Source organism: Lygodium microphyllum, chromosome 26 (assembly GCF_053477565.2).
Source record: "Lygodium microphyllum isolate KBCC chromosome 26, Lygodium_microphyllum_v1.1.10, whole genome shotgun sequence".
Taxonomy (NCBI): domain Eukaryota; kingdom Viridiplantae; phylum Streptophyta; class Polypodiopsida; order Schizaeales; family Lygodiaceae; genus Lygodium; species Lygodium microphyllum.
The window spans coordinates 8,490,097-8,562,185 of record NC_141160.1 but is presented as its reverse complement, the minus strand read 5'-3'; positions in this window follow the sequence as shown (position 1 = coordinate 8,562,185).

Sequence of the window (72,089 nt, the reverse complement as noted above, 5' to 3'; positions counted from 1 at the left end):
TATACACTACAATAGAATGGTGTTGTAGAGAGAAGAAAAGTGTGCTGATGGAAGCTGCAAGAGCCATGCTCAATGAAAAGAATTTGTTGAATGGTAATTGGGCTAAAGTAGTTGTAACTAAGATTTATGTCTTGAACAGAACACCTACAACTGGTATTCGTGATCTTACACTATGTGAGAAAATTGTATGGCTATAAACCTGATATTGACCACCTTAAAGTATTTGGATGCATTGCTTATGTACATGTGCCTAATGAGAAGAGAAAGAAGTTAGATCTGAAAGCTGTTAAGAGTGTCTTTCTTGGCTGTACACAAGATAGAAAAGCCTATAAGTGCTACAATCCGTCTACTCGTGAGAGCACTAGAGATGTAGCATTTGATGAGTTGGAATCATGGTATGATTGTCAAAATGCAGTGCTTTTTGATTTACCATCCAGTCATGCTCATGCTAAAAATTATCCTTCCACTAGTACAACACTGAGTGGACCTACAAGTGGTTATTCTTTTATTGACATGATAGTTATGCAGTCATGGTTGTGTATGAGCTAACACATATATGTTAGTGAGGGGGATATTAGATAAATACAAAGATAATACGTTTAATAATGTTATTGGCCCATCTCGATATGAGTCACCTGGCAATGACATCCTTGATAGTGAGTTGGGTATAAAAATCTATTACGATACCTAGAGTAATGCAAAGTAGGCATATAACCCATCACTTATAGTGGGTATCTAGCCGAACATTTTCCTTACATACTAAAGTGATGGATCCCAAATAGCCTATGAAGTTTAATGAGGTAATTTTAGATAAAAATTGGTGTGTTGCATGGATGAAGAATACATAGGTTGAAAATGACACATGGGATTTGGTTAGTCTACCTAAAGGAAAAACACCCATTGGTTGTAAATGGATTTACAAAGTGAAGTGTAAGGCATATGGATCATTGAAAATATAAAAGCATGTTCAGTTGCTAAGGGGTATGTGTAGTAGTATGGTTTGAATTATGAGGATATTTTCAACCCAATTCCAAAGATCGCAACTGTGAGAATTGTCATTGCATTAGCAATATCTAAGAGATGGAAGCTTTGATAGATGGATGTTAAGAATGCATTTTTGAATGGACATTTAATTAAAGATGTGTATATGAGAAACAACATGAGGTCCATGTACACCATGATTACCAAATCATATGTGTAGGCTCAAAAAGGCCCTTTATCCATTAAAACGGGCACACTGAGAGCATGGAATGCTCACATTAGTACATTAGCTAGTTTATGTAAAATCCCCACAAGTCACATTTGGATGTACTCAAGAGAATTATGCGATATGCAAAGGGTGATTCTGATTATGGGCTATTTTTTTATCTTGGAAAGCCATTTGGTTCGACAGGATATATAGATGTTGATTCGGCTAGTTGTGCCTATGATAGAAGATCAACCAATGGTTATGCTTTCAATCTTAGAAGTAGTATGATCAATTGGAGTAGTAAAAATCAGTCAATAGTTGCTCTCTCTAGCACTGAGGTAAAATATGGAGGTGCAACCTTAGTTGCATATTAAAGCAGTTTGGCTTGTGAAGCTACTACATGACTTGGGTATATAGTTGGACAAAAAGGTCACACTGCATTATGACAACATGAGTAGTGTGTTGTTTGCTAGCAACCCACTCTACCATGTTAGATCAAAGCACATAAAAGTTCATTATCATTTCATTAGGGAAATGGTACTTATAGAATAGATAGACCTACCTCATATGAAGACTAAAGACCTAGTAGCTAATATATTTACCAAAACACTTGGTTGAGATCAAATTTCTTACTTCAAAGAGCTAATCCATGTTCACTTTAAAGAGCTACTTGGAGTATAGCAGTTGACTTGAGCTTAAGAGGGAGTGTTGAGAATCAAGCTCTTAGTAGCATCGACTCCATTAGATAGTTGTAGTCCTAGCTATCATCATTCATGTGTGTGGTAATAAGTGAGACAATTATACTCACTTAGGTAGTATGGTGGGTCAATTAGTGACCTAGTTCCTTCAATCATGTGTGACTTAGACTTTGGTGTGTATTACACAATATGATCGAATAATGAAACAATCAGAGAGTACAATTCTCTTGATTGACAACTCCATGCCTTTGTGTGTCTTTTGCCCTCCATTTGAACAAATCTAAGAGATGTGGTTAAATGAGATCAAGAAGTTTGGGTAGATATTGTTTCTATGACTATGAAGAAACTTAGCTTTTCCATGATGGATGAAGACAACAAAAAAAAGACCTCCTCCCTTTGAAATGGAGAACTTTGGATGACGAGGAAAATCCTACTTCCAATCAACTTCTTTCTACTAGGAAAGGCCTCTTAGGTACAATGATAATAGAGGAAAATGATAATGGTTCTTCTCCACACCCATTAAAAGAATGAGATCTCTAGAGAGATGGGGGGCTAACTAGCTCCTAGCATCTAGGGTTTTGGATATGAGGGATTATCCCAACTGTGAATCAACTGATGGTGGCTTGCTTTATCAAGATGAAGTTGCTAAAGAGGAAATTGAGAGAGAGCTTAAATGAGAATGAGCCTACATTCATGAGAGGACAAATGTGGTAGTCCATTGATATATCCCCTGTGTAAACATTGTGAAAAATCCATATAATGGCTCTTTGCAAAGGGCTATAATGACTCACTCTATCTTGGAAAAAGAGAGAAAAGAACTTTGGAAGTAGCAACAAAGCATTATGGTAGACTCTATCCCCAAATATTTGAATGGACCTGGGGAGGATTTGATGCCAGAGAAGGGGAGAGACATTTGACATAGGAGCTTAAAAGTTTTGGACTTTCTACCTATGATATGTGTGAGTGGAAGAAGGATTTTTTTGGAAAGGCATCCCCACATTTGGTTAATGATCAAATATTTCAATTCAAGAATAGTGATAAGGTCTCCCCATATATAAGTTAAAGGATGAATTGCTCAATGATTCGTGACAATCATGTGCTAGTCATGATTGGGGACACATGCTTAGGTAAGACACACCTTGCAAAAGAAGGGTACACAACCAGAGGAAATTTTGGGTGTACCTAACTTCAAAGAGCTATAAAAATATGTATTATCAAGAGAGTAGCTAAAGAGATTAGTTACATACTAGGGGGGAGGTAGGATTAGCCATTAGGTTTGAGGATTTTATAGAACCTAACATTGTAATAAATTTCTCAACAGATGGTATGCTCTTGAGAGAGGTACTTGATGAAAATCTTTCAGCTTATTCTATGATCATTATCGATCAAAGATACGAAAGGATGATATATACGAAAGGTTAGTCAATGGTCATTATTCTATGATCATTATTCTATGATCAAAGATATGAAAGGTTAGTCAATGGTATGGCTAATTGTTACATCAAGAACATTAAATGCTAAAAAAAATTCATGTTATTTTGTTAACTACACCATATTTACTGTTGAGTGTTGAAATGACTTGTTTTTTTGGCTGATTTTTATGGTTTTTGAGAGCTGAATGGTTGATTTTATGAGATGATTGATTGGTTTGGAAGTGGTTTGAGAGTGTTTTGGATGATATTGATTGTGTTTTGGAAGTTCATGATGTTTATCAGTAGAGATATGAGGTTCTGTGATGTTCTGATAGGTTCTGATTGGTTTTGTATACCTTCTGTATAGCTTCTGTTTTGTTCTGTTTTGTTCTGATTGTCTTCTGTAAGGAGGGATGGAGTATTGATTGATGAAGATTGAGATATTGTGAAAGCTTATTGAATATTTTATGAGAGTTTGGAATGGTTTGAGTATGAGTTATGTGGTTTTGATGACCTTCTGTAACCTTCTGTAGGTCTTCTGTAGAGCTTCTGTCTCTGTTCTGTTCTGTATTGTAGCTGCTCTGGTACTGTTCTGTGACTATTCTGTATGCTTCTGTATGTGTTCTGTTGGATGAGAGTGTAGCTTGGGAAAGTTTTCTAGCCTTGGAAAGAGGTGAATACAAATGCAAAAGAGCTGAAAGAAGTGAAAGAAGTAGCTGTTGAAGACTCAAGTAAAGACTAGAGTGAAGTGACAATAGTGAGCTATGAAAGGACACTGTAGTGGCTCTGGTGACTCTTCATATCAGACATACCTCTTGGGAGGGATATCCAAGACCTAAGAAGGATTATTGAGAGTTATTTTTGAGATGTTGTAGTGAGGATATGATATATTATTGATAGAGAGAGAGAGAGAGAGTCAGAGATAGCCAATTCTACTAAAACAGAGTGATTGTATATGAGAGATTGAGAGAGAAGACTATGAAGATATTGAAGATGAATACTATGTGATGTATTTCCATTCAAAGATGGTGTATTCCTTTTCTTTCTTTGTTCTATTGATGGATTTTGTGAAGATATTGAAGAATATGCTTGATTCTATCAAATCCGTGGGAGGTCTACATGATGCTGCATGAAGATTTGTTGTGCCTGGTGTTCTTTTCTTCATTGTGATCATATGAAACATAATAAAAAAGCTGGTTGATGTTACAAGATATATTTTCTTGCAAGAGAATTCCCATTTCCTTGGTGTTCCTCTTGGGGCTCCATGTTTTTGGTGCGCAGCCGGGGAACCTTGCCATCAACAAGCACCAGAAGAGGCTGAAAATGAAGGAATTGGCATTGCCAAGAAAAGAAGAATTCAATGGATGTTTGTAAAGTTCCTTCTTCCACTGAAGAGTTGGAGTTTCTCATAATCAAAGCCACTTTCCACAAGAAGTTCATCCCACAATGGCGGAAACACATCACCATCATGATGCATGCTCTATGTGGTGGACAGTTTCCTCTTCCTGTTGAAGCAGCAGAAACTTGCATCTTGGTGGCAAACTGTTTGGGAACAAACTGAAGAGTGGAAACAGAGAGAATGACCATCCATGGAAGATTTGGCATTCATTGAGAAGTTTCTAGACATCATCAAGTGGGAGATTGTGAAGAAGCTTCAGGAGTCTTGGTCTGTGGAGGTTCACAGAGACAAGAAGGAAAAGAGTTGGAATTTGTTCGTGGATGCTCAACAGCAAGATACATGGGATGCTTGGTGTACTGATAATCTTCTGTTTGTTCAATTAGCAACCCACTGGAAGTTGGTAGACAGAGTGTTTTTCACGACATACACTGTTGAAACCATCAGAAGCTGGCATTACTATGATGATGGCACCACCACAATGCTCAGACGTATGCATTTTGACACCTTCAAAACCGAATACCTTCCTCTGTGTAGTGGCATGAAAGCAGAATTTAGAGACGTTGAAAAGGAAGAAGTAGAAGAAATGTTGGCAAGAGAGTCCTCCAGAGACTGAAGCCTTCTGTTAACCCTCTGTGGAGCACTAACAACAGAGTGGAGCCAACCCCCTGATGAATGACGCAATAAAGAGGCAAGTGTTAGAACGAGTCCAAAGGTACGTGAGAAGAGAGAAAGCAAAAATTAGAGCCGAGAACGAGCTCGCAGCAGAAGCCGCCTTTGACGCCCTTGCGGAACTCTTTACAGAAGTCCCAATGGCACATCAAGCCCTTCCTCCTCCTGCTGGAGGTCCACTTCCAAGCCAGATCCGTCCTGGAAATATTGATGGCAGGCCAGCGAATGTAGTTCCATTGCCAATTTTTAAGGGAGAATACAATGAAGACCCCGATCTTCATGTAGCAGAGTTTATGGTAGCATGTGTGGCTAACAATGCCAGAACCCCTGAGCATTGGTTGGCAATATTCCCCGCCACTTTCAAGGGCGCGGCGTTTCAGTGGTATGAGAGACAAGCAGCAGGAACATTTGGCACATGGGACGACCTGAAGTTGGCCTTCCTCACTAAATTCAGGCGTGAAGGTTTTGAAGAGCGAATGCGAGAGGAATTTATGAATTTAAGTCAGTCCTCTGGAGAAAGAGTAGAAGCTTATGTCTCACGAATGGAATCCATCCTAAAGAGATGGACTAACCATAATCTAGATGATGGCATTCAGAAGGGGGTGTTTCTCAGAGGATTACAACCAGAAGTTCGTAAGTTTGTGGAGCTGCAAAGACCAGCCACACTGCAAGCTGCAACACAAGGTGCAAGACTGTACAATGAAGTGGAAGCTAGATTGGCGATGAATCCAGGAAGAGGAGTCCTACCTCCTCTAATGCCAAGAATGATGTACCCCCCCAATGCAGTCCCAGGGACAATCCCCTACCCCTACCAACAGATGCCCCCAGTATCACAGTACAGTGCACCAAATCCACAGTGGCCACAATCAATGCCTCAAATGATGGTTCAACCACAACAACAATGGTCCCAACCAATTTCCCCAATGCCAAATCAGCAGCAACTGTGGAACCCTACTAACTGGAGCCAACACCCAACAGTTCAAACAGGAGCTCTGAATCAGAATCAGAGCAGAGACCCCTCTGCACCAACCCAACCTGTTTATGCAGTGATTACAGAGGCTCCTCAAAACCCTCCTGCCAGTACCTCAGGAGGAGAAAGCTTGAAGGATTACTTATCCAACTCAGTTGCAAATATCAAAAAGGAGTTGATGGATGTGATTACAAAGTAGCTACAGACGCTGAAAGTGAATACCGCCAGCATATCCAATGTTGCAGGAGCAGAAAGAGATGTGATGCGGTCAAATACTTGGTGTGGTAAGTGTCATCAAGCAGGCCATTTAGCCACTGAATGTACACGAAAACCAACCATTCCTGGAGCCTTCTGTTCCTACTGTTTGCGGAAGAACCATACAGAGGACATTTGCTCTCTGAAAGAGATGCATGATAGGAGAAGAAAGGAAGAAGACGCAAGATTCAACTTGCTGGAATCCAAAATGACAACACAAGATATTGGACCCAAGCCTAGAGAGTTTGGTCCTAATTTTGGACCCAGAAGATTTTCATCCCAAAGTTACAGAGGAAGACAGTCTGGTGGTGGTCAGAGATCAGAAGTGGAGTGTTACAGATGCGGAGAAAAGGGACACATCTCACCAAATTGTCCAAATCCTAGAAGGTCAATGGATTACAAGCCCTTATGCAGTCGCAAAGGAGAAGGCCACACTGCAAAAGACTATCCAAAACCAGCCCCAGTGAAAAACAGTGCTACTGATAGTCCGGCCAAGGCCCAAGAGCCTACCTCCAATTTAGTGGAATTGGAAGTTGCTGCCATCACGCGTGCAAAGAAGAACGAACCACCTATCTAGAAAGAAAATAATCCTCCTGCCAGAACAGTGAAGTTCAATCTTCCACCAGAAGAACAAAACAGAACAGAGCCTGACAGTGCCGTACAGAGCACTACAGTGCCACAGAGAGTTACAGAGACAGTTCCAAAGACAAGACCAGAGGTCCAGGAGATAGAAGAGGAGGAAGTGCCACAAGTGACAGAAGAAGTTCCCATGATGCCTCTGTTGGAAGAAAGAGGGAAAATGAAAATGGGTGCTGCCCATTCCCTAACCGGTTAGAGAAGCCAGTGGATCCTATTAAGGAATACGATCTGGTCAGAGATCTAGATACCTTTAAACCAAACCTCACATTTCGATAATTATTGATGTTGTCTCCCAGTTGCCGAAAAAGGTTCAAAAGTATACTGACAAGAAGACGTGGCTTAAGGATTGCTCCCTCAACAGCAACAAAGTCCAACAAAGCTCCAGAGCCTGTAAAAGAAGTGGACGTGGCTAACGCCTTCCTAGATCCGGGTACCCCAGAGACTGGCATGTGGATAGAAGGATGCTTCATTGCAAATGCACTGATTGATGGAGGTTCATCAGTGAACATTATGACGGATGTGACAATGAAGGATCTAGGCCTATAAGGTGTGCAACCAACCCAATGGCTCTTCAGACTGGTGGATCAGAGCAGAATCAAGCCTTTGGGCATTCTCCCATATGTGAAGACTACAGTGGCTGGAAGAGATTATTGGCTAACCTATCTGGTGGTGAAGCCAAACTCTTATGGTACATCCTACCCTCTGTTACTGGGAAGACCATGGCTTTTTGAAGCCCGAGCAAGGACGGATTGGTTCAAAGGAACCTTGACCTTGGGTAGAGGACCCAATAAAGTGGTGATGAAGCTATATGGTTCTCAAAAAGGACATGGATCCACCTCCTTGGAATTATCTTCTGACTCCCCTAATGAGGCTACAGATGGAACATCAGCAGACAAAGATGCTGTCAAACAGATCCTTCCCAAGAAAACAGTGGCACGTTCCTTAACAGTGGATACTGTAAGCCGACTCCCAAAAGATGCAAAGCCATTATCAATGGGTAAATACTTCCTGCCTGAACCAGGAATGACTTCTGAAATCACTTCTGACAGTGAGATAGAAGCATGGATGTATTGCTCTCCCTGTTACATGGCCATAGCAGAGCTAGAGACAGAGGCAAAAGATGAATCAGAGCACCCGTTCTTCTCTTACAGAGCTCCGACAGAAGCAAAGCCAGAGCCAGAGACAGAAGCAGAAGCTGATCTAGAGCCAGAGACAGAAGCAGAGACAGAGACAGAGACAGAAAAGGCTGGATATGATATTGAAGAAGAAGATTATGAAAGCGAGACGGAAGAGTCTATCCCAGAGGATACATTTGAAGAAGTTCCAGAAGCATCAGAAGCAGACGATCTCATGCTATGGGACAGAATGGCGATGGTACCATTTGGTCTGGTAAACGGATCTTCTCATATGCAAAATCTTTATAAGAAATGGGTTAAGAAGAACAAGCCGTCTTTCAGTAGTGGCTCATGCCGTCCTCACCCATCCTTGCCAAAGAAAGATGATGATGATGCACCGTGCCAACAAGCACCAGTCCCACAAATCCAACAGAGATCAGAGGGTCCCTGTTATGTGACGTTCCTGGATGTGTCATCAGAAGATGAGTCTTCAAGCCAAGAGGTAATTAATCGTGAAACCAAACCTGAAACGGCTCTAATCTCAGCTCTAATCCCATTTCAACATCTTAAGGAGCAACCTAAATCTCCACCAAAAGAAGAAGTTGGTTCTAGTGGGACATCCGAAGAGGACATCACTTCCTTGAAGGAGTCGGATCTGTATCCAGAAGTAGTCCGTGGGACCTTCATCCGTGAAGTAGAAGGTGAAAGGTAGTTAACTTTTGTGGATGCAAATGGCACTGAACGCCACTTGAAGGTGGGTCACAGACTCCTCGAAGAGGAGTTGTCAACTTTGTACAACTTGTTGAAAGAGAATTTGGACGTGTTTGTGTGGTCCTACAAAGACCTAAAGGAGATTGATCCCACAATATGTCAGCATCATATTGACTTGGAGCTTGATGCCAAGCCAGTACGACAACAACAGAGGCGAATGAACCCGAATTACTCCACATTGGTAAAAGCAGAGTTGCTGAAGCTTCTGGAAGCCGAGTTCATCTATCCAGTGGCAAATAGTGAATGGGTTTCACCCATCGTGGTTGTACCCAAGAAGAATGGCAAATTGCGTATATGTGTGGATTTCCGCAAGTTGAATTCTAAGACAAAGAAGGATCACTTTCCGATTCCTTTCACAGACCAACTATTGGACACAGTGGCAGGACATGAGCTTTATTCCCTTCTGGATGGATTTAGTGGATATAACCAAGTGCAGATAGCAGAAGAAGATCAATCCAAAACAACCTTCACCACAGAATGGGGGACCTACGCTTATCGAGTGATGCCGTTTGGGCTCTGCAATGCCCTTGCTACCTTCCAGCGAGTCATGATGGCCGCCTTCCAAATTCATCTGCACGACTTTATTGAGGTATATTTGGATGACTTCTGTGTCTATAATTTGATCTGTGAACACTGGGGACATTTGGAACAATGCTTTGACCGATGCCGGGAGTATGGGATTTCCCTCAACCCTGACAAATGCATTTTTGGGGTCTCTTCTGGAGTTCAGTTGGGCCACATTGTCTCTGCACAAGGGATATCAACAGACCCTGCAAAGATCGAAAAGATCGCAGCTCTGACAGCACCCACCAACCTCAAACAGTTGAGGGGATTCTTAGGCCATGTGGGTTACTACAGAAGGTTCATAGCTCATTTTGCAACAAAGGCAACCTCCTTGCACAAGCTTCTGAGGAAAGATGCAGAGTTTACTTGGACGGAAGAATGTGACAAAGCCTTCACCACTCTGAAGCAGTGTCTAATTGAGGCACCCATTCTGCAACCTCCTGATTGGATGAAGGAGTTCCATGTACACACTGATGCATCAATTGAAGGCTTAGGCGCAGTTCTTTGCCAAAAGGGCTCCTCGAAGCTGGATCAACCGATCTATTACGCAAGCCGGAAAGTCACTGATAGGGAACGGAACTATACAGTGACAGAGCTGGAGTGTTTGGCAATGGTGTTTGCCCTAGAGAAGTTTCGCAACTATCTCCTATCCACCCATTTTAAATTTTATGTGGATCATGAGGCCCTGTCCTTCCTGATTAACAAAGCAGATGTGAAAGGATGAATGATGAGATGGCTCCTTCTATTCCAGGAGTTTGACTTTGAGGTAATTACCAAACCTGGTCGTTCCCATGTTCTAACTGATCATCTGTCGCATATCCCACAAACTACAGACGAGGAGCAGGATGATCCAGACCTCCCTGATGCTTCCCTATTCCTGGTAGAAACTGTAACTCCCTGGTATGCAGACATTGCCAATTTGCTGGCAACCCAACAGTATCCTCCTGGCATTTCTAGTCGGGAAAGGAAGAAGCTTATGTTAGAATCAGCCCCCTACACCCTGCTAGACGGTGCACTATACAAGAAAGGCAAAGATGAAGTGCTCAGAAGATATGTTGCAGGAGACGAGATTGGGATTGTTTTGAAGGCTTGCCATGACGAGCCATGTGGAGGCCACTTTGCAGGAGAAGCTACAGCCAGGAAGGCTCTGCTAGCAGGATACTAGTGGCCTACCATTCATAAGGATGCCTATGATTACTGTAAAAGATGTGATGCTTGTCAGCGAATGGGGAAACCCACCAAGACAAGTACCATGCCACTGCAGCCTATTCTTCCTTTGAATCCATTTGAGAAGTGGGGCATTGACTTCGTAGGTCCAATCGATCCTCCTACCAGAAGGAAACAAAACCGATACATCCTCGTATGTACGGATTACGTCACAAAGTGGTGTGAAGCTAAAGCCCTAAACCGGGACGATGGTAACAGCGTGGCCCTGTTCATGTACGAGAATATCATCACCCGTTTTGGCAGTCCCTTAGAGCTGGTAAGTGACAGAGGCACTCATTTCATTAATAAAGTCATGGAAGAGTTGACAGAGTTGTATAAGATTCGCCATCGCAAGTCCACTCCTTATTACCCCAGAGCCAACAGCCAAGTCGAAGTCACCAATCGCATCCTCTACTCGATTTTGACAAGAACGATTGCCGCACATCGTCGTGATTGGGATGATCGACTTACAGAAGCCCTCTGGGCGTACAGAACCTCCCACAAAGTAGCAAGAGGACAGACACCCTTCTAGCTGGTGTATGGTACAGAAGTTGTTTTCCCTGTTGAACTAGAATTACCCTCTTTGAGAGTGGCTATCAAAGAGCATTTGGGGAACGATGATTCACTACAACGCCGTCTCCTGCACTTGGAATGTTTGGACGAAACTCGCAGGATGGCTCTACAGTGCATGGAAGCCACGCAAGCTCGACGCAAGGCTTACTATGACAACTTCATCAAGCACAAGGAGTTCAAAGAAGGTGATTTGGTCCTAGCCTATGATTCACGATTTGGCAAGTTTCCTAGCAAGCTCTAACAGCGGTGGATGGGCCCCTATAAGGTACTTGCTGTCAACCCTAATGGCTCTGTCCAAGTGCAGACCGTTGATGCCTCTGATGATCCCTTCCTGATCAATGGATATCGCCTGAAGAAGTACTTCCCTCCTTGGGGATCTTGACAATCACGGTCACATGATCCTTTACCTCATTGGCGTGGCACTGTACTTCTTATGATGTTACTTCTGATAGCCGTTCTTCAACCACTTCTGACGAGGTGGACGCAACCCTCTGTCCCCTCAGCCTCATCTTCTAGCCCTAATCTCTTATCCTCTATTTTCCACCACAGCGACAGTGGCGAGGTTGGTTCTGATACATGGTCTTTCTACCATTCCCTTGCTTAATTCGAAGAATAAAAAAATTAAAAAAAAAGAGAAAAAAATATACATATCGGTCATGGGAGAACAGGACTTAGGTCCCTGTCATGCTGACCTATTCTTCAAGAAAAGGTGGAAACACCCTCGAGAATAGGGGAAAACAAGAAAAACAAAAAGAAAAGAAGGAAAAAAAAAGATTTTTTTAAAAAAACAAGAAAAATCTGTTATGAGAGAAAAGGAAGCAATTCCCTGTCATAGCAGGTCTCGTTCCAAGAAAAGGTGGCGCACACCTTGGGCGAGAAGCTGGCTATGGAAAAGGTGGCAACACCCAGCAGTCCAGAAAGTGGATTCATCAATTGAAATTTCCAGGATCCAGTTTCGAAGCTACCTCCCTTGGTACGCTGTGTCCTGGGTCTCTCTGCAGAGCGTCTAACTGTCCTCTAGCAGACGACATGTCCTATTCAACACAACATTCGATTTGATGGCTACCTCCCTGGGTACGCCTCTTCAACAACTGACGACGCGATCTTCATCGACAACAATCGAGTGACGCGAGCTTTCATCCTAACCGGAAGGGGAAGTGAGTATGGTTGCCCTCTGTAACTATCAACAAAGAGTTAGACAGAGGGTGGGCCGAGTGACGAGTCTTTTGCCTTCAAATCAAATGAGAGGTGAAAAGTGTGAATGAAGTGTTGCACGCACGGGATGGGCCTCTCAATGCACAACGCACAATTTGTTTTTGTGCACTACACTATAAGGCTCCCTGGCCTTCCTTCTCGCACCGTATGCCGGCACAGGGCGGGATGCACAGTTGCACCATCAAATGCGCACAAGGCATACAACCTTTGCACAAGCGACCGTGAGGATTATATCAATGGGTTTCAGGAAATGGTTGCCCTCCTGTATCTATCAACAGAGCGTGAGACAGAGGGTGGGCTGAGTATGACTGGAGATTGAGGGACGTTACGACACTTGGAGTCAGGTATGTTCCCGATTCCTTATGCACCCACGGGATGGGTCTCTACCATCATCACAAGACACGTCACCCTGTTCTGTACACTACACTATAAGGCTCCCTTGCCTTCCTCCTTGCACTTATGCCAGATGGGTTGAACGCACTAATGCACCATCAACTGTGCACCCTGACATACTCCTTCTGCACCATCCCCTTGTCGATTCCTAAACCGGGTATGAGATATGGGTTTCAATCCTTATTCCTTGAGTGATATTAGTCATGGGGCGAGTGACAGTTCTTTCATTCCATTTGAGTGATTGTGAGTTGAGTGCAATATCCCTCATTATCGATAAATTTCCTGCGATCCCTTCAATCAGCTACCTCCCTGGGTGCTGCTGCGTGGTCCCTGCCATGACGGACGTGTGCTGAGAAGATGCCTTGGTACCTCCAGTATAGCCGACAACGACACAGGACGTGCCATTGACAATCAACCTTGATCCTCAACAATATGGGTCAAGTTTTTCTAACCCTACACTCTGTTTCTCAGTGACGTTCATGTCTTAAGTGTGGCGATGTTAGTGGATGGTCTGTGGTGTGGTCCTAGGTCCCTATTGTTCGGTTAACCCCATCCGTTAAGGTCTTAAGTGTGGGGACGCGTCCCTACGCGTCTACATTGCATACCCCTCTGCATATGCCTCAACCTGCTAATGCATCTATGCCATGCCTTGCTTTTACCCTAATGGGATCCCTTCCCACCTACTTGTTCATTTTCCACCCACCCTTGGGGCTGTTCCCTTGCAGTTTTCCTTCATTCTCTGATTTTGCTGTCTTGCAATGTAAACTCATCCTATGTTCACCGAAGTCCAAATCCAACCTTATAGCCATGTTCCTCCCTTTGAATTGACCGTTTTTCCTTTTTACCTACCCCTGTTCCGGTGCACGATTTTCGAGTTATTAATTTTTGAAGCATTTTACGCAAATTAGTCGATTTTCCATGTGAACGCGCTTTTCTTGCTTCTGAACGGTGATTTGACATCATAGCCCTGACAACCACTTTTCCCTTGACATTTCTTCTTTTTACTCCGAGTCATTCCGATACACGGTTTGTCCAATATTAATTTTTTGATTTTTTAAGACTTTTTCGTGCGTCTTTTTTGACATTTTTCCATGTGAACCTGCCCTGTTTGTATCAGAATTCCAATTTGATTTGATAGCCGTGTCGTCTGTGCCTTTCCCCACCTTTTTCCTTTTTCCTCCACCCTCTTTCGCCTTCTGGATTTTTTATTATTAATTTTTAAATGTGTTTTCGGGCGTATTTTTGGTGTTTTTTGCATGTGAACCCCTCCTACTTCCACCGGAACTGCGTTTTAACATGTCAACCCTGTACCCCCCTTCCTGCGGACATTTTTCCTTCTTCCTGCTTGTCATTCAGGTGAACGGTTCATCCAATATTAATTTCCGATCCCATTTTCGGGTTTTTTTTGGGTTTTTCCCACGTGAACGCGTCTTATCTTAGTTGGAACTATGTTTTGATGTGATAGGATTGTCGGGCACATCTTTCTACACATTTTTCCTTTTTCCTACACCTCGTTCCGATGCACGGATCTTCCGATATTAATTTTTAATTGTGTTTTTGGATCCGTTTTTCGTGTTTTTTTCACGTGAATGCCCTGTCTTTCCCCCGGAACCCCCATTGCACATTTTTCGTGTCTTCTCCTTGTCATCTTGCCCACTTTTTGTTTTTACACCATTTCGTTTTGACGTCCGGATTGGGATATATTAATTTTTCTTTATTTTTTGTGTTTTCACGCGAGTCGTCCCGCGCGTGAACGTGCCCGTTTTTGATTTTACGCGTCTTAATGCGCCCCGGTCACATCCGCATGCCTCGTCCTCGCATCCGGGTGCCCTTTCAATCCCGTCACGGCAAATTTTTTTTACCCCGCCCCGCGCACGCGCGCGGGACGGGGGGGTACGCCTCCTTTTTGGGCCCATTAACCCTTACCCTACCACTAACCCCTACCCTTCCCCCCGGGCACCCTCCCATGGGCGTATCCCGCCCATTTCCACCCCCATCCCCCTATGGGCACCCCCCCTATGGGCCCCTTTGCCCCATCCCTTGGGTACCCTACCCATGGGCTCCCCTGCCCAACCCTACCCCGACCCCTTTTCCCCCTAACTGCCTCCCTCCCTTCCTCCCTCCCTCTTCCTCTACGTATCTCTCCTCTCTCTCCATCTCCACCTCCTCTCCTTCCCCTTCTGCTCCTTTCTTCTCCTTTCCCTCCTTCCCCTCCCTCTTCCCCTCGTCCTCCTCTGCGACGCCTCGCCTTTGCCTCGACGCCCCGCCTCTGCTCCAGCCCACCTTCGTCGCCGCAACGACGCCCTCCTGTGGCGTCCGTGCCGCCTCTGGCCATTGACCTCCTGCCTCCCGCCTTCCCACCCCATTCAAACCCACCTTCCCCCCACCTCCTACCTAGCCCCCCTTCACACCCCATTCAAACACACACACACCTCCCCCCCACCTCCTACCTAGCCCCCTGTTCACACCCCCCACTAAGCACACCCACCTCCTACCTAGCCCCCCTTCACGCCCCATTCAAACACACACCCCCCCACCTCCTACCTAGCCCCCTGTTCACACCCCCCACTAAGCACACCCACCTCACCTTAGCCCCCTTTCCGACCATAACTACCCCATCCCCACCCAAGCCCCCAGTCCCACCACTACACCACCCTACCTCCACACAAGCCCCCTTTCCCACCAAAACTACCCCATCCCCACCCAAGCCCCCAGTCCCACCACTACACCACCCTACCTCCACACAAGCCCCCTTTCCCCCCCAAGAAACCTGCAAAACTGCTGAACCGTAGCAAACTCCCCGTAAGCCCCCTGTCACCCGCGGAAAACCCTATTTACGCCCCCCTTTCATCTGCCGACAACCAACAGTCCCACGCAGAACCCGCAAATAACATTTTCCGTCCTTTGACACACGCGCGGGTGTGTACGCACGTGGTTGTTCCTGCTAGTGTGATTGTTTGTGATTGATCGTGTGCGGGTGCAGGACTTTGATCGTCGGTTGCTGACACGCAGCTACCATGCAGCTTCTGGGTATTTTCCCAGATCTTTAATTCCCAAACCCACAAACCCTTTTAAAATTAAAAAAAACAACAAAAAAAACATTGAAAATTTCAAAAAAAATCATTTAAAAACACTTAAAATTCTGAAAAAATTTCCAAAAAAACTAGAAAATTTCCTACTCTTTCTGCACCCAATTGCCTTTTTTTAAACCTGTAAATTTCAAGCAAAAAAAAATATTTCAAAACATTTTACAATTTCAAAATCTTTTTAAAATACCTAAAAAATTTGAAAAAAAATCATTAAAAATGTTTAAAAATTCCAAATTAATTTCTAAAAAAATTCCTAACACTTCCATTAACATTTTTACTTATTTTTAGCATGTTTTTCTCAGCTGTCACAATATTTCATTTCACACCTAAATTCCTTCAAAATACCAAAAAAAAACATAAAAACCCATTTTTCATCCACACACGAACTAAACATCTAGAAAAAAAATCCATATATTTTTGGATTGAGGAGAGCGCATTCTTTGCATTTACATACACCCACTATCAGGTATTTTTCCTTTTATTTGTTATTTTTTTTCAGCTACCCCAAAACCCACGGTTAATTCAAAAATTAAAAACAAATAACAAAACAAACACAAACCACAAATAACAACATAACAAACACACAAATAATTTAAAAAAATGAACCTAAACACCACCATGGCACGCGCATTCGCGCTAAACACACCATATTTTTTTAATAAAAATAAACTCGACGTTCACTTAGCACGTGCTAAGTGCGCTAAAGAGGCACTTTAATTTTTAATTAAAATGAACCAGCTGTCACAAGAGCACGCGCTGGCGAAAAAGCGCTCCACGTCACCTTAATTTGTAATAAATGAACTTGCATTTAGAGACCCAGTTTGGGTATCTAAGTCCGGGATTCGAATTAAAGCACCGCTTTCACCTAATAATTGGTAATTAAATTTTTAAGAAGGAACCGTCGTTTTCTTGCTAAGGTTTATCACTTAATAAAACTTCACCCCATTCTTAATACTTTATTCAAATGAACCTTTCATTAAATTAATTCCCCCTCACTGCACTTAATTTTCCCTTTTTAACGAACCCGTTTCGTGGGATGGGTATGCGCAGTCATTGGAGTTATCTCCATGGTCAAACACCGGTTTATCCAAGATGTGGTCTTGATGTGTGTAGGTTGTGGTGATGTTTTGGTTTAGTGACTTTGTTATGGTTAAGGTTATGGTGTGTAGTTTTTTTTTCTTTATTGCCTGATACGGGGTTTTGGGTGTTTCTATGTTGCATAGCATGAAGCTTTCGGTCGCATATGTCTAGAGGTCATGTTGAATTTTTTCTAGGCTGTGGTTTGCTTGGGGATAGTTGGTCGAGTCACGTTTTATTGTTTTGGTTGTTCTCTTATCCTTGGTTTTTTGTCTGTTGCTTTGCAGGCATTCTCCTTGATTGTCTGTGTTTATGGTGTGTGTGTAACCATCTGAATGGCGCCTTCTCACGCTCCTCCTTCTATCCAATATATCCCACTAGTCAGTAGGGATTACTCTTCCCTACTCACTTTTGAGCCTCTCACGAAGGCGGGACTCACTGCTTTTGTGGCTACTTCCTTTCCATTGCTTCCAGAGGATCCATCGTTGTGTGACGAGTTTTTGGCCTCCTACAGCAAGAAGTCGGGACTGGTCCAGGGTATTTCTATGACTTTGACACCTCGAGGTCTAGGGAAGGCTCTGTCTCTTTCCTCCAAAGGTAAACCTTTTGTTACCACTCGTCAACTTTTCTCTAATGAAGAGATTTTGAAGCTGTTACAAAAACAAACAAGGGAATTGCTGGATGTTAAGAAGGTGATCCACTCTTCAGGAGTTTCCTTTTCCATGATCATTGATCCCGTGTGGAAGATGGTTTATCAGTTTCTCCAGGACAGGTTTATGCCTGCAAAAACGCCATCCCAATACTTGTCCAAAGAGCTTTTCACACCTTCAAGGATAGTGTTGAAAGGAGTCGCTATTGATTGGAGCACTTAGCTCCTCACTAAAATGAATCAACATTTCGTCAAAGTCACTAGGGGTAATGTTACCAATGTCACATACGGATCATACTTGTCTGCCTTCTTGACCTATTCAGGTTTACAGAAGAGTGTGCCTCCACCTCCTCCATCAGATCCAGTACCTCCTCCTCCACCTTTAGATGAGTCCGAACCCATTGATATAGAGGATGATGATTCTCCGCCTCCCCTGGTCATACAGCGCAAACGCTTGAAGCGGGTAGCGGATAAAGCTCCTTCAGTTCTTCCTTTAGTGCCCATTCCTGCTACCTCTGGCAGTGATCTCCTGGGTATCTCACTTGTAATAACTTGTTCAGAGCACATCGCGAAGGTTCGTTGGATATATCAGTTCCCTCAATGAACAGTCTAGTCTCGGGAGATGCAATTCCTTTCCTTTGTAAAGACATTTAGAGTTCCATTGAATTGTCAGTGACAGCCTATGTTCAACAGCTGTACGCTTCCTTTTATGAAGAACTCATGCAGTCTAAGGACGAGTTGCATAAGGCAACATCCGAGTTAGCCTCTGCTAAGGATACTCTAGCAGATTTGTTTAAGCAGATGGAGCAACAAACCCAACTAGTTGCAACCCAAAGAGATGATATCTCTTCTTTGAAGATTCAATTAACAAAGGCTCAATCAGAGGTTACTAGCCTTTCAGAGGAGAAGAAGAGGATGTCCAGAGAAGCGCAGGAGTTCCAAACTCTTTTAGATGACAAACTTTCAGCCTTACAGACTGCTAATGACACAGTGGAATCACAAGCCTCCCAAATCAAACAGTTCCAAGATCAACTGGCAAAGTCACGGTCTGTTCCTCCAAGCCCTAATGTTCCCTTGATTCCTTCTCTCTCACAGCAGGACTTGGCTGCTCTTCAGAGACAAGCTACCTTGTGTCCTCTCTTCCAAGATAAGGTGGAAAGATTACAATCGAGAATGGATTTGTTATGGTCTACATTTGAGCAGTTTCAGGAATATGTTCCACCAGACCATTCTTTCTTTGTCCACTACCACTTACAGAAGTTGGCCTTCTACATGAAGCTTTCCATGATGGATTTACCTCTTCCAGAGGATGGATGGAGTGGGGCTTGGTCTGCTGACTTGTTGACCGAGGTGGTAAGGATGGTGTTTGAAGATTCTGTCACGACAGATACCATGTTGATGTCATACATGTATCTATGAGGAGACTTGTTAATTCTAGATGAGGTGGATATGGCATGGTATGTGGGAGACGTGGTTCTACAAGCTGTTTTGTATGTCAACCATTTGGAGTTGCGCATAGCTGACATGTTCCAAAGTTAATCCTCCAAAGTGGTTAATTGTCCTGATAATTCCTGGCATACCATGATTGATTCTGTGATCCTAAATCAAAGACAAAATACAGCCCCTACCTATGCCCAGAGTACTAATCAACTGAGGGTGGATCTCTTAGCTTATCTTTCAAAACATAATCCGTTTGATTCTACCTTTTTTGATGCCTATCATAGAAGATCTCTCTTAGGACCTTCTGTTCCTACCCTCTTATATTACCAACAAATGGCTCACCGATATGATCTATATCTTTCCCTTTGTCAATCTAATTCCACATCTATTTTACCCCTTCTTTTCCAACCTTCCTCTTTTCCTCAAATTCCCATTTTTACATACTGTTCCTTTATTGAGGATAGAGTATTTTCCCCTTCTCCACCATGTCCTTATCCATCCATTCATGTACCTTCCACATTTTCTATTTATCAGTTAACACCCTTTTTAACTGATTCCCTACAAATTTTTGCCACTCCTTCTTTAAATCATTCTTCCTTTTATGATTTTGCCTACCCCTCACTTCATCCACTTTTCCTTATTCCACTTCCCTCTCCTAACACTTTTATATCTCAACCACCTTAGTTGGTTAGTGACTATGACGGGTTTGATCATCAGATTTCTAGAAGAAGGGGATGGAGCTCGAATGATTCCCTTACAAAACCTCAGATAAATTGGCCAGTAATTCCAGGAGAATGGACAGTTGCCAGTCAAGCTTACCAGAACTATATTCATTTTGCTCAGCAGTATTCACAGTCTGCAGATCCTTCAGTGAGATTAACTGCTCACTTTGCTTGGTATTTGGCGTATATGCATAGGTACTCTCATAATGATTCCAAGCCTATTCCAAAGTTGTGCATGAATGTCAATGTGAGCATTGATTCCCAGCAGCTGGATATATTGTATTTTCATACCCTTTGTTTGCCTAGCAGATACCTTGTCCTGTTGGAAAGGATGTGCTGCCTTCAGTTTTTTCAGAATGCTCCCAAAACATTTGTAGATGAATCCTTGTCTATGGATGGTTTCCGAAAGCATCAATCTTTCAAGAGGGATTATCTTCATTGATACTTTTCCAATGTATGGTGGATGCTTTTTAATGAAAATCTCTCTTTTTGGAGGAGTCATTCAGATGGTTGTGTTGTGTGTAGTGTTTGTGTTGTGGGTTAATTTATGTAAAAAGAACGTGGTGGTTTCGTATTGGATTAGATTTCATGCGAGCTACATTTTGGAGAATTGTGGTGATGGGGTCGTGGTTGGAGAGTTGAAGATGATGCAGCAGAAGAAGAAGAAAACTCTTATATCCTTTACAAGTTTGTTGTGATGTCCAGTTTGATAAGAAGTGTTAATGTATAAAGGGTTTTCCTTTCGTTGTATTTTTATATCAGATACAGGTGATAAGTTGGGGTCGTGGTTGGATGGATTGTTTTTGAAGAGATATTGAAGATCACAGTTGAGCTTTTGAATGAACTTGTATTCCCTTTTTCCTAGGTCGCGAGGACGCTTCCTTATTAAGTGTGGGGATATGTTGAGTGTTGAAATGACTTGTTTTTTGGCTACTTTTTATGGTTTTTGAGAGCTGAATGGTTGATTTTATGAGATGATTGATTGGTTTGGAATTTGTTTGAGAGTGTTTTTGATGATATTGATTGTGTTTTGGAAGTTCATGATGTTTATCAGTAGAGATATGAGGTTCTGTGATGTTCTGATAGGTTCTGATTGGTTCTGTATACCTTCTATATAGCTTCTGTTTTGTTCTGTTTTGTTTTGATTGTCTTCTGTAAGGAGGGATGGAGTATTGATTGATGAAGATTGAGATATTGTGAAAGCTTATTGAATAGTTTGTGAGAGTTTGGAATGGTTTGAGTATGAGTTATGTGGTTTTGATGACCTTCTGTAACCTTCTATAGGTCTTCTGTAGAGCTTCTGTCTCTGTTCTATTCTGTACTGTAGCTGTTCTGGTACTATTCTGTGACTGTTCTGTATGCTTCTGTATGTGTTCTGTTGGATGAGAGTGTAGCTTGGGAAAGTTTTCTAGCCTTGGAAAGAGGTGAATACAAGTGCAAAAGAGCTGAAAGAAGTGAAAGAAGTAGCTGTTGAAGACTCAAGTAAAGACTAGAGTGAAGTGACAGTAGTGAGCTATGAAAGGACACTGTAGTGGCTCTGGTGACTCTTCATATCAGACATACCTCTTGGGAGGGATATCCACGACCTAAGAAGGATTATTGAGAGTGATTTTTGAGAGATTGTAGTGAGGATATGATATATTATTGATAGAGAGAGAGAGAGAGAGAGTCAGAGATAGCCAATTCTACTGAAACAGAGTGATTGTATATGAGAGATTGAGAGAGAAGACTATGAAGATATTGAAGATGAATACTATGTGATGTATTTCCATTCAAATATGGTGTGTTCCTTTGCTTTATTTGTTCTATTGATGGATTTTGTGAAGATATTGAAGAATATAGTTGATTCTATCAAATCCGTGGGAGGTCTACATGATGATGCATGAAGATTTGTTGTGCCTGGTGTTCTTTTCTTCATTGTGATCATATGAAACATAATAAACAAGCTGGTTGATGTTACAAGATAGATTTTCTTGCAAGAGAATTCCCTTTTCCTTGGTGTTCCTCTTGGGGCTCCATTTACCATTCCAGGTAGGGCAATTTTTGTGGAGATATTTTTGTAAACCAAATTCAAAGTGACTATTTGAATGTTGCCTTAACCACAATGATGTAGATTCATCTAACTAGACTAGAGGGGTAGCTTGCAAAATTTAATATGAAAGGATAAAATGATTGGGCCTAAACATTCATGAGCTAATCATTCTTCTTGTTTATAATGCCCTCTCTAGTGAGATGCAGATAAGAATTTTCAAGCTAAATCCTTTGGGAATAAAGAAAGTGGTCATAGCCACCAACATTGTTGAATCCTTGGTGAGAATTGATGGTATTTATTATGCAATTGGTCTAGGATCTACAAAATATAATGCCTACAATCTTAAGCTTGGCTTAGATTCCTTCATCATTACTTTACTTTCCTTCCATGGTAGGGGAGTTTTATTGAATTAGAGAGCTTTGAAGCTAGTAAATAAGAGAAAGGGGTCATCTAGTCAATGAGGAGTCACTATCTTAATGGGAGGGGAATAAGAAAGAAGAAGATATGGCATCATTTACATGAAGCAACCTATTAACATTCCCAAAAGGGAAGATCTAGGGATTAGGAGAGGGTCTGCTATCTACCAAAGAAAAATCTCATAGGAGTTGTCAATGAGATATATTCAAAGTCCTAGAAGGGCCATTATGTGTAATACAAGGATGAGCACCATGCTTTATAATTAGTAGCATATTCTTTGGGATTTACTAGAGATAAATGTAGCAACAACAATAGCAAAGTGGAGGTTTGCAAACTCATGTGAATCTAGTTGCAAACTGAAAAGAGATTGTTTTATAAGTTTTCTTCTCCTTTTTGACATTGCGTGCATTATGAATAGTGCTAGTTCTAAAATTATTGTGATGAAAAGATCATGTGCTAAGGTTGACATGTTTAGAAGGCAAATAGATTTGAAGGTGAAAGAGGATGCTATATAAATTAGTTTTGAAAATAAGCTGAATATCATCAAGAAGGATCATTATTTCTAAACAAGGGAGCCATTGGCTATTGACTCGAAGGAACTTTTTATAAAGCAATATATTTAAAAGTGACAAGAGTTTGTAGGAAGACCCATTGTCAACTTGTGAAAAAGGTAGTTCACAGGCTAATGTAAAGAATTATACTATAAAATATTGCTTTGGGGAAGACATGAGAGGAGTGGGGACCATTCTCTACCGTGCTAATTGAAGGTTTTCATTTACATGATCATGTGAGTGATTGTGATTCCTGGAAAAGCATGTTTTGAGGAGAGAGAGCTACAAGCTTCTATGGAAAAAGAAAATCATGATAGTCTTAGCAATGAATTTTTGAGTGAAGTTGATTGCATGCTATCATAGCAAGGTGATACTTAATACGTGGGGGATTGTGGCTATATTAATGGGCTATCCTCGACTACTATTTGTAGTTGAGTTAAGGTAGCATGATAACTAACAAGAGTGGTTGGGTTAATTGTTGCATTCTTTGCCAAGCCAAAGTTTTGAAGAATTAGCATGTAGTTAGCAAAGGCACTTTGCTACAAAGGCATTGGTTTCATGATCTAGGGTATGAGGTTGGGATGATTGCTAGGGCTATGTATTTCTCTGCACAATGGGTGCAATCTCGACAGCAAGCAAATGATATTGCAACTTTAGAAGACACCATTAGCTAAGAAGAATTTTTATAATCGAAGCTAAAGAAAGGCTCCTATCTACAAGAAGTGAGGCTTCTCAACCTAAAGAGGACAGGTTCAACTTGAATATGCTTTCCAACATCTTTTAGTAGGAAACACATTGATAAATATGTATGGGAGATGTGGCATGCCTATAGAAGGTTGGACAATGTTTAACAACCTTTTTATTGAAATGAAAGAGTAGGGTATGCCTATAGTTACTATACTACTTGTTCTATACTAAAAACCTTATGATACTACACAAGCCTTAAAAAACATGTCAAAAAGTACATGTTGATGTAGTTCACAAGGAATTAGAAAATAATCTTTTTACGGGTCTCACACTCATTGGTAAGTAAAGATATCATTTCATGGAGGCCACAAAGTAAAGGTATTCCATCTTTTGACTTGACACATGTATTAGTATTGTTGATATTGATTTTGTCCAATGTTATGTAGTGAGGCTCCTGTTGGTATTGCATTTTGTCATTGACTCTTGAAAATTATTATGCTAATAAGTTGCTTTATCTTGTGCCTTGGTGGTCAAGAATATCAAATTTATTCATTTGCTATGATAATCTCAAGGTCTTTTTTTAACGAATGTAGTAGTTTTGCTTATATGCAAGGTGTATGTTGTTAGCTAACTTTGTTGCTTAGCATTTAGAAAGATCCAATTTATTCAATTGGTGTGATAAGCTTAGGGTCTCTATTGAGCACTCCAGGAATTTTGATTATGTGCAATGAATCATATGGTGGAAATGGGAGAGATGTGCCAAATTGGTCCTGAATGTAGCATTGCTTGATCAATGGTCTCTATGTGGTCTAGTCTACATATAGTGCTAAATTTGAAAAGACAATGGAAGTTTTACTTACTTTGGAAGAGGTCAGATCAACTATGCATTCATCTTGAGTGCTTTCAATTTCTTAGTCAAATGTCATTTAGTGCATATTGGTGGCTTTTATTATTTTTTGTGCATTGTTGGTGGTGCTGCAACTTTACCACATGGCAGTAGCAAGGCCTTTTGTCTTTTATTGTTGAGATATCGAGCTCCACTCGTGATACGCCAGGGTGACCATTATGTATTTATGTCACCAACTTGTCAGTTGCAGACGCGGTTGGTACACCGCCCATGAATAATAGCTACATGATAGCTATCCTTATCTACTCTAGTTCGTGGCTCAGTTAGTATGCCACCTTAGTTAGTTGAGTTTGGTTTGAGACCCATATATAGGGTTCTTCTATTTCTTTGTACTAGAGTTCTTTTGGCTTACACAACTAAGAAGAGGAAAACTATTTTCAGCCTCAACCCTTGTGTGTCTTCCCCCATTGTGCAAGCAAGAAAGCTTCAAGCGAGACTCCTTCCTTCTCTCCCAAAATCTTGACATGGTATCAGAGCCTTGTTCGTGGTAAGGAGCTCAAGAAAGCAAGCCAAGCTCGCGGTGTTCTGGTAAGAGGAGCAGTGTTGCTTTCATTTTCTGTTTTGGGAGCAGATCTCTGCAGGTAGCACAGTCGGAAAGTGCAGGAGTGCATTGTCTCAGGTTGAGACGCCCTTCGCGGTGAAGCAAGAGGGTAGTATATGCTGCGGGATAGGGCTTTAGCCCTTGGCGACCTTGTTTTTTTTATTTGAGGCCATTTCGGGGCCTGTTTTGGAGGCGGAAGTTTTCTGCACGCACTCAGAAAAAGGCCCAGTTTTATGTTGTGCAGCCACTGTTCTATAGGTCGGTGAAAAGTTACTGTAGAAATTGCATCGTATGCTTGTGCGCAGAGACATTGGGAGTTAAAAAATCATCCCTGTTGCCTATTGATGCAAAATCGTCACTAGGAAGTGACTGTGTGGTCAAATACCACTTTCGCCAGTTTTGCAGATTTTCCCTTGTGAGGGTGAAGCTGTGTTTTTTGCAGTGACAGAATTTTTTGCAGTGTTCTGTAATGGCATCTGATTCTCTTTCACAGATTGTCACTGAAAAGCTTGACAAGAACAACTTCCAAGCATGGAAGTTTAGAATGACGAATTTCCTTATGGGAAAAGGATATTGGGAATTTGTTGCAGGAAATGAAGAAGAACCAGTTCTTCCTGATGTTCCCAATCAACAGCAAATGCAGGCATTTAAAACATGGCATGAGAGAGCCAGGAAAGTTATGTACTGGCTGTCTATCAGCATTTCAGACTCTATGATTGTGCATATTCAGGATGCAAGTACGCCAAAGGAGGCATGGGATACTTTGTCAAAAATGTATAGCACAAATACGCAAGCCAGGAAAATGCAGCTCAAGCAAGAGTTGCATAATGTGCAAAGAGAAAATATGAGCATCAATGACTACCACATGAAAGTGAAGAAGATTGCAGATGCACTTGCTTCCATCGGGTCGCCAGTGGAAGATGATGATTTAGTTTCTGTGACCTTGAATGGTCTAGGAAAGGATTATGCACAGTTTCGGACATCCATTTCAGTTCGTGAAAGATTTCCTGATTTTGAGGAGCTGATTGCTCTTCTAATTTTTGAGGAGCAAAGAAATGGTGGTGCATCTTCTTCAGGAGGAACTTCAAAAGAAGCTGTCTTCTACTCAAATGCTGGAAGAGGTAGAGGCAGAGGTAGAGGAGGCCGATTTGGAGGCCGTGGCAGAAATCAGAATATGCAGCAAACTTAAGAAAACCAGTCCTATGGAGGAGGACGTGGTAACTCTAGAGGCAGGGGGAGCCAAAGAGGTCGTGGTGGATGGCAAAGAGGCCAAAATGCAAACAGTAATGTTGAATGCTACTACTGTGGTAAAATGGGTCATATGGCTAAAGACTGCTATAAAAAGCAGAATGACATCATGAATGGAAAACTGCAACAAGGGAATTATGCATCTTCTAGCAGACAGGGTGATGACAGAAATGAGCATTTGTTCATGATGCAGCACATGAACAATTCTGTGACAAGTGCAGAAGAAAGCAATGATGTATGGTATGTTGACTCAGGTGCATCAAACCACATGACAGGTCATGCAGAATGGATGGAGGATGCAAGGAAAATGGAAAAACCAGGATTTGTGGAGACTGGTGATGATACTGCACATCCTATTGTGCATATTGGAAAAATTCCCTTGTCTATGCAGGATGGGAAAAAGAAATACCTGTCCGATGTATTTCATGTCCCGAATATCACCAAGAATCTGGTTTCTGTCGGTCAAATGGTTGAGCAGGGCTTGCAGGTCAGATTTAATCCTCATGGATGCTTTGTTGAGGATATGAAAAATAAAGGTCGCTTGATAGCAAAAGGAAAGAAGAAGGGCAGAATGTTTACGTTGGATGCAGACATGTCTGAATTGAGTGCAGCAATGTTTGCACATGGGACCGGTGTAGTTGAAGATATTGATATCTTGCATAAATGCATTGGTCATGTTAATGTACAACGACTTAAATCAATGCAGGCCCAAAATATTGTTGCAGGATTGCCAAAATTCAAGGTTGCAGAAATGCATAAGGTATGTGAAGCCTGTCAGTTTGGAAAACAGGCAAGGAAACCATTTCCTAGACATGTTCAAGAGAGTGAGAAGCCATTGGAATTAATCCACTCTAATGTGTGGACTACTAAAGCTGCATCTCTTGGAGGCTGTCATTATTTTGTCACTTTTATTGATGACTATAGCAGAAATGTTTGGGTGTATTTTATGAAAAAGAAAAGTGAAGTTTTTGGGCATTTCAAAACCCTTAAAGCTATGGCTGAAAAAGAAACAGGTCTGCAAATAAAATGCCTAAGGTCAGATGGAGGGGGAGAGTACCTCTCAAATGAGTTTGCAAAGTTCTTACAGGAGCATGGCATAAAGCAGCAATATTTATGCAGTTATACCCCACAACAAAATGGAATTGCAGAAAGGAAAAACAAGCATATTGGAGAGGTATCTCGTGCCATGCTCAATGAAAAAGACTTGCCAGATTTTTATTGGGCTGAAGCAGTTGCTACAGCAGTCTATATAATGAACAGGACTCCCACTGCAGCAATTCATGGGATGACTCCAGAGGAGAGGTATACTGGTAGGAAACCAGATATTTCTCATTTGAAAATTTTTGGTTGCATTGCCTATGTACATGTGCCAGATGAGTTGAGATCCAAGTTGGATCCAAAAGCTGAGAAGTGCATCTTTATTGGTTACTCTCTGCAGCAAAAAGGGTATAGATGCTACAACCCTTCTACTCGTAAGTTTACAGTGAGCAGAGATGTTGTTTTTGATGAGATGAGTAGCTGGTATAAACCAGTAAATGTGATTGATGATGTAGATGCATAAAATGGTAATGCTGCACAGAATTCACAGCAGCAGTCACAAAATATTAGTGGACCTGGAGCGTCCTCTAGCAGTGGTTCACATTCTTCGCCGTGGACAGGCAGATTGAGATCAGGAGAATCTTCTCAAAGCAATGCAGATAGTGGTATGCAGGTATCACGAAAAGGAAAAGAGAAGGTTGATCAGCCCATGTTTGATGTGAATGCAGGTCACTCTTATGTGGATGGTGAATCCAGTGGCTCAGAACAGAGCATTGATGATGAGTTGGGTATTCCTTCTATTGTTACACCTAGAGTAAGGAAGACCAGGGATGTTTTGAGAGCACCTGGGAGTGAACCTACTTTGCCAGGTCTACGAGAGCTAGGTATCCTGTGGATAGGCTGAAATATGATGGATTTACAGCCATTCACTATGCATATATGGTCAAAGTGATACAGGAACCAGAACCCACTTCTTTTGAGCAAGCCATGGGAAAAGAAAAATGGGAGAAATCCATGGATGAAGAAATGGATTCCTTGGAAGCAAATGCTACATGGAGTTAGTACCTTTGCCTAAAGGTAAGAATGCAATTGGCTGTAAGTGGGTTTATAAGGTGAAGCACAATGCAGATGGTTCTGTGAATAGATACAAGGCAAGATTAGTAGTCAAGGGGTATGCACAAACATATGGCATTGACTATGAAGAAACATTCAGTCCGGTTGCAAGGATGGCAACCGTAAGAGCAGTCATTGCTATGGCTGCATCAAAGGGATGGTCTTTACATCAGATGGCTGTAAAGAATGCCTTCTTGCATGGTGATTTGCAAGAAGAGGTCTATATGGAGCAGCCACCAGGTTATGTGCATGCTGTTCATCCTGACTTTGTTTGCAGGTTGAAGGAAGCCTTGTATGGCTTGAAGCAAGCACCTAGAGCATGGTCTGACAAGATAGGACAGTATCTTGTCACTATTGGCTTTCAGATTTCCAAGGTAGATTTCTCACTTTATATGAGAAAAACAGAGAAAGGTATTATGCTACTTGTCATTTATGTTGATGATTTGATTATGACAGGTGACAGTGATGAAGATATCCTTCATGTGAAAATGCTATTGAAGCAGAAGTTTGAGATGAAGGATTTGGGAGAGCTGCGTTATTTCTTGGGCATTGAGGTGATTAGATCACCAAGTGGGATACAGCTCTTGCAGAGGCAGTATGGATTGGACATGCTGCCCAAATATGGGATGACAGGCTGTAAGCCTATTTCACTTCCTTTGGAGCAAAATGTGAAGCTGAGCACAGATGCAGGTGAGCTTCTAGAAGACCCTACTATGTACAGACGCATAGTAGGAAGTTTGATTTATATGACTATTACCAGGCCAGATTTGAGCTATGCTGTTGGATTGGTAAGTCAGTTTATGCAGGCTCCAAGGAAACCACATTTGGATGCGGCTAGACGCATACTCAGGTATGTGAAGTCCACATTGCAGTATGGACTATTTTATGAGACTGGGGTTTAGATACAGTTGCATGGATATACTGATGCTGATTGGGCTGGTAGTATTTCTGATAGACGATCTACCAGTGGATATGTGTTCTCTTTTGGGAGTGCTGTAGTCACTTGGAGCAGCAAGAAACAGCCTACAGTTGCCTTGTCGAGCACAGAGGCTGAGTACAGGGGTGCAGCAATGGCTGCATATGAGGTAGCTTGGTTGCATAAGCTACTTTATGATATGCATCAGTCTACAGATGGACCAGTTGCCATTTATTGTGACAACATGAGTAGTATACACTTGGCAAATAACCCAGTCTATCATGCTAGAACAAAGCACATTGAGGTGCATTATCACTATGTGCGAGAGAGGGTTTTACTAGGTCTTATTGATCTAGTTTATGTCAGCACAGAGTATCAGGTAGCTGACATATTCACGAAGGCATTGGGCGCAGAGAAGCTGCGCAAGTTCAGAGACCTGCTTGGTGTGCAAGAATTGGGATTGAGCTCGAGGGGGAGTGTTGAGATATCGAGCTCCACTCGTGATACGCCAGGGTAACCGTTGTGTATTTATGTCACCGACTTGTCAGTTGCAGACGTGGTTGGTACACCGCCCATGAATAATAGCTACATGATAGCTATCCTTATCTACTCTAGTTCGTGGCTCAGTTAGTATGCCACCTTAGTTAGTTGAGTTTGGTTTGAGACCCATATATAGGGTTCTTCTATTTCTTTGTACTAGAGTTCTTTTGGCTTACACAACTAAGAAGAGGAAAACTGTTTTCAGCCTCCACCCTTGTGTGTCTTTCCCCATTGTGCAAGCAAGAAAGCTTCAAGCGAGACTCCTTCCTTCTCTCCCAAATCTTGACATTTATGACATACGTGTTTTCTATGGGTAGAGTCTATTAGCTTGGATTCTAGAGGCATTACACTCACATTCTCCTTATTCTGTCATACCTTATATGAGTTGCCATTTTTGTTGAAGATTATGAGGCCAAGGAAGCTAGGGTTGCAAATGACGATGTGGTGGGGTTAGATGATTTGATCACCATGATAATACAAAGTAAGCCATTCTAGTTTTTTCATGTTTATTATGGCTGTTATTGTTTTATGTGACACATTTTTTTCTATCTGAAATATTGCTCTCAAGTAATGGCTTTGATGAAAAGGTTCTCCTTTGGCACAGAAACATTTCAGTAGATGGATTCCACTACAAGGATATAGGGGAATAGCGATGGGCAATTCCAACACATATTAGCAGCGTCACTATTTGTATCACAAATGCGACCCAACTAACGATGGTACTTAGACAAAAAAAATGGGCTCAAACCCAAGTACGACATTTTGCCGCAAAGAGAGAAAGAGAGAGTGAAAGAGAGAGTGAAATAGATCATGTGTTTGGGAGGGAGAGGGGGAGAAATAGAGAAAGAGAGAAAAGGAGAGCTTCTCACCGCCACCGACACCGTTCGCAAAGAAGAGGAGAAAGTACACAAAGGGCAAAGAGGAGCCGCCATCGCAAAGAGAAGACGAAGAATCCATCCTCGGGCCTTTGCGATGAGTGCATTGCTCCCTCTTGGTTTGTTCTTGTTCTTTCTCCATTTCTTTTGTTTGTTCTTGTTGAGAATGAGGTGCATTGAGGGAGGAAGAGAGGAAATGAGACACAGAGAGAGAGAGAGAATAAGAAAAAAAGGAAGAAAGAACGAGAGAGAGAGAGAGAGAGAGAGAGAGAGAGAGAAGAAATAAACATGAAACATAATAAAGAAAGAGAGAAATAGAGAGAGAGAGAGAGAGAGGGAGGGAGAGAGGAGAATGAATGAGAAAACACAAGGGGGTAGAGAAAAAAAAAGAGAGGGTTTTTCTTGTTCTTTAATTTTTTCTTTTATTATTATTATTTTTTAAAATGATGTGCATTGAGGAAGAAAGAGAGAAAATGAGATAAGAAATGAGAGAGGGTGGAAAATGTGGTGCATTGAGGGAGAATGATAGGAAACGAGAGAGTGAGAAGAAGAAAGGAAAAGGAAGAGAGAACGAGAGAGAGAGAGAGATAATAAACATGAAAGATAACAAAGAAATTGGGAAAGAGAGAGAGGAGGGAGGGAATGAGAGAGGATAATGAGTGAGAAAACATAAGGGAGTGGAGAGAAACAAAGAAAGGGGCAACAAAGAAAGAGAGAGAGAGAAAGTAAGATATGAAATAAGAGAGGGAGAAGAAGAAAGGAAGAGAGAGAGAAATGGCCATTACATCTACTTTACTATTGTGTTCTGAAATTGTTAAGCAATATATGAAAGGTGGGGTGGTGGTGGTGGTGGTGGTAGTAGTAGTAGTAGTAGTAGTAGTAGTAGTAGTAGTAGTAGTAGTAGTAGTAGTAGTAGTAGTAGTAGTAGTAGTAGTAGTAGTAGTAGTAGTAGTAGTAGTAGTAGTAGTAGTAGTAGTAGTAGTAGTAGTAGTAGTAGTAGTAGTAGTAGTAGTAGTAGTAGTAGTAGTAGTAGTAGTAGTAGTAGTAGTAGTAGTAGTAGTAGTAGTAGTAGTAGTAGTAGTAGTAGTAGTAGTAGTAGTAGTAGTAGTAGTAGTAGTAGTAGTAGTAGTAGTAGTAGTAGTAGTAGTAGTAGTAGTAGTAGTAGTAGTAGTAGTAGTAGTAGTAGTAGTAGTAGTAGTAGTAGTAGTAGTAGTAGTAGTGAGAGAGAGATTTTGTTAAAAGTACACCTTGGGTGTGTTTGATGCTTTGGGAAGGTGTGGAAGGCATGTGTCTTGAGGCTTGGTAAAGGGAAAGAGAGATTGGACTTGGAGGTGAATGGATGGTTTTCTTGATATGCTTTGCACTACCTCCTCCTACACTCTGCATATCGAGTCACATACAAAGGAAAAAAGGTGGTGAGGTCTAGTGTAATACCACGGGATGGGGAACACTCCAACGTAGGGTAGCTAGTCCCTCGCCCCAATGCATAGCATATTGGACTTTACATGATGTAGGCCCGCCCGTAAGGGGGTGGAGAGAAACAAAGAGAGGGGCAACAAAGAAAGAGAGAGAGAGAAAGAAAGATAGAAAATAAGAGAGGGATAAGAAGAAAGGAAGAGGAAGAGAGAATAAACATGAAAGACAAAGAAAACATGAAAGAGAAAGGGGAGAGAACATAAAACAAAGAGCACAAAGAAAGGGGGAGAAACAAAGAAAGGGGGAGAAAACCAAGACTTTAGTTGACGTTAATTTTGTTGAGTTACAAGAGAAGAAATCCCTTCTTAAACAATTTAAGAAAGAAAAAGAGAATAAGAATAAAAATAAATTGTTTGTCGTAACATAGATCAAATGGAAAATGATGAAGGTGGTGATGTTCAAGATCATGAGGCATATCTTAATCAGCATGTCCCATGTCCTTGCTCTCAATACAAGTTGGCCATTAGACAAAAATGTCGATTGTCTATAGAACACTACCACACTTCGACGAGTTTCAATCAAAAATCATTTATCAGGTGATCTTAGACTTTGAGCAAATGGTAAGAAAAGTGTATATCAATCATGCATTGTATTCGTAAACTAATTGAATATCATATAGAAAAACATTGGATGTGGCTGTAAAACTTATTATAGGGAAGTGATGTCTCATCCGAAGGAGAAGTACACCTATTGCAGCCAGTTAGAAGAGTTTGTGGACATCCAATGGATGGAGTGCTTGAGCCAATCTACCACTTGGAAGGCACTACCCAATCTATATCATCAATATTAGAGGAGATAGGCAACCTTTCAGACTTTCCTATAAACTTGGAGCCTGAGATAGAGGCAATGATCAATGTATTGATAGCCATGGATGCCAAAATATCTAATCCACTTAGAGAGGAAGCATCCATACCATTACATGATGGGTGCCGAGTATCTTGCCTGAAGACACTGCTTGCACTCCTAAGTGTGCAAGAAAAATACGGGTGGAGCAATGCAAGTGTGACCAAGTTGTTTAGGTATCTTCTATGTATGCTTTGTTGATTTCTTTTCGGCACCATTATTAAAAAAATTGTGCTTTCTCAAGGTGTTTTATGATTTCTTTTCAGGTTGCTAAAGTATCATATATTATCACTTGCAAATACCATGCCTGAGTCTCATGATGATGTGTGACATGTTTTACAAAAGCTTGGCATAGAGTACAACAGCATCCATTTATATGTCAATGATTGCATGTTATTTCGAGGAGGATACAAGACTATGGAGACATGTCTAAAGTGTGGTGCTCACATGTATCGATAGGACTTGCAAGGGCAAACCATCCCTTAGAAAGTTCTTAGACACTTTCCACTTATCCCATGTATATATCACATGTTTCATACATCAGACATGGCGATCCTGACAACATGGTATGCATAGAATAGATCCACAGATGGATTCCAATGAATATCAACGGATTTACGCACATGGATCCATATTGACTCTACCTTTCCAGGCTTTGCATGAGAGCCAAGGAATCTTCTGCTCGGTCTTGCTATGGATGGCATGAACCCATTCGGTCTCCACTCAACTTCTTACAATGTGTGACCAGTAGTCAAGAATATGGACGTATATCTCTGTCCACTAGTCGATGAGCTTAATATTTTGTGGGAGGAGGGGGTCACCATGGAAGATATGAGTAAGAGCGATGGTCGATGGTCTGCCAATATACGAGCCATTCCCATGTGGACCATGTAGGACTTTCCAGGATTTGGGGAGTGCTCAAGTAAGTAGGCTTCCATTCTCATTGGTAATATCTATCATAGCTTGTTAAAGTTTGTATTCACAGGACATAGGTGTTGAGACAGGTCTGGTTATCTCAGGTTATCATGCATGTCCATTGTGTGGGCCATAGTTAGACTCTCGAAGGTCACAAACCATGAAGAAGATGGTATATCAAGGACATTCTGCTTTCTTCTCTCAAAGGGTCATAAACTGAGGAAAGGTTTTCCTAGACAACCTCTAGCACGAATGAGCACCCAAAGCTGGTATGAGCTGAAAATAGTCCACATGGAGTCACATTCAAATGAAATGCAAGGGTGCTCAGTTTTCTATAAGTTGGTGTATTGGACCCACTTACAGATCAACCACTTGTTAGATTCCATGCATATTTTCAAGAATGTGGGTAGCTTACTATGGGACCACATCATAGAAAAGAGAGACACTACAGAGGCACAAATGGATTTGAAGGAGGTAGGAAAGATGGAGGTGCTTTGGCCGCACTCATGGCTGCAGTCAAGTGCTGATGGTTGCTTGCAACTACCTCATACTCCTTGGGTTTTTTCCACTAAAGAAGAGTCCTATGTGAAGCAAATTATTAGACCTATCTGCACTCTGACGAGTATGATGTGTTCTCTCAAATCCTTGTTTTCTAAAGACACTAATTATCAGGGCTAAAATCCCATGATTGGCATAATATATGTCAGTTTGTACTACGAATGGATTGTAAGTGGCCTATGTATTTTGCTATTTGTAGTGTAGTCATTGTTCATAATACTTCTTCATTTGTGGTAGTTTGTATTATCAATCACAATTGTAGGATGCCATACTCAAGAAATATGTAGGGTGATTGACCGGTTGTCAAATTTAGTGCAATGGATCTCATAGAAGGAGATCAAGTCATCGTCTATTGAACCCGCAAGGTGGGGAGCAGTGGAGACAGTTTGTCTCTTTGAGAAGTACCTACCCACCAGCACGCTCACGATACAAACCCACCTCTTGGTGCATCTTGTAGATGAAGTGGAGATTGTTGGACTTGTCCATACGTGATGGATGTTCTTCTTGGACCACTTCATGATAACCCTGAAAGGCTTTGTGTGACAACAAGATCGATCAGAAGGTAGAATGGCTAAAGGTTGGTTGTTGTCTGAGGCGTTAGTGCATATTTCACAGTAGCTACCAATGGTGGATTTGGACAATAGTATGCTATGGTCACTGAAGGACGATGATAGACTGACCAAAGATGTGGTGGTTGGAAATGGGATAGAAAAAAGGATGGATGCTGAAATGGAGGAGAAAGTGAATCATTTTTGTATGTTGCATTATTCCTCCATGGAGACATGGCTCACTAGGTACGAGCAAGCTAGGAAAGATCGGGAAGAAGCGCAATCCAAATTTTGACGTAATATGTGCCATCAACCAATTTTATATCCTGAGGGTATGGAGGAGATGCTGCAATTTATGTCAATGCGATGGTTACATGGAGCTTTGATGGCAGCCTCTCACAAAGGGGTGGAGGTCTCAACTGAGGAGTGGGAATTCTCGAGGGGATGTAGTCCAAAGGTGACCACATGTTTTATAAGTTTTCATATCTAGAGTCTATATGTGACAACTAATTAATTGTTTCAATGTACAGTACAAAATATACAATGCGATGTGGTCACATGGACGACATTTCTACATGGATCGTATCGACAAAATGTGCTCCACAATGGATTGTGATATCATGGCAAAGTTTGAGCAAGAGAGCCAATGGCGAGCCAAGGATCCAAATACCATTATAAATGAGATGGAGTATTTCAGAAACTTGCAAACTATTACCATGATAGATTACCGTAGCTTCTCCATGATCCTATTTGATATGCAGTGGTTCAAAGTGGTATTGGAAGGAGCTGGGGAAACTATTTGACAAGGTCCATTTGGATTTCTCAAAATAGATTCCGAAAAAAGACGGATATATTTGCACGACACGTTTGTATTGCCGGCCCATTGTGAACAGGTGTATGAACTCATGTATTTTTTAATTTTATTACGACGTGGTATATGTCACAAATGTTAAATCTCTCTTGTATGTGATTTTGAATAGGTAATTTTCTATCCAAACCCCTAACAACCTTGATGGTGGTATGCTATACCTTTAGCTCCCTGAAGTGCAAGAATATATGATGAAAGTAATATTTTCAGCATAGATGAGGAAAGCATGCAGATAGAGGGTTTGATATTGCAAGGGGTGGAGGCTGCCCAAAGCTTGAAGCATGTAGAGGAGACAAAATCGGGTAACAATGATGGAAAGAAAAGTGGCCAAGAATTCTTTGAGAATGAGGTAGATTCATCCTTTTGTGGTGACCTTTCTATCGACCTTCCAGTATGCGGAGTTGTGTTAGGAGATTGACATGGGACCATAGGCCATGTCATACTTGGAGCGTCCATCTAGTCAATTCGTTGATGAATTGCTTATAAGGGTACTCTAGAATATGCATTTTAAGTACAATCATTTTTTTAAGAGTTATATTACCATGCTTTGCTTGAATCTTTATATTGATTATGCTAACATCAATTTTTGTTTGTGCACGTGAGCTTGGTGGATATTTGGACAGCAAGATGAGTCGAGGGATAAGCAATGAGGAGCTACAGGAGATCTTCACACATATGTCTCCAGATCAGATGGCCTAATTCAGAGATATGGCAGACCAAGAGCTATCTCCGAGACCATCAAGCCATTCCATTAGATCTACTTTGGCATGCTCTAATGCTTCGATTTCCAGCAGTAGACAAGGTCAATGCTCTAGACTTGGGCCGAAAAAAGGGAGTGGTTTTGGGGGATACTGTGGAGACGTGGATGTGGTGAGCTTGTGGTCAGCTCAAGATATAGGTGCTATTCCTTGCTCTCATGCAGGTTCCAGAGAGGGTGGCTCAGGTGGTTGTTGTGGAGGTACCAGCGTACTATCTCCATCTCATTGTTTTGTTGGAGTTGTGCCACCTGTGGGATTTGTCACACCTGTGGAGGCGTCTACTCCAGTCAGTCTAGCTTTTGCCAATAGTCGTCCACAGGTGGCACACTTATGGGTGCTACTTTGAGAGATACCACCCCCGTGGATACATCAGATGTATAGGAGTCTCCTAGATATGCCCAAGAGTGCGGTCATAGGTGGGAGAGGATACATCTTAGACATACCCTAGAGGGGTATGGATACCTTGTAGATGATAGGACAAGAGCTGTCATCATGAATGATGAGAGGGAGAAGGGTAATGGCTCGTATGAAAGAGTTGTGCCAACAAGATTTTCAGCACAATGTCTTGGATCATTGAAAGTACATACCGGAGGGGAGTAAGGACTACATAGTAGTATCCTTGTATGAGGAGTTTTTTGGTACTCACTAAAGCAAGTAGATTTTCCATAGGCTAGATGATGGAGTGCATGTGTGTGTACATGTCACACAGACGATCAAACACACGCAAGGCACTTAAGAGTGGGGCCTCAAAGCCTGAGTGGCTAGATGTAGATAACTGGCTCAGACTTAGGGAGGAGGCTACAAATTCTCCAAGATGTTGGAGATAGCAGCACGAGATAGCGAGGGCACGATTGGAGGCAGGAGTGATCCATCATCTTGGGAGTGGCAACCATAGGACCTATCTAGAGGACTTTGTAAGTTTTTCTTTTGTTCTTGCTTATTTTTTTATAATATTGCTTGTATTGACAATCATGTTTCTAAAAATTTTATTTTGTTTTCTTTGGAGCACTCTGTTACAAACCGTGATCCCACTAGCCTAGAGATTCGATATGCAGAGAGACAGGGTCTCATTGCATTGATCGATAGATTGTATGCATATAGCGGCCTAGTAAATCACTCATCTTTCTTGTCCGTAGTTACTAATTTTAATTAAAATGCATTATTATATAGTAGACTGATGTGTATTATTAAAATGTATTATTACTAATTTTGCAGAGTCCATTTGATCTATATCTCATGCTTGGTCATGTGATGTATGTAGGCATTTTCTATGTACTATGTTATTATCATCATTTATATCTTGCCATGATTCCATGAGCACTTTCATTAAGTGATCTTGTATTTATTTTATATATCAGTCTTGTGGATTCAATTATACTTTACCTTCATTTTGATGACCATTGTATACTTTACTGTAACCCTTTTGTATTGCCCAAATATAGCACATAGTGCTACATGTGCTGCCCTGCCACAAATTTTTTTTCTCTATAACCATCACTATTAGCATCAGAAATTTACCCTACATGCATTGCTATTATCATCGCAGTTTGCATCACAAACCCTTGCTATTAGTGACACTATTTGCATTGTTATTTGTGTCACAAATGCGATGCAAATAAAAATGCCAGTAGCAATGTTGATAGCGAGGGTTCTATGGCATTGCTAATACTGATGTGTTTAGCAATGACGGGAGTAAATTTTTTTGTGAACATTTTCGTCGCTTTGAACATTGGCATGAGGCCTGTATCTTGTAGTGTTCAAGCTTGATTTTGATAGGTAATTTTCTTGAGATCCTAAGTTTAGCAATGTAATCTTATAAACTTATAGGTAGTCTTTGTAGTTGAATCATAATCTTTATTTAGAAATTAGATTGCTAAGGTCATGTGTGTGAGCTTGTGTATGCAATTGTATAAGTGTTTGCATGCTACTCAAGAGTTTGGCCTAATGAAGTGTTGATTTTATTCTTTTGTATCTTTATTTTTATGAGAAGATTGCAATTATTGGCATAAGTGAAGACATTCAAGCATATTTCTTGTATGTCAAGAATCGCGTGGTGGGGGGACTTGCTCAAGATGATGCGCCGAACACACAGAGAAGCTCACTCAAGAGACAAGAAGAGAGATGGAGGCCAAAACGTTTTCTTGCTGGTTTCTTCTTCTTCTTCCACACTCTTTACAATGTACACAAAGTATAGATAAGATACAACATAAAGGAAAGTGACCTATTAAGTCAAACAATGCATAACCGACTACACTAGTCGACTGGCGCTATAACTATGCCAGCTGTAAATAGGTGTAACAACCTAAATATAATAAGTAATGACTCAATGGCCATGTGAGAGTCATAATGACCATCGACATGCTAAGTTTAGACATGTGGATCCATCTAACCAGGCGGTCCATCATCAATGTTTGCATGTGTTGAGCTTGTCATCTCAACACTCCCCCTTAAGCTCAACTACATCTCTAAAATTCCAAGTAAGCTTCGAAACTTTTGAAGCTTCTCTGTACCCAATGCCTTCGTGAAGATGTCAGCTATCTAATCCTGTGTGCTGACATATACCAAGTCAATCTCACCTGCTAGTACCTTCTCTCTCACAAAGTGGTAGTGTACCTCAATATGTTTTGTCCTAGCATGGAACACAGGGTTCCTCGCCAACAATTGTATACTGCTCATGTTGTCACAATAAATGACAATTGGACATTCCACCTGCACATCCAAATCAGCCGCAGCATTTGTACTCGACAAAGCAACTGTAGATTGCTTTTTGCTGCTCCAAGCAACTGCTGCACTACCAAGAGAGAACATGTATCCGCTAGTAGATCTTCTATTAGACATACTACCAGCCCAATCTGCATCTGTGTATCCAAACACCTGTACATCTGTACTACCTGCCTCATAGAAAAGTCCATAATGTAATGTGGACTTCACATATCTCAATATGCGTCTGACTCCATCCAAATGTGTCTTTCTAGGTACTTGCATAAATTGACTCACAAGACCAACAGCGTAGCTCAAGTCTGGCCTTGTAATGGTCATGTAGATCAAACTCCCCACTATCCTCCTGAACATAGTAGGGTCTTCTATCTCATCCCCAACATCAGCACTCAACTTTACATTCTGCTCCAACGGGGCTGAATGTGGTTTGCATGCTGTCATACCATACTTGGACAATATATCCAAGCCATACTGTCTTTGGGACAGCCATATACTATCATCACATCTGATCACCTCAATGCCAAGGAAGTACCTTAGCTCACCTAAATCCTTCATCACAAACTTCTTCTTCAAAAAATCCTTGACTTCAGCAATCCCACTATCACTATCACCTGTAATAATCAAGTCATCCACATAGATGACTATGATGACCAAACCTGCATCTCCCTTTCTCACATAAAGTGAGTGATCAGCATCAGAAACATAAAAGCCAATATTGACAAGATACTCTCTGATCTTGTCAGACCATGCTCTAGGTGCTTGCTTGAGCCCATAAAGCACCTTCTTCAACCTGAACACATACGTGGGATGCTCTAAATATTCATAACCTGCTAGTTGATGCATATACACTTCTTCCTGCAAATCACCATGCAAGAAGGTATTCTTCACATCCATTTGCTGCAACCTCCAACCTTTGGCTGCTGCCAAAGCAATCACACATCTGACAGTTGCCATCCTAGCAACTGGATTGAAGGTTTCATCATAATCTATGCCATATGTCTGGCCATAGCCTTTTGCAACTAGCCTAGCTTTGTACCTACTAATAGAACCATCTGCGTTGTGCTTAATCTTATAAACCCACTTACATCCAATAGCTTTCTTGCCCTTCGGCAATGATATTAGATTCCAAGTCTTATTGGCCTCTAATGCAGCCATCTCCTCATCCATTGCTGCATCCCAATGAGCATGATCAATAGCCTCCTCAAAACATGTGGGCTCAACATCCTCAACTAGTTTCACCATATAAGCATAATGGTGAGCTGCATAACCTTCAAAACTAAATCTTTTAACAAGGTATCTGACCGTGCTAGATCTACGTACCACCAGATCACTCAATGGAGCCTTTACATTACTATGAGCTCTCTGTACTCTGGTGTCCTAACAGAAGGAATACCAAGCTCATCATCCAAGCTCTCTGAGCCACTGGAGTCTCCATCAAGAACTGCATCAATGCCATTTGACACTTTATTCTTTCCTTTGTCTTTACCTGTAGTGCTACTAGATGCACTTGAATATGTAGAGGTACTCCTTAGTCTCCCAGACCAAGGACTACTAGATGATGTCTCTGGTCCACTAAGAGTCCGTGAGTCTTACTTTTCAGCCTGCACATGAGTGTCATGATCATGATCATCATTCAATGCATCACCACTAGATGCATACCAACTGCTCATTTCATCAAAGATGACATCCCTGCTCACTCTGAACTTACATGTGACAGGGTTATAATAGCGATACCCTTTCTGCTCTAAAGAGTATCCAATAAAAACACATTTTTATGCCTTTGGATCAAGCTTCTTCCGTAGCTCATCTGGCACATGAACATATGCAACACAGCCAAATACCTTCAAGTGCGATATATCAGGCTTCTTGCTAGTAAAGCATTCTTCAGGAGTCATCCCATGAACTGCAGCTGTGGGAGTTCTGTTCATAATATAAACAACAGTATGAACAACCTCAGACCAAAAATGCTTAGGCATATTCTTTTCAGCCATCAAGGTGCGTGCAACTTCTGCAATATGCTTGTTTTTCCTTTCTGCAACCCCATTTTGCTATGGGATATATCTGCATGTGAACTGTCTCTTTATCCCATGAGACCTCAGAAAATCACTGAACTCATTCGAGAGGTACTCTCCCCCTCCATCTGACCTCAAGCACTTTACTTTCAAGCTTGTTTCTCTTTCAACTGCAGCCTTGAAAGTTCTAAAGTGCTCAAAGGCTTCACTCTTTTCCTTCATAAAATATACCCACAGCTTTCTAGAACAATCATCAATGAATGTTACAAAGTATGAACTGCCTCCAAAAGATACATTTTGTGTAGGCCCCCAAATGTCTGTATGCACAACATCAAGGATATTTCTGCTTACATCTCTGTCATGTGAAAAGGGTTGTCTTGCTTGCTTACCAAATTGGCATGCTTCGCATACCTTATGAAATTCTGCAACTCTAAATGTAGGCAAACTTGTAACCAACCCTTTGGATTGTATTAATTTCAGCCTTTGTACATTTGCATATCCAATGTGTTTGTGCCAAATTTTAATATCTGCAACAACACCTTTTCCTTTAGCATACATAGCAGCATTCATAGTAGGAATTCCAACATCCAGAGTAAACATACGTCCAACTCTACTTCCCTTTGCTACCAACCTGCACTTGTCATTGAAGTCTTCTACAAAGCAGCCCTTTGCATTAAATCTGACTTGCAGCCCTTGCTCTACCATTTGACTAACTGACACCAAGTTCTTTGTAATAGATGGCACATGTAATACATCTGAAAGACTCTTTGTCTTACCATCATGCAAGGACAATGAACTTTTCCAATGTGTGAAATTGGGTGGCATGAATCATCACCTGTCTGCACATAACCTGCATTTTGCAAATCTTGCATCTCTCCAAACCATTCTGTATGGCTGGTCATATGATTGGATGCACCTGAATCAACATACCAAACATCATCATGTGTTCCCTTTCCTGTAACAGCATTCAGCATATGCTGCATAACAAACAGACGTTCATTTTTGTCTTCATTTTATCGTGAAGACGATGCATAATTTCCTTGCTGCAACTTACCACTACGAATATATCTTTCTTAGCATAACATTGGGATGCAATATGACATGTTTTGCCACAGTAGTGACACACAATACCAGAGTTGTTAGAACCTCTGTTCTACCATCCACCTCTTCCTCTAAAGCTCCCCCTGCCTCTAAAGTTACCACGACCTCCTGAAACCTGCATATCGCCAAATTGTTGATTCAATATGTTTTGCTGGTTGTCACTACCATGGCCTCTTGAAGAGAACCTGCCACGTCCCCTTCCTGAACTAGAGTAGAAAGCTTGGACCTGTTCACCACTTCTTTCAGATGTCTCACTCTGCATGTTGATCTCTTCAGTGATCATCAGGGAGAACAACTCATCGAAATCTGGAAATGGCTTTCTGACACATATGAAAGTTACAAAAGACTTTCAAGCCTTTTCATTGTTAAGTCCACCCAAGGTAGACGACACCAAATCATCATCATCGGGCATTGCATCAATCGCTGCCAATGCATCTGCAATGCTCCTTACCTTTAGTGCATACTCATTGATAGATATCTTTCCTTTCTTCAATGTATTCAACTCTTGCTTGAGTTGAATCTTTCGTGCCTTTGTATTTACGAAAAACATATTTTCAAGTATGGTTCAAGCTGCATATGAATTCTCTGCATTTCTAATATGTCCCAGCATATTATTGTCAATTACTGCAGACAGCCAATACATGACCTTCATGTCTTTTACATTCCATTCCTTCCGTGCCTTTGTCTCTTCTGCAGTTGGAGGATCACTCACCTCCGGCTCCTTTTCTTCACCTAAAATAAACTCATAGAGGCCTTTTCCAATAAGGAAGTTCGTGACACGAAACTTCCATGAAGGGTAGTTGTTCTTGTCGATCTTCTCAATGATGGGGCTTCCACTGTTCTCTGCCATTATCACAAAACTAATACCAAATAGCAAGCAAATCTTCTGCAACCCTCGACCTGTAGTGCATAACAATACACCAGATAGCCTTTTTCACTACTGCTCAACAATACATGCAATCTACAACTGTTTGTAAATAAGCCTTATGTTTGCTTCTTGCAAACACCTCAAGAATTACAGATTCGCAATTTTTAACCTGCACACCCACTTTCGATCAAAACAGCCGAAATCAAAGTGTACCCTGAAAGTGCTGTCCGCAACCTTGCGGCTCTAAAACGGGGCCTGAAACGGCCTTAGATGCCCAAAATAACTGCGGATAAGGATATCTGCAGAATACACAACGCTCTTCACGCACACCAAATCTCACTGCAATCTGAGATTTTTGCTCTACCCTGCTTCTGGTGCCTTCATAGGCATTGTCCAAGAGAAAGAGTAGCAGAATGGGAGAGCTTCTTACCCGTGGCTTGCTTGCTTGAACCTTTCTTCTTCTCCTTCACTTCAGCCTTTGAAATCAGCCTCTCTCAGTGGTGGCATGGCTCTGATACTATGTCAAGAATCGTGTGGTGGGGAGACTTGCTTAAGATGCTGCGTCGAACACACACAGAATGCACAAGGAGCAGCTCACTCAAGAGACAAGAAGAGAGATGGAGGCCAAAACGTTTTCTTGATGGTTTCTTCTTCTTCTTCCATAGTCTTTACAATGTACACAAAGCATAGATAGGATATAATATAAAGAAAAGTGGCCTACTAAGTCAAACAATGCATAACAGACTACACTAGTCGACTGGCGCTATAACTATGCCAGTTGTAAATAGGTGTAACAACATGATTATAATAAGTAATGAGTCAGTGGCCATGTGAGAGTCATAATGACCACCGACATGCTAAGTTTAGACGTGTGGACCCATCTAACCAGGTGGTCCATCATCAATATCTGCATGTGATGAGCTTGTCATCTCAACATTGTCTAATTGTCTCATTAGAGCATCCAAAATTATATTCAAAATTTGAGAAAAAAGTGAAAAAATGAGTGTTCTTGTTATCCTTAGCAAAAACAAGTTTGCAAAAAGATTGTTTTTCAATACATTGGAAAAATTTAAGACTAATACAAGAGAGACTAGTTCCTCCTTATAAAAGATGAATTTTTTTTAAAGTTCTCTAAGGCAATCTTCTTTTTACACATGTCCACCACTCTACAAGCCCAATGGCACCAAGGTACACCCAACCATCAACTCATATGATGTAGAACTCAAGATGTATATAACTTTGAATATGAATACTCAATTTCCCATTTATTGGTGCAATAAGCTTAGCAAACCCTAGGGAAAGCCAAGATTTCTCATGCATGTGGGTCAAAGAAGATCAAAGCATTTTGATCTCTCACGTTTACCCAAGCCTTGCAATTTACACAACTTTTCCGCATAAGAATTGAGCTTCTCACATACCATATTTGGTATCAAGTCCATTGTTGGTTTCTTCTTCTTGGCTTGCTGCTCAACTTTACCATTGGCTACTCTTTTTTCATTAGGGTATTCATGTATCTCTAACCCTCCTCTTCTCAAACAAGACACTTGTTGGTAACCTTGAAAGCTTTACATTGCTCTTGTATCTTACCAATTTGTCCTTCCTAGCTATTTGTTATAGATTTTGAGCCTTGGTGGCATGTCAAGACTTCTATATTAAGAAATTGATTCTAAGGGGGGTTGGAAGATAGAAGTTCTTTTTCACATCACATTAATTGATATGTATGGGAAAATTTCTACTCTAACTGAAGCGCAATGAGTGTTTGACTTCTTGTTAGATCAAATTTTAGTTCTTTTGGCTAGCACACACAATTTGATCTAAAGGGTTCCTCTCAAGCTCAATTAGAATACATAGTTGTAGTAGATGAAATCAAAACATTAAAAATTTTAGATTTGGAATATGAATTCTACCTAGATTCTTTTCTCTAGAGTATGTTAATTATCCTGGCTAGTTGTTTGCCTAGTTTCTAGATCCACTCAATAGTCGATGTGAACCTATTTATTTGTCATTCTTGGAAACTTAGACTAGTAGCATTTATAGACTCAATGAGTGAGGGTAAAAGAAAAGAGTAATAGTCAATGCCATGTGTCTATTGATTTCATTTACTTACTACTAAGGTGTCCTAGTACTATATTAATAGGAAATAAGATTAACCTTTAAGGGAAGTTGTGGCTATATTTTTAGGGTAGATCTCACTACCTAGCTACCATTCCATCTCCAAGTCACTGGAAGGCTTATTTTGCATGCTAGTGACATCAAATTATGTACTGGGAACTATTCTCTAGTCAATCTACATCTATGTTTTACTTCTAGCTCTCTTTTAGATTTGCATATGGCTCTTGTTAATGTTGAGATATTAGCAATCACACCTAATGTAGCCTCTTTGTATGAGGAAATTTGGGATGAAGACATGCAAGCTGCAGGAATCCCATATGCACAAAAAGGGAAAAATGTACCCATCCAACAACTATAAGCATTGTACTTGACTATCACTTTTGATAGATGAATGAATACATGATGATGCTTTTCTTTATCAGTTAGTGTCAGTCTTATACTTGTCAGTCCTACACAAGATTGTGTTTATGAGTCCAAGCTTCCATCTTGGAACCTAATTCACTTGGGTAACAGTTGTGGTCTTCAGTCAATGTCATCATGAGTTTAGTCTATGCTTACAATCCGCCATAGCCATGCTCTAGATCCCCCATATTTTAACAGTTCATGATTTATAGCATGGGAAGATTTGCCTTTTGCTAATACATTTTTCTATCATAGCAAGATACCTAGCTAGTTTAACCATTTAAAGCACATAGAAATTGCCACTCATCATCTTCTTCAGTAGGGAGACAACCCCTGAGCACCATGTTTCGCTCCCTTCACAAAGCATATTCCTTTCAGATGCTATTGCATAATCAACTAGGGTAGTGCAATCATCTCAAATATTTTCTCCATTATATCAAGCTACCTAGCTATTTTTCACCCTTTAAAGCACATAGTGATTTCCATTCACTATCTTGTTTAGTGAGACCACTCCTGAGGACTATGTTTTGCTCCCTTCATAGTGTGAATTCCCTTCAAATGCTGTCATTTCATTAGCTAGGGTACTGAAATCATCTTAAAGCTTTGATCCATTATATTATCACGATAAATTCAACATGATTTAGTGTTAATCATTCTTCATTCATATTCTTCTTTTGTATTTTTGAGTTTTCTTCTCTCAGTATTTCCCATGCACTCTTTGTTTCTCCTGCAAACCTTACTCTTTCTCTCTCATATGGTATGAGTGCATATTGGCCCATCATTTTTCTTGACATGGTATCATAGTAGAGGTGCTTAGAGATCTATATATCCTCCTCATTAGCAAAAACAAACAAAGTTTGTGCGGTTTGGCAACACCTTCAAATTTCCCCCTATTTTTGTTGCAACATAGGGAGATACTCTTATCTCGTTGAGGAACCCACTCATTAAGTTCATTTCTTTTGCTTAATTTCCATTTGATTTATTACTTAAATCCCAAAATTGTTGGGTGTCCATATTTTGGGGTGCTATCTGCTTATGAATATGGCACACACTTCATTCATCATTCATCCATCAGATCATAATCTCTGATTCTATCATTCTCCTCTTCATTCTTCAACCACTCCACTACTTTCTATGCCCCAACATAGAGTAATTTCAATTCTTAGAGAAATCTCTTGTGTTATCTAATGTTGGCACCCTACTCCATGGTCTTTAGGCTATGCTTTCAAGGTCATGTCTTTGAGATAGACCTAGTTGCCAAGTTTCTACTCCACCTCTAACTCATTGGCGACCTTCTACTACATCATGGTGACATAAAATTGTGTATTTATGACAATTCTCTAGAAAGTCTCCATTTGTGTTTTTCTATCTAGCTCCCCTCTAGGTTCACATGTGGCTCATGTTCATAGTTTATATATTGAGTAGATCAATGTTTTGCTTATGTAGACCTTATTGCAATTGAATTTCTTGTCATGGCAAAGCACCCTACTAATTTCCACTCTTTAGAGGACATATTGATTATTGTTTCATCATCTTCTTCACTTAGATTGTCCTTGAGGACATGCTATTCTTTCTCTATAGATGTCCTTCACATTCTAGTGATTACTTTAGTATCCTATTGCCTTAAGGGTTGGGTTTTGCTTCCTTCTCACAGTGTAGGTTCCTTTCAAGTGTTTCTACTTGATCAACTAGGATAGTGCAATCACTTTAGAGATTTTTGCCCTTATATCAATATGATTTAGTGATCACCATTCTTCATTTCTATTCTTTTGTATTTTTGAGTTTTCTTCTCTTAGTGTTTGCCATATACTACCTTTCTCCCTGCAAACCTTGCTCTATCTTTGATATGGTATGAGTGCATGTGTCCTATCATTTTTCTTGACAAATCTAATACTATATCCATATTGACACCCTCCAAGCATGAATGAATTTCCATGACAGGAAGTGCCTATGGGCATCGAGTTTTCACTCTTTTGGATAGTCATTTGAGTCACTTGGGTAGTGTGATCTGAACTTTGGAAATAAAAATATTTTAAAGTATTGTTACTACTAGATCTCATATATATCTACTTCAATATGGTGTACACAAATCTACATTGTTTCTCTCAATTGTGCCCTACAATTGTAAAGATATTGTGAGCTATGGTTTCTTTCTATAATCTCCTACTATATACTACCCTAGTTTAGTGCTACTGTCATTTTAGAAGAACTTCATGTTGCTAAAGTTGTGATATCTTGCTATATATGATGCAACCAAAAATTCTTAAGGTGCTATTTGTGGACAAATGATAATGTTGGAATCATCACAATCTTATTAAATATGAAGCAATCATGATTAGGACTTATGTTACAGATAGCCTCTCAAAAACATAGGCTGAGTATAACTACCTCTATCCATGTTAGATTAAACCTAAAATCATGTAATCCAACTCCTTGAGATATACATTCAACCTATTATTATGGAGAGCTAGAGTGGTTAGTCTAGATCAAGACAAAAGCTTAATATTTTTATGCAAGCATTTACAAGGAGATCATATTTTCTATTCTCTTACTTCAATAAAGAAAAGCCATCTAAACTATGAAGCAATTCAAATTTACAAGTTAGAACTTCTTAGAGCAAGATAAAGTATAATATTTATTAAAAACAATGTGTATACTTTTGCAGAAAACTGACTTATTATTGTAAATACTATTTGTAAAGAACTGAATTAGGAGCATATAAAAGGGCAAAGGACACATGTATAGGTAACCAGTTTTTACACAATAATACATCTTTGTCTTTCCTCTCTCTCTACCTTCTCCTATCCTTTCATGGCTTCCAGCCATCTTTCTTCTTCTTTCCTGTGTTTCTCTCTCCATTTCTAGTATTTCTCTCTCCTCATAACTCTCTTTATCTCTCTTCTACACTCCTTTTTATCTCTCTCTCTAGCTTCTCCTTTCTTTTCATGGCTTCCAACCATCTTTCTTCTTCTTTCATGTCTTTCTCTCTCCATTTCTAGTATTTCTCTCTCCTCGTCACTCTCTTTCTCTCTCTTCTACACTCCTTTTTATCTCTCTTCTGTAGTCTTCTCTCCCTCTAGTTCTCTCTCTGACAAGTGGTATCAGAGCTTCTCAGGTTCTTGATCTAGTTAAGTCATATTTCATTTAGTTCCTCCTTTTCAGTCTCAACAAATCCAAGAATTTCAAGTACACAGGTACAGACATGGCAGGCAGCATTGGAGTGACCGATGGACATTTTCAAGAAGAAAATAGGTAGCATTGAAGGCCAGTGGACATTTCCAAGAAGTAAGACAGGTACAGCATTGAAAGACTACAGAGAAGACAGCCTTTCTTGGAAATTTCACCATGACCAAGTTGGAGGCTCATAGGACTTAGAGGGAACTTTGACTACAGATACTTTTCAAGGAAAGCTTCTTCTTGATTTGTATTCTCCCTTTCCCTCTCACTCAGCAATGCATTGGCCTCCATAGCCTTGCATAGGCCTCTTTCTTGGCTAAGGCTGAGATCTATACCAAGGTCATCTTCAGTGCGCATTCACAATCTCTCCCTCTCTTTTCCTGCACATGGTTGCCTCTCTTCTTCTTTTTACCTTGCACCTTCTCCTCCCATTCCTCTGTCCCTTCTGATGGCTTCTCTTCCAATCGCAACCATTTCTCCTCCTTCTTTCTATCCAAGTCCCGCCCTCCATCACTTCTCTCACACCACAATTGGCACCTTGTTGGCTTGTGCGAGCTTCATCTGCATCATCATCATCAGCAGACGCAACCAATGGCCTTCACCAGTCAGTTTAGGTGATGTACCAAAATTCTCAGTGTCGCCTTCAACAACTAAAGATTCGATGATGACAAATGTTGCAGGAATTCCTTTAGATGATAGTAATCTGATTATAAAGACCCTCCATTTGTTCTCCCAAAAGCTTGGATCCAATATCCACTATTGGATTCATCTAGACAAGAGGGTACCTACTAGTGCAGGACTGGGAGGAGGTAGTGGGAATGCAGCAACAACCCTTTGGGCCCCAAACTAGCTGATTGGTGGGACTTGCAGAGGAAAAGAAACTTTAAGAATGGTCTAAGGAGATACATCATTGGATGACAGACTGTTGCTTGGAATGTAGGTGATGCCAGTGCAGCAGACTTTTCCGTTTTCAAATTCCAGACACAAACACATCCTCGCTAGCCTTGAGTTCAGGAATATATTAGCAGTCGCATTGCAAAAGAAATGCTTGACAAAAGTCCAGAATGACTTGTACTAATGGACTGAGTGTACTCAAGATCACCTTGCACTGAACCAGAAAGGGAGCTACAAAAATTGGCCTGCTTTGCACGTGCACATGCACAAAGGGTGTGCACATGCAAAAAACACGAAAAACGGCCCTGAAAACACATACGGGGATTAATTTCGGGAAATCCGCTCTCCGGAATGCAGGGCGGAAAGAAGGAAAAATGTGCAGAAGAATGCGCCCAACAACCCTATCATGTCAAAACACAGTTGGGACTGAAATAAGACGCATTCACATGGAAAAAACGTAAAAATGACACACGAAAATACGGTCGGAATTAATAACAGAAGATCAGTTCACCGAAACAGAGGGTAGTAAAAATGACAAATGTGCGGGGGATGGGGTTGCACAGGACTGTCATGTTAAAATGCAGTTCCAATAGGGCTAGGAGGCGTTCACATGCAAAAAACACCAAAAAGATACTCAAAAACACTTTTAAAAATTAATAATTAAAAATTCGAAGGTCAAAATAGGGGGGAGAAAAAAGGAAAAATGTAGGGAAAGACGCGATGGACATGGCTGTAAAGTGAAACTAGAATTCTGATGCAAACAAGACAAGTTCACATGGAAAAATGTCAAAAAGACGCATGAAAAGGTCCCGAGAAACCGCAAAATTAATATTGGACAAACCGTGCATTGGAATGACATGGAGTAAAAAGGAAAAATGTCAGGGGGAAAGTGGTTGTCAAGGCTATGATGTCAGATCACCGTTCCGAAGCAAGAAAAGCGCGTTCACATGGAAAATTGGCCAATTTATGCAAAATCCGTCAAAAATTAATAACTCAAAAACCGGGCATCAGAACAGGGGTGGGTAAAAAGGAAAATTGGACAATTCAAAGGGAAAAACAGGGCTGTAAGGGCAGATGGTGATTCTGCTAAACATAGGATGCATTCACATGTAAACACATCAAAATAAGGAAGAAAGAAAAATAGAGGAGGAGCAGTCCCAAGGGAGGGGTGACAGGGGACGGTTGGGTGGGGAAGGGACACCAGGAGGGTAAAAGAGATTCATGTTGTACATGCATGAGCAAAGTGAGGCATATGCAGGGCGGTATGAAATGTAGATGCGCAAGGACGCATCCCCACACTTTGACTAATACCACATGACAGACCAACCAGTAATGTCCCCACACTTAAAACATGAACGCCACTGACAACACAAGGTGTAGGGTTAGAAAAACTTGGCCCATGTTGTCGAGAATCAAGGTTGACTGTCGATGGCACGTCCACTGTCGTTGTCAGCAGGAGGTACCAAGGTATCTTCACAATACACAACCGTCGTGGCAGGAACCACGCGGCAGCACCCAAGGAGGTAGCTGATGGATGAATCGTGTCGAGTCGGTGTCGCTGACGAAGGAGAGTCACTCAGCTTACAGCACTCAGATGGGATGAGAGAACAGTCACTCGCCCCATTACGGACATCACTCGATGAATAATGATTGAAACCCATATCTCACACCCGGTTTAGGAATTGACAAAGGAATGGTACAAAGGAGTATGCCAGAGTGCACAGTTGATGGTGCATCAGTGCGTCCAACCCGTCTGGCATAGGTGCAAGGAGGAAGGCAAGGGAGCCTTACAGTGTAGTGTACAGAACAAGGTGACGTGTCCTGTGAGGACGGTAGAGACCCACCCCGTGGGTGCATAGGAAAAAGAGAACACACCTGACTCCAAAGGCCGTAACATCCCTCAATCCTCACCTCTCAGTAATTGATTGAAGAAACTCCAGTCACACTCAGCCCACCCTTTGTCTCACACTCTGTTGATAGATACAGGAGAGCAGCCCGTGCCTTACACCCATTGATGTAATCCTCACGGTCACTTGTGCGAAGGTTGTATGTCTTGTGCGCATTTGATGGTGCAACTGTGCATCTCGCCCAGTGTTGGCATATAGTGCAAGAAGGAAGGCCAGGGATCCTTATAGTGCAGTGTACAGAAATAGATCGTGCTTTGTGCATGGAGAGGCCCATCTCGTGCGTGCAACACTCCATTCGCACTTCTCACCTCTCAGTTGATTTGAAGGGAAAAGACTAGTCACTCGCCCCACCCTCTGTCTCACACTCTGTTTGATAGTTACAGAGGGCAAATCATACTCACTTCCCCATCCGGTTAGGATGAAAGCTCACGTCACTCGATTGTTTGTCAATGAAGATCGCATCGTCAGTTGTTGAAGAGACGTACCCAGGGAGGTAGCCATCAGATCGAACGTTGTGTTAGATAGGAACATGGCGTCTGCTAGAGGACTGTCAAACGCTCTGCAGAAAGGCACAGGACACAGCGTACCAAGGGAGGCAGCTTCGGAACTGGATCTTGAGGATGTCAAATGATGAATCCACTTTCTGGACTGCTGGGTGTTACCACCTTTTCCACAGCCAGCTTCCCGCCCAAGGGTGTTGACCACCTTTTCTTGGAACGAGGCCTGCTATGACAAGGAATTTCTTCATTTTCTCCCATAACAAATTTTTTTCTTTTCTTGTTTGTTTTTTTATTTCTTTTTTATTGTTTTTTTTCTCCTATTCCCGAGGGTGTCTCCACCTTTTCTCGAAGAATAGGTCGGCATGATAGGGACCGAAGTCCTTTTCTCCCATGACTTATATATATATATATATATATATATATATATTCTTCTCATTTTTCTTTTTCTTTTTCGAATTAAGTAAGGGAATGGTAGAAATACCATTTGTCAGAACCATCCTCACCACTGCCGCTGGTGGAAAATAGAGGATAAGAGAGTAAGGCTGGAAGGTGGGGTTGAGGGGACACAGGATTGCGTCCACCTCATCAGGAGTGGCTGAAGAATGGCTATCAGAAGTAGCATCATAAGAGTTACAGTTCCACACCAACGGGGGAAAGGATTAGATGACTGTGATTGTCAAGATCCCCAAGGAGGGAAGTACTTCTTCAGGCGATATCCATTAATCAGGAAGGGATCATCAGAGGTATCAACGGTCTGCACTTGGATAGAGCCATTAGGGTTGACAGCAAGTACCTTATATGGGTCCATCCACCGCTGTTGAAGCTTGCCAGGAAACTTGCCAAATCGTGAATCATAGGCTAGGACCAAATCACCTTCTTTGAACTCCTTGTGCTTCATGAAGATGTCATGGTAGGCCTTACGTCAAGCTTGCGTGGCTTCCATGCACTATAGAGCCATCTGGTGAGTTTCATCCAAACATTCCAAATGCAGGAGATGACGTTGCAGTGAATCATCGTTCCCCAAGCGCTCTTTGATAGCCACTCGCAAAGAGGGCAATTCCAGTTCAACAGGGAAAACAGCTTCTGTACCATACACCAGCTGAAAAGGGGTCTGTCCTGTAGCTGCTTTATGGGAGGTTCTATATGCCTAGAGGGCCTCTGTAAGTCGATCATCCCAATCACAACGATGTGCAGCAATCATCCTTGTCAGAATCGAGCAGAGGATGTGATTGGTGACTTCGACTTGGCCGTTGGCTCTGGGATAGTAAGGAGTGGACTTGCGATGGCAGATCTTATACAGCTCTATCAACTCTTCCATGACTTTATTAATGAGATGAGGGCCACACTATTACCATCGTCCCGCTTTAGAGCTTTAGCTTCACACCACTTTGTGACATAATCCGTACATACCAGGATGTATCTATTCTATTTCTTTCTGGTGGGTGGATCAATGGAACCCACGAAATCAATCCCCCACTTCTCAAACGGCTTTAGGGGAAGAATGGGTTGAAGTGGCATAGCGCTGGTCTTGGTGGGTTTTCCCATCCTCTGACAGGCATCACATCACTTGCAGTAATCATATGCATCCTTATGAATGGTCGGCCACCAGTAACCTGCTATAGCAGAGCCTTCCTGGCTATAGCTTCTCCTGCAAAGTGGCCTCCACATGGCTTATCATGGCAAGCCTTCAAAACAATCCCAATCTCATCTCCTATAACACATCTTCTGAGCACTTCATCTTTGCCTTTCTTGTACAGTGCACCGCCTAACAGGGTGTAGAGGGCTGATTCTAACATAAGCTTCTTCCTTTCCCGACTAGAAATGCCAAGAGGGTACTGTTGGGTTGCCAGGGTAGATTGGCAATGTCTGCATACCAGGGGGTTACAGTTTCTACAAGGAATAGGGAAGCATCAGGGAGGTCTGGATCAGCCTGCTCCTCGTTTGCAGTCTGCGGGATACGCGACAGATGATCAGCCACCAGAACATGGAAACGACCAGGTTTGGTAATTACCTCAAAGTCGAACTCCTGGAATAAAAGGAGCCATCTCATCATTCGTCCTTTCACGTCTACTTTGTTCATCAGGAAGGACAGGGCCTCATGATCCACATAAAATTTAAAGTGGGTAGACAGTAGGTAGTGGCGAAACTTCTTTAGGGAAAACACCATTGCCAAGCACTCCAGCTCGATCACTGTATAGTTCCGCTCTCTATCAGTGACTTTTCGGCTTGCATAATATATCGGTTGATCTAATTTAGAGGGTCCCTTTTGATAGAGGACAGCACCTAGCCCTTCAACTGATGCATCAGTGTGTACATGAAACTCCTTTGTCTAATCAGGAGGTTGTAGGATGGGTGCCTCAATCAGACACTGCTTCACAGTGTTGAAGGCTTTGTCACATTCTTCCGTCCAAATAAACTCTGCATCTTTCCTCAGAAGCTTATGTAAGGGGGTTGCCTTTGTTGCAAAATGGGCTATGAACCTTCTGTAGTAACCCACATGGCCTAGGAATCCCCTCAACTGTTTGAGGTTGGTGGGTGCGGTCAGCTGCAATCTTCTCAATCTTTGCAGGGTCTATTGATATCCCTTGTGCAGAGACAATGTGGCCCAACAGAACTCTAGAAGAGACTTCAAAGATGCATTTATCGAGGTTGAGGGAGATCCCATACTCCCGGCATCGGTCAAAGCATTGTTCCAAATGTCCCCAGTGTTCACAGATCAAACTATAGACACAGAAGTCATCCAAATATACCTCAATAAAGTCGTGCAGATGATTTTGGAATGCTACCATCATGAGTCGCTGGAAGATAGCAGGGGCATTGCAGAGCCCAAACGACATTACTCGGTAAGCGTAGGTCCCCCATTCTGATGGTGAAGGTTTTTTTGGATTGGTCATCCAAGAGGGAATGCAGCTCATGTCCTGCCATTGTGTCTAGCAACTGGTCTGTAAAAGGGATAGGAAAGTGATCCTTCTTCGTCTTGGAATTCAACTTGCGAAAAACCACACATATACGAAGCTTGCCATTCTTCTTAGGTACAACCACGATGGGTGAGACCCATTCACTGTTGGCCACTAGATAGATGAACTCCGCTTCCAAAAGCTTCAACAACTCTGCTTTCACTAGTGTGGAATAATTCGGGTTCATTCGCCTCTATTGTTGCCGTACTGGCTTGGCATCAGGCTCTAAGTCAATATGATGCTGACATATTGTGGTTTCAATCCCTTTTAGGTCTTTGTAGGACCATACAAACACGTCCAAATTCTCTTTCAACAAGTTGTACAAGGTTGACAACTCCTCTTCTGGTAGGCTGCTACCCACCTTCAAGTGGTGTTTAGTGCCATCTGCATCCACAAAGGTTAATTGCCTTTCACCTTCTACTTCACGGATGAAGGTGCCACGGACTGCTTCTGGATACAAATCCAACTACTTCAAGAGGGTGGTGTCCTCTTCTGATGTCCCACTAGACCCAACGTCTTCTTGTAGTAAGGACTTAGGTTGCTCCTTGAAGTGCTGAAATGGGATCAGGGCTGTCTCGGTTTTGGTTTGAATGTTAATTACCTTAGATCTTGAGGAATCCTCTTCAGAGGATGCATCCAGGAATGTTACATAACAGGGACTCTCGGAATTCTGTTGTGGCCTTGGAACTGGTACTTGTTGACAAGGAGTATCATCATCATCCTTTCTTGACAAGTATGAATGGGTGCGACAGGAACCACTGATAAAAGACGGCTTATTTTGCTTGATCCACTTCTTATATAGGCTTTGCCTATGGAAAGACCCATTTACCAATCCAAAGGGTACCATTGCCATTCTGTCCCACAGCATGGAGTCTTCTGCTTCTGAAGCTTCTGGAACTCCCTCCTCATCTATGCCTTCTATGGGTGGAGTAATTTCTTTTGTCTCGCTTTCAAAGTCTCCTTCTTCAGATTCATCATCATCCTCTTCAGACTTCGGCTCTGACTCTGTAGGCTCTCTGTAAGAGAAGAATAGGTCCTCTGCTTCGCCTTCTGCCTCTATCTCTGGCTCTGCTATGGCCATGTAACAAGGAGAGCAGTGTTGAGATATCGAGCTCTACTCATGATATGCCAAGGTGACCGTTGTGCATTTATGTCACCGACGTGTTAGTTGCAGATGCGGTTGGTACACCGCCCATGAATAATAGCTACATGACAGCTATCCTTATCTACTCTAGTTCGTGGCTCAGTTAGTATGCCACCTTAGTTAGTTGAGTTTGGTTTGAGACCCATATATAGGGTTCTTCTATTTCTTTGTATGAGAGTTCTTTTTGGCTTACACAACTAAGAAGAGGAAAACTGTTTTCAGCCTCCACCCTTGTGTGTATTCCCCCATTATGCAAGCAAGAAAGCTACAAGTGAGACTCCTTCCTTCTCTCCCACAATCTTGACATGGTATCAGAGCCTTGTTCGTGGTAAGGAGCTCAAGAAAGCAAGCCAAGCTCACGGTGTTCTGGTAAGAGGAGCAGTGTTGCTTTCATTTTCTGTTTTGGGAGCAGATCTCTGCAGGTAGCACAGCCGGAAATTGCAAGAGTGCATTGTCTCAGGTTGAGACGCCCTTCGCGGTGAAGCAAGAGGGCAGTATATGCTCTACATGTCAGTGAAAAGTTACCACAGAAATTGCATCGTATGCTTGTGCGCAGAGACATTGGGAGTTTCAGAATCATCCTTGGTTCCTGTTTATGCAAAATCGTCACTAGGAAGTGACTGTGTGGTCAAATACCACTTTTGCCAGTTTTGCAGATTTGCCCTTGTGAGGCTGAAGCTGTGTTCTCTGCAGTGACATAATTTTTTGCAGTATTCTGTAATGGCGTCTGATTCTCTTTCACAGATTGTAACTGAAAAGCTTGAAAAGAACAACTTCCAAGCATGGAATTTTAGAATGACGAATTTCCTTATGGGAAAAAAAAATTGGGAATTTGTTGCAGGAAATGAAGAAGAACCAATTCTTCCTGATGTTCCCAATCAATAGCAAATGCAGGCATTCAAAGCATGGCATGAGAGAGCCATGAAAGTTATGTACTGGTTGTCTATCAGCATTTCAGATTCTATGATTGTGCATATTCAAGATGCAAGTACGCCAAAGGAGGCATGGGATACTTTGTCAAAAATGTATAGCACAAATACGCAAGCCAGGAAAATGCAGCTCAAGCAAGAGTTGCATAATGTGCAAAGAGAAAGTATGAGAATCAATGACTACCACATGAAGGTGAAGAAGATTGCAGATGCACTTGCTTCCATTGGGTCGCCAGTGGAAGATGATGATTTAGTTTCTGTGACCTTGAATGGTCTAGGAAAGGATTATGCACAGTTTCGGACATCCATTTCAGTTCGTGAAAGATTTCCTGATTTTGAGGAGTTGATTGCTCTTCTAATTTCTGAGGAGCAGAGAAATGGTGGTGAATCTTCTTCAGGAGGAACTTCAAAAGAAGCTGTCTTCTACTCAAATGCTGGAAGAGGTAGAGGCAGAGGTAGAGGAGGCCGATTTGGAGGCCGTGGTAGAAATCAGAATATGCAGCAAACTCAAGAAAACCAGTCCTATGGAGGAGGATGCGGTAACTCTAGAGGCAAGGGGAGCCAAAGAGGTCATGGTGGATGGCAAAGAGGCCAAAATGCAAACAGTAATGTTGAATGCTACTACTGTGGTAAAATGGGTCATATGGCTAAAGACTGCTATAAAAAGAAAAATGACATCATGAATGGAAAACTACAACAAGGAAATTATGCATCTTCTAGTAGATAGGGTGATGACAGCAATGAACATTTGTTTATGGTGCAACACATGAACAATTCTGTGACAAGTGCAGAAGAAAGTAATGTTGTATGGTATGTTGACTCAGGTGCATCAAACCACACGACAGGTCATGCAGAATGGATGGAGGATGCAAGGAAAATGGAAAACCCAGGATTTGTGGAGACTGGTGATGATACTGCACATCCTATTGTGCAGATTGGAAAAATTCCTTTGTCTATGCAGGATGGGAAAAAGAAATACTTGTCCGATGTATTTTATGTTCTGAATATCACCAAGAATCTGGTTTCTGTTGGTCCAATGGTTGAGCAGGGCTTGCAGGTCAGATTTAATCCTCATGATGCTTTGTTGAGGATATGAAAAATAAAGGTCGCTTGATAGCAAAAGGAAAGAAGAAGGGCAGAATGTTTACGTTGGATGCAAACATGCCTGAATTGAGTGCAGCAATGTTTGCACATGGGACGGTGTAGTTGCAGATATTGATATCTGGCATAAACGCATTGGTCATGTTAATGTACAACGACTTAAATCAATGCACGCCCAAAATATTGTTGCAGGATTGCCTAAATTCAAGGTTGCAGAAATGCATAAGGTATGTGAAGCCTGTCAGTTTGGAAAACAGGCAAGGAAACCATTTCCTAGACATGTTCAAGAGAGTAAGAAGCCATTGGAATTAATCCACTCTGATGTGTGGACTACTAAAGATGCGTCTCTTGGAGGCTGTCATTATTTTGTCACTTTTATTGATGACTATAGCAGAAAAGTTTGGGTGTATTTTATGAAGAAGAAAAGTGAAGTGTTTGGGCATTTCAAAACTCTTAAAGCTATGGTTGAAAAAGAAACAGGTCTGCAAATAAAATGCCTAAGGTCAGATGGAGGGGGAGAGTACCTCTCAAATGAGTTTGCAAGGTTCTTGCAGGAGCATGGCATAAAGCAGCAATATTCATGTAGTCATACCCCACAACAAAATGGAATTCCAGAAAGGAAAAACAGGCATATTGGAGAGGTATCTCGTGCCACGCTCAACGAAAAAGACTTGCCAGATTTTTACTGGGCTGAAGCAGTTGCTACAGCAGTCTACATAATGAACAGGACTCCCACTGCAGCAATACATGGGATGACTCCAGAGGAGAGGTATACTGGTAGGAAACCAGATATTTCTCATTTGAAAATTTTTGGTTGCATTGCCTATGTACATGTGCCAGATGAGTTGAGATCCAAGTTGGATCCAAAAGCTGAGAAGTGCATCTTTATTGGTTACTCTCTGCAGAAGAAAGGGTATAGATGCTATAACCCTTCTATTCGTAAGTTTACAGTGAGCAGAGATGTTGTTTTTGATGAGATGAGTAGCTGGTATAAACCAGTAAATGTGATTGATGATGTAGATACACAAAATGGTAATGCTACACAGAATTCACAGCAGCAATCACAAAATATTAGTGGACCTGGAGCGTCCTCTAGCAGTGGTTCACATTCTTCGCCATGGACAGGAAGATTGAGATCAGGAGAATCTTCTCAAAGCAATGCAGATAGTGGTATGCAGGTATCACGAAAAGGAAAAGAGAAGGTAGATCAGCCCATGTTTGATGTGAATGCAGGTCACTCCTTTGTGGATGGTGAATCCAGTGGCTTAGATTAGAGCATTGATGATGAGTTGGGTATTCCTTCTATTGTTACACTTGGAGTAAGGAAGACCAGGGATGTTTTGAGAGCACCTGGGAGTGAACCTATTTTGCCTAGGTCTACGAGAGCTAGATATCCTGTGGATAGGCTGAAATATGATGGATTTACAGCCATTCACTATGCATATATGGTCAAAGTGATACAGGAACCAGAACCTACTTCTTTTGAGCAAGCCATGGGAAAAGAAAAATGGGAGAAAGCCATGGATGAAGAAATGGATGCCTTGGAAGCAAATGCTACATGGGAATTGGTACCTTTGCCTAAAGGTAAGAATGCAATTGGCTCTAAGTCGGTTTATAAGGTGAAGCACAATGCAGATGGTTCTATGAACAGATACAAGGCAAGATTAGTAGTCAAGGGGTATGCACAAACATATGGCATTGACTATGAAGAAACATTCAGTCTGGTTGCAAGGATGGCAACCGTAAGAGCACTCATTGCTATGGCTGCATCAAAGGAATGGTCTTTACATCAGATGGATGTAAAGAATGCCTTCTTGCATGGTGACTTGCAAGAAGAGGTCTATATGGAGCAGCCACCAGGTTATGTGCATGATGTTCATCCTGAGTTCGTTTGCAGGTTGAAGAAAGCCTTGTATGGCTTGAAGCAAGTACCTAGAGCATGGTCTGACAAGATAGGACAGTATCTTGTCACTATTGGCTTTCAGATTTCCAAGGCAGATTTCTCACTTTATGTGAGAAAAACAGAGAAAGGTATTATGCTACTTGTCATATATGTTGATGATTTGATTATGACAGGTGACAGTGATGAAGATATCCTTCATGTGAAAATGCTATTGAAGCAGAAGTTTGAGATGAAGGATTTGGGAGAGCTGCGTTATTTCTTGGGCATTGAGGTGATTAGATCACCAAGTGGGATACAGCTCTTGCAAAGGCAGTATGGATTGGACATGCTATCCAAATATGGGATGACAGGCTATAAGCCTATTTCAGTTCCTTTGGAGCGGAATGTGAAGCTGAGCGCAGATGCAGGTGAGCTTCTGGAAGACCCTACTATGTACAGACGCATAGTAGGAAGCTTGATTTATATGACTATTACCAGGCCTGATTTGAGCTATGATGTTGGATTGGTAAGTCAGTTTATGCAGGCTCCAAGGAAACCGCATTTGGATGCGGCTAGACGCATACTCAGGTATGTGAAGTCCACATTGCAGTATGGACTATTTTATGAGATTGGGGTTCAAATACAGTTGCATGGATACACTGATGCTGATTGGGCTGGTAGCATTTCTGATAGACGATCTACCAGTGGATATGTGTTCTCTTTTGGGAGTGCTGCAGTCACTTGGAGCAGCAAGAAACAGCCTACAGTTGCCTTGTCGAGCACAGAGGCTGAGTACAGGGGTGTAGCAATGGCTGCATGTGAGGTAGCTTGGTTGCATAAGCTACTTTATGATATGCATCAGCCTACAGATGGGCCAGTTGTCATTTATTGTGACAACATGAGTAGTATACACTTGGCAAATAACCCAGTCTATCATGCTAGAACAAAGCATATTGAGGTGCATTATCACTATGTGCAGGAGAGGGTTTTACTAGGTCTTATTGATCTAGTTTATGTCAGCACAGAGGATCAGGTAGCTGACATATTTACGAAGGCATTGGGCGCAGAGAAGCTGCACAAGTTCAGAGACCTGCTTGGTGTGCAGAAATTGGGATTGAGCTCGAGGGGGAGTGTTGAGATATCGAGCTCTACTCATGATATGCCAGGGTGACCGTTGTGCATTTATGTCACCGACGTGTTTGTTGCAGATGCGGTTGGTACACCGCCCATGAATAATAGCTACATGACAGCTATCCTTATCTACTCTAGTTCGTGGCTCAGTTAGTATGCCACCTTAGTTAGTTGAGTTTGGTTTGAGACCCATATATAAGGTTCTTCTATTTCTTTGTATGAGAGTTCTTTTTGGCTTACACAACTAAGAAGAGGAAAACTGTTTTCAGCTTCCACCCTTGTGTGTATTCCCCCATTGTGCAAGCAAGAAAGCTACAAGTGAGACTCCTTCCTTCTCTCCCACAATCTTGACAAGCAGTACATCCATGCTTCTATCTCACTGTCAGAAGTGATTTCAAAAATCGTTCCTGGTTCAGGTAGGAAGTATTCACCCATTGATAATGGCTTTGCATCTTTTGGGAGTTGGCTTACAGTACCCACTGTTAAGGAATGTGCCTCTATTTTCTTGCGAAGGATCTGTTTGACAGCATCTTCTTCTGCTGATGCTCCATCTGTAGCCTCATTCGGGGAGTTAGAAGATAATTCCAAGGAGGTGGATCCATGTCCTTTTTGAGCACCATATAGCTTCAGTACCACTTTATTGGGTCCTCTACCCAAGGTCAAGGTTCCTTTGAACCAATCCATCCTTGCTCTGGCTTCAAAAAGCCATGGTCTGCCCAGTAACAGGGGGTAGGATGTACCATAAGAGTTTGGCTTCACCACCAGATAGGTTAGCCAATAATTTTTTCCAGCCACTATAGTCTTCACATATGGGAGAATGCCCAAAGGCTTGATTCTACTCTGATCCGCCAGTTTAATGAGCCATTGGGTTGGTTGCATACCTTGTAGGCCTAGATCCTTCATTGTCACATCCGTCATAATGTTCACTGATGAGCCACCATCAATTAGTGCATTTGCAATAAAGCAGCCTTCTATCCATATGCCAGTCTCTAGGGTACCAGGATCTAGGAAGGTGTTAGCCACATCCACTTCTTTTATAGGCTCTAGAGCTTTGTTGGACTTTGTTGCTGTTGAGGGAGCAATCTTTAAGCCACGTCTTCTTGTCAGTATACTTTTGAACCTTTTTCGCCAATTGGGAGACAACATAAACAATTTTCGAAATGTGAGGTTTGGTTTAAAGGTATCTAGATCTCTGACCAGATCGTATTCCTTAATAGGATCCACTGGCTTCTCCAACCGGTTAGGGAATGGGGCGACACTCATTTTCATTTTCCTTTTTTCTTCTAATAGGGGCATCATGGGGACTTCTTCTGCCACTTGTGGCACTTTCTCCTCTTCTATCTCCTGGACCTCTGGTCCTGTCTTTGGAACTGTCTCTGTGACTCTCTCTGGCACTGTAGTGCTTTGTACGGCAATGTCAGGCTCTGTTCTGTTCTATTCTTCTGTTGGAAGATTGAACTTCACTGTTATGGCAGGAGGATTATTTTCTTTCTGGACAGGTGGTTCCTTCTTCTTTGCACGCGTGATGGCAGCAGCTTCCAATTCCACTAAATTGGAGGTAGGCTCTTGGGCCTTGGACGGATTATCAGTAGCACTATTTTTCACTGGGGCTGGACTTGGACAATCTTTTGCAGTGTGGCCTTCTCCTTTGCATCGACTGCATAAGGTCTTGTAATCCACTGACCTTCTGGGATTTGGACAATTTGGTGAAATGTGTCTCTTTTCTCCACATCTGTAACACTCCACTTCTAATCTCTGACCACCGCCAGACTGTCTTCCTTTGTAACTTTGAGATGGAAATCTTCTGGGTCCGAAATTAGGACCAAACTCTCTAGGCTTGGGTCCAATATCATGTGTTATCATTTTGGATTCCAGCAAGTTGAATCTTGCGTCTTCTTCCTTCCTTCTCCTATCATGCATCTCCTTCAGAGAGCAAATATCCTCTGTATGGTTCTTCCTAAGACAGTAGGAGCAGAAAGCTCCAGGAATGGTTGGCTTTCGTGTACATTCAGTGGCTAAATGGCTTGCTTGATGACACTTACCATACCAAGTATTTGACCGCATCACATCTCTTCCTGCTCCTGCAACATTGGATATGCTAGCGGTATTCATTTTCAGCATCTGTAGCTGCTCTGTAATCACATCCATCAACTCCTTTTTGATATTTACAACTGAGTTGGATAAATAATCCTTCAAGCTTTCTCCTCCGGAGGCACTAGCAATAGGGTTTTGAGGAGTCTCTGTAATCACTGCATAAATAGGTTGGGCTGGTGTAGAGGGGTCTCTATTCTGATTCTGATTCAGAGCTCATGTTTGAACTGTTGGCTGTTGGCTCCAGTTGGTAGGGTTCCACTGTTGCTTGCTCATTTGTCATTGGGGGAATTGTTTGGGACCATTGTTGTTGTGGTTGAACCATCATTTGAGGCATTGATTGTAGCCATTGTGGATTTGGTGCACTGTACTGTGATATTAGGGGCATCTGTTGGTAGGGGTAGGGGACAGTCCATGGGATTGCATTTGGTGGGTACATCATTCCTGGCATCAGAGAAGGTGGTACTCCTCTTCCTGGATTCATCGCCAATCTAGCTTCCACTTCATCGTACAGTCTTGCACCTTTTGTTGTAGCTTACAGTGTGGCTGGTCTTTGCAGCTCCACAAACTTACGAACTTCTGGTTGTAATCCTCTGAGAAACACTCCCTTCTGAATGCCATCATCTAGATTATGGTTGGTCCATCTCTTCAGGATGGATTCCATTCGTGAGACATAAGCTTCTACTCTTTCTCTAGAGGACTGACTTAAATTCATGAATTCCTCTCGCATCCGCTCTTCAAAACCTTCACACCTGAATTTAGTGAGGAAGGCCAACTTCAGGTCGTCCCATGTGCCAAAAATTCCTGTTGCTTGTCTCTCATACCACTAAAACGCCGCACCCTTGAAAGTGGTGGAGAATATTGCTAACCAATGCTTAGGGGTTCTGGCATTGTTAGCCACACATGCTACCATAAACTCTGCTACATGAAGATCGGGATCTTCATTGTACTCTCCCTTAAAAATTGGCAACGGGACTACATTCGCTGGCCTGTCATCAATATTTCCAGGATGGATCTGGCTTGGAAGTGGACCTTCAGCTGGAGGAGGAAGGGCTTGATGTGCCATTGGGACTTCTGTAAAGAGTTTCGCAAGGGCATCAAAGGCGGCTTCTCCTGCTAGCTCGTTCTCGACTTTTATTTTTGCTTTCTCTCTTCTCACGTACCTCTGGACTCGTTCTAACGCTTGCCTCTTTATTGTGTCATTCATCAGGGGGTTGACTCCACTATGTTGTCAGTGCTCCACAGAGGGATAACAGCAAGCTTCAGTCTCTGGAGGACTCTCTTACCAACATTTCTTCTACTTCTTCCTTTTCAACATCTCTGAATTCTGCTTTCATGCCACTGCACAGAGGAAGGTATTCGGTTCTGAAGGTGTCAAAATGCATACGTCTAAGCATTGTGGTGGTCCCATCATCATAGTAATGCCAGCTCCTAATGGTTTCAATAGTATATGTTGTAAAGAACACTCTGTCTACCAACTTCCAGTGGGTTGCAAATTGGACAAACAAAAGATTGTCAGAATACCAAGCATCCCACGTATCTTGCTGTTGAGCATCTACGAACAAGTCACAGCTCTGTTCCTTCTTATTTTTGTGAACCTCCACAGACCATGACTCCTGAAGCTTCTTGACTATTTCCCACTTGATGATGTCTGGAAATTATTCAATGAAGGCCAAATCCTCCATTGATACTCATTCTCTCTGTTCTACTCTTCAGTTTTGTGGGAGGAACTTTGCAACTGTGATGCAACTTTCTACAGCTTCAGAGGATAGTGAAAACAGACCGTCTCACAGAGGGACTTCATCAGAGTGGCATTGTGCTTTCTCCATTGGGGAATGAATCTTTTGTAGAATGTTACTTTTGCAATGAAGGCTTGCAATTCTTCAACAGTGACAGGAACTCTACTATCCATTGATTTACTTCTTTTTCCACAGACTTCTTCCATTTAAAGCCTCTGTTTGTCCTTGTTGATGGCAGTCGTTCCCCGGCTGTGCAACAAAAACATGGAGCCCCAAGAGAGACACCAAGGAAATAGGATTTCTACTGCAAGAAAATCTATCTTGTCATCATCAACAAGCTTTTTTATTAGGTTTTATATGATCACAATGAAGAAAAGAACACCAGGCACAACAAATCTTCATGCAGCATCATGTAGATCTCCCACGGATTTTTATAAAATCAACCATATTCTTCATAATCTTCATAATCTCCATCAAAATAACAAAGAACACAAAGGAATACACCATCTTTGAATGGAAATGCATCACATAGTATTCATCTTCAATGTCTTCATAGTTCTCTCTCTCAATCTCTCACATACAATTACAATATTTTTATAGATTTGACTATCTCTGACTCTCTCTCTCTCTCCATCAATAGTACACCATATCCTCACTACAATACTCAATAATAACTCTCAATAATCCTTCTTAGGTCGTGGATACACCTTCCAAAAGGTATGTCTGTGTCGAAGAGGCACCAGAGACTTCATAGTGTCCTGTGAAATCTGTCTTCTATCATTGTCTTCTGTAACCTTCTGTAAATCTTCTGTAAACCTTCAGCCAGTTACTTATTCACTTCAATTATCTTGGATAGAGCTTCCATTCATCCTTTCCTAAGACAAAAACACTTTCTAAGATATCCACACATCCATCATAACACTCAATAGAAACAACAAAACAGAACCACAGAGCAACAGAAGTACAGAACAACAGAGCTACAGAAGCTTACAGAACTTCACAGAAGATCAACAGAACCCATAAAAATCATAAAAAACCAAAACAAAACCAATTCAATTTTTCATAAGCCTCTTCACACAACTTCAATCATCTCTCAAAACATTTATTCAACCATCTCTACTACCAAAACTGAACAAAACAGATGAGAATTAGACCTTATGGAACCAAACATTCTCATCAAAAACCATCAAAAACCCTTCAAAATTTATCCAAACCTTTCCAAACACTTCAAAATAAACAACCATTTATCATCAAAAACAACAAAAAATCAGCCCAAAAACCAACATATTTCACACTCAACATTGATGGTAACGACTGCCTTGATTTTTCAGAGCACCCGGTGTTGAGATATCGAGCTCCACTCGTGATATGCCAGGGTGACCGTTGTGCATTTATGTCACCGACCTGTCAGTTGCAGATGCGGTTGGTACACCGCCCATGAATAATAGCTACATGACAGCTATCCTTATCTACTCTAGTTCGTGGCTCAGTTAGTATGCCACCTTAGTTAGTTGAGTTTGGTTTGAGACCCATATATAGGGTTCTTCTATTTCTTTGTACTAGAGTTCTTTTGGCTTACACAACTAAGAAGAGGAAAATTGTTTTCAGCCTCCACCCTTGTGTGTATTCCCCCATTGTGCAAGCAAGAAAGCTACAAGTGAGACTCCTTCCTTCTCTCCCACAATCTTAACATGGTATCAGAGCCTTGTTCGTGGTAAGGAGCTCAAGAAAGCAAGCCAAGCTCGCGGTGTTCTGGTAAGAGGAGCAGTGTTGCTTTCATTTTTTGTTTTGGGAGCAAATCTCTACAGGTAGCACAGTCGGAAATTGCAAGAGTGCATTGTCTCAGGTTGAGACGCCCTTCGTGGTGAAGCAACAGGGCAGTATATGCTGCGGACAAGGGCTTTAGCCCTTGGCGACCCTATTTTTTTGATTTGAGGCCATTTCGGGGCATGTTTTGGAGGCGGAAGTTTTCTACACGCACTCAGGAAAAGGCCAGATTTATGCTGTGTAGCCACTGTTCTATAGGTCGGTGAAAAGTTTTTGTAGAAATTGCATCGTATGCCTGTGCGCAGAGACATTGGGAGTTACAGAATCATCCTTGTTGCCTGTTGATGCAAAATCGTCACTAGGAAGTGACTGTGTGGTCAAATACCACTTTCGTCAGTTTTGCAGATTTGCCCTTGTGAGGCTGAAGATGTGTTCTTTGCAGTGACAGAATTTTTTGCAGTGTTTTGTAATGGCGTCTGATTCTCTTTCACAGATTGTCACTGAAAAGCTTGACAAGAAGAACTTCCAAGCATGGAAGTTTAGAATGACGAATTTCCTTATGGGAAAAGGATATTGGGAATTTGTTGCAGGAAATGAAGAAGAACCAGTTCTTCCTGATGTTCCCAATCAACAGCAAATGCAGGCATTTAAAGCATGGCATGAGAGAGCCAGAAAGTTATGTATTGGCTATCTATCAGCATTTCAGACTCTATGATTGTACATATTCAAGATGCAAGTACACCAAAGGAGGCACGGGATACTTTGTCAAAAATGTATAGCACAAATACGCAAGCCAGGAAAATGCAGCTCAAGCAAGAGTTGCATAATGTGCAAAGAGAAAATATGAGCATCAATGACTACCACATGAAGGTGAAGAAGATTGCAAATGCACTTGCTTCCATTGGGTCGCCAGTGGAAGATGATGATTTGGTTTTTGTGACCTTGAATGGTCTAGGAAAGGATTATGCACAGTTTCAAACATCTATTTCTGTCCGTGAAAGATTTTCTGATTTTGAGGAGTTGATTGCTCTTCTAATTTCTGAGGAGCAGAGAAATGGTGGTGCATCTTCTTCAGGAGGAACTTCAAAAGAAGCTGTCTTCTACTCAAATGCTGGAAGAGGTAGAGGCAGAGGTAGAGGAGGCCGATCTGGAGGCCGTGGTAGAAATCAGAATATGCAGCAAACTCAAGAAAACCATTCCTATGGAGGAGGACGTGGTAACTCTAGAGGCAGGGGGAGCCAAAGAGGTTGTGGTGGATGGCAAAGAGGCCAAAATGCAAACAGTAATGTTGAATGCTACTACTGTGTAAAATGGGTCATGTGGCTAAAGACTGCTATAAAAAGCAGAATGACATCATGAATGGAAAACTGCAACAAGGGAATTATGCATCTTCTAGTAGACAGGGTGATGACAGAAATGAGCATTTGTTTATGGTGCAGCACATGAACAATTCTGTGACAAGTGCAGAAGAAAGTAATGTTGTATGGTATGTTGACTCAGGTGCATCAAACCACACGACAGGTCATGCAGAATGGATGGAGGATGCAAGGAAAATGGAAAACCCAGGATTTGTGGAGACTGGTGATGATACTGCACATCCTATTGTGCAGATTGGAAAAATTCATTTGTCTATGCAGGATGGGAAAAAGAAATACTTGTCCGATGTATTTTATGTTCTGAATATCACCAAGAATCTGGTTTCTGTTGGTCCAATGGTTGAGCAGGGCTTGCAGGTCAGATTTAATCCTCATGATGCTTTGTTGAGGATATGAAAAATAAAGGTCGCTTGATAGCAAAAGGAAAGAAGAAGGGCAGAATGTTTACGTTGGATGCAAACATGCCTGAATTGAGTGCAGCAATGTTTGCACATGGGACGGTGTAGTTGCAGATATTGATATCTGGCATAAACGCATTGGTCATGTTAATGTACAACGACTTAAATCAATGCACGCCCAAAATATTGTTGCAGGATTGCCTAAATTCAAGGTTGCAGAAATGCATAAGGTATGTGAAGCCTGTCAGTTTGGAAAACAGGCAAGGAAACCATTTCCTAGACATGTTCAAGAGAGTAAGAAGCCATTGGAATTAATCCACTCTGATGTGTGGACTACTAAAGCTACATCTCTTAGAGGCTATCATTATTTTGTCACTTTTATTGATGACTATAGCAGAAAAGTTTGGGTGTATTTTATGAAAAAGAAAAGTGAAGTTTTTGGGCATTTCAAAACTCTTAAAGCTATGGTTGAAAAAGAAACAGGCCTGCAAATAAAATGCCTAAGGTCAGATGGAGGGGGAGAGTACCTCTCAAATGAGTTTGCAAGGTTCCTGCAAGAGCATGGCATAAAGCAGCAATATTCATGCAGTCATACCCCACAGCAAAATGGAATTGCAGAAAGGAAAAACAGGCATATTGGAGAGGTATCTCGTGCCATGCTCAACGAAAAGGACTTGCTAGATTTTTACTGGGCTTAGGCAGTTGCTACAGCAGTCTACATAATGAACAAGACTCCCACTGCAGCAATATATGGGATGACTCCAGAGGAGATGTATACTAGTAGGAAACTAGATATTTCTCATTTGAAAATTTTTGGTTGCATTGCCTATGTACATGTGCCAGATGAGTTGAGATCCAAGTTGGATCCAAAAGCTGAGAAGTGCATCTTTATTGGTTACTCTCTGCAGAAGAAAGGGTATAGATGCTATAACCCTTCTACTCGTAAGTTTACAGTGAGCAGAGATATTGTTTTTGATGAGATGAGTAGCTAGTATAAACCAGTAAATGTGATTGATGATGTAGATGCACAAAATGGTAATGCTGCGCAGAATTCACAGCAGCAATCACAAAATATTAGTGGACCTGGAGCGTCCTCTAGCAGTGGTTCACATTCTTCGCCATGGACAGGTAGATTGAGATCAGGAGAATCTTCTCAAAGCAATGCAGATAGTGGTATGTAGGTATCACGAAAAGGAAAAGAGAAGGTTGATCAGCCCATGTTTGATGTGAATGCAGGTCACTCTTATGTGGATGGTGAATCCAGTGGCTCAGAACAGAGCATTGATGACGAGTTGGGTATTCCTTCTATTGTTACACCTGGAGTAAGGAAGACCAGGGATGTTTTGAGAGCACCTGGGAGTGAACCTATTTTGTGCAGGTCTACAAGAGCTAGGTATCCTGTGGATAGGCTGAAATATGATGGATTTACAGCCATTCACTATGCATATATGGTCAAAGTGATACAGGAACCAGAACCCACTTCTTTTGAGCAAGCCATGGGAAAAGAAAAATGGGAGAAAGCCATGGATGAAGAAATGGATGCCTTGGAAGCAAATGCTACATGGAAATTGGTACCTTTTCCTAAAGGTAAGAATGAAATTGGCTGTAAGTGGGTTTATAAGGTGAAGCACAATGCAGATGGTTCTGTGAACAGATACAAGGCAAGATTAGTAGTCAAGGGGTATGCACAAACATATGGCATTGACTATGAAGAAACATTCAGTCCGATTGCAAGGATGGCAACCGTAAGAGCAGTCATTGCTATGGTTGCATCAAAGGGATGGTCTTTACATCAGATGGATGTAAAGAATGCCTTCTTGCATGGTGATTTGCAAGAAGAGGTCTATATGGAGCAGCCACCAGGTTATGTGCATGCTGTTCATCCTAAGTTTGTTTGCAGATTGAAGAAAGCCTTGTATGGCTTGAAGCAAGCAAGGCAGATTTCTAACTTTATGTGATAAAAACAGAGAAAGGTATTATGCTACTTGTCATTTATGTTGATGATTTGATTATGACAGGTGACAGTGATGAAGATATCCTTCATGTGAAAATGCTATTGAAGCAGAAGTTTGAGATGAAAGATTTGGGAGAGCTGCGTTATTTCTTGGGCATTGAGGTGATTAGATCACCAAGTGGGATACAGCTCTTGCAGAGGCAGTATGGATTGGACATGCTGTCCAAATATGAGATGACAGGCTGTAAGCCTATTTCAGTTCCTTTGGAGCAGAATGTGAAGCTGAGCACAGATGTAGGTGAGCTTCTGGAAGACCCTACTATGTACAGATGCATAGTAGGAAGTTTGATTTATATGACTATTACTAGGACAGATTTGAGCTATGCTGTTGGATTGGTAAGTCAGTTTATGCAGGCTCCAAGGAAACCACATTTGGATGCGGCTAGACGCATACTCAGATATGTGAAGTCCACATTGTAGTATGGACTATTTTATGAGACTGGGGTTCAGATACAGTTGCATGGATACACTGATGCTGATTGGGCTGGTAGTATTTCTGATAGACGATCTACCAGTGGATATGTGCTCTCTTTTGGAAGTGCTGTAGTCACTTGGAGCAGCAAGAAACAGCTTACAGTTGCCTTGTCGAGCACAGAGGCTGAGTACAGGGGCGCAGCAATGGCTGCATGTGAGGTAGCTTGGTTGCATAAGCTAGTTTATGATATGCATCAGCCTACAGATGGGCCAGTTGTCATTTATTGTGACAACATGAGTAGTATACATTTAGCAAATAACTCAGTCTATCATGCTAGAACAGAGCACATTGAGGTGCATTATCACTATGTGCGGGAGAGGGTTTTACTAGGTCTTATTGATCTAGTTTATGTCAGCACAGAGGATCAGGTAGCTGACATATTCACGAAGGCATTGGGCGCAGAGAAGCTGCGCAATTTCAGAGACCTGCTTGGTGTGCAGGAATTGGGATTGAGCTTGAGGGGGAGTGTTGAGATATCGAGCTCCACTCGTGATATGCCAGGGTGACCGTTGTGCATT